At 31.5% G+C, this 68,272-nt stretch overlaps 13 protein-coding genes across 17 annotated transcripts; 5 read left to right on the forward strand and 8 right to left on the reverse strand.

Annotated features, from left to right (window-relative positions):
- Positions 1–1,572: 1,572 nt before the first annotated feature.
- Positions 1,573–3,433, forward strand: LOC114166079 (Ran BP2/NZF zinc finger-like superfamily protein). The gene is made up of 3 exons (XM_028050733.2): positions 1,573–1,780; positions 2,173–2,548; positions 3,048–3,433. The coding sequence occupies exons 2-3, from the start codon at positions 2,193–2,195 to the stop codon at positions 3,121–3,123; spliced, it is 432 nt and encodes a 143-aa protein (XP_027906534.1). The 5' UTR covers positions 1,573–1,780; positions 2,173–2,192; the 3' UTR covers positions 3,124–3,433.
- A 2,605-nt stretch (positions 3,434–6,038) lies between these two features.
- Positions 6,039–6,695, reverse strand: LOC114165954 (ubiquitin-ribosomal protein eS31 fusion protein-like). Its single transcript, XM_028050595.2, has one exon. It carries the CDS (start codon positions 6,640–6,642, stop codon positions 6,175–6,177), a length of 468 nt encoding a protein of 155 aa, XP_027906396.1. The 5' UTR covers positions 6,643–6,695; the 3' UTR covers positions 6,039–6,174.
- Positions 6,696–7,830: 1,135 nt separating this feature from the next.
- LOC114167337 (3-isopropylmalate dehydratase small subunit 1-like) lies at positions 7,831–10,053 on the reverse strand. 3 transcript variants are annotated; one of them, XM_028052396.2, is made up of 2 exons: positions 9,237–10,051; positions 7,831–8,173 (listed from the first exon to the last, which is right to left on the reverse strand). In XM_028052396.2, the coding sequence occupies exon 1, from the start codon at positions 9,997–9,999 to the stop codon at positions 9,238–9,240; it is 762 nt and encodes a 253-aa protein (XP_027908197.1). In that variant the 5' UTR covers positions 10,000–10,051; the 3' UTR covers positions 7,831–8,173; position 9,237. The 3 variants fall into 3 exon arrangements, with proteins under 3 accessions (XP_027908197.1, XP_027908198.1, XP_085523796.1); XM_028052397.2 differs by having other exon boundaries at positions 7,831–8,155; positions 9,237–10,050; XM_085667670.1 differs by having other exon boundaries at positions 8,099–8,685; positions 9,237–10,053.
- A 1,482-nt stretch (positions 10,054–11,535) lies between these two features.
- Positions 11,536–13,579, reverse strand: LOC114167479 (uncharacterized). Its single transcript, XM_028052570.2, has 3 exons — positions 13,393–13,579; positions 12,499–12,727; positions 11,536–12,181 (listed from the first exon to the last, which is right to left on the reverse strand). Exons 1-3 carry the CDS (start codon positions 13,482–13,484, stop codon positions 11,894–11,896), a joined length of 609 nt encoding a protein of 202 aa, XP_027908371.1. The 5' UTR covers positions 13,485–13,579; the 3' UTR covers positions 11,536–11,893.
- Positions 13,580–14,538: 959 nt separating this feature from the next.
- On the forward strand, positions 14,539–16,002 carry LOC114165666 (uncharacterized). Its single transcript, XM_028050235.2, has one exon. It carries the CDS (start codon positions 14,704–14,706, stop codon positions 15,883–15,885), a length of 1,182 nt encoding a protein of 393 aa, XP_027906036.2. The 5' UTR covers positions 14,539–14,703; the 3' UTR covers positions 15,886–16,002.
- A 3,886-nt stretch (positions 16,003–19,888) lies between these two features.
- Positions 19,889–20,655, forward strand: LOC114166249 (MAPK kinase substrate protein At1g80180). Its single transcript, XM_028050961.2, has one exon. It carries the CDS (start codon positions 20,088–20,090, stop codon positions 20,424–20,426), a length of 339 nt encoding a protein of 112 aa, XP_027906762.1. The 5' UTR covers positions 19,889–20,087; the 3' UTR covers positions 20,427–20,655.
- Positions 20,656–22,799: 2,144 nt separating this feature from the next.
- Positions 22,800–25,397, reverse strand: PDF1A (peptide deformylase 1A). Its single transcript, XM_028050406.2, has 4 exons — positions 24,921–25,397; positions 24,523–24,612; positions 24,352–24,419; positions 22,800–23,336 (listed from the first exon to the last, which is right to left on the reverse strand). The coding sequence occupies exons 1-4, from the start codon at positions 25,392–25,394 to the stop codon at positions 23,096–23,098; spliced, it is 873 nt and encodes a 290-aa protein (XP_027906207.1). The 5' UTR covers positions 25,395–25,397; the 3' UTR covers positions 22,800–23,095.
- A 4,007-nt stretch (positions 25,398–29,404) lies between these two features.
- LOC114165863 (glyoxylase I 4) lies at positions 29,405–30,964 on the reverse strand. The gene is made up of 3 exons (XM_028050476.2): positions 30,694–30,964; positions 30,401–30,506; positions 29,405–29,852 (listed from the first exon to the last, which is right to left on the reverse strand). Exons 1-3 carry the CDS (start codon positions 30,849–30,851, stop codon positions 29,595–29,597), a joined length of 522 nt encoding a protein of 173 aa, XP_027906277.1. The 5' UTR covers positions 30,852–30,964; the 3' UTR covers positions 29,405–29,594.
- Positions 30,965–39,714: 8,750 nt separating this feature from the next.
- Positions 39,715–41,823, forward strand: LOC114166112 (uncharacterized protein At2g34160-like). The gene is made up of 5 exons (XM_028050777.2): positions 39,715–39,978; positions 40,109–40,157; positions 41,063–41,125; positions 41,229–41,293; positions 41,429–41,823. Exons 1-5 carry the CDS (start codon positions 39,841–39,843, stop codon positions 41,528–41,530), a joined length of 417 nt encoding a protein of 138 aa, XP_027906578.1. The 5' UTR covers positions 39,715–39,840; the 3' UTR covers positions 41,531–41,823.
- A 3,246-nt stretch (positions 41,824–45,069) lies between these two features.
- Positions 45,070–47,515, forward strand: LOC114166672 (O-fucosyltransferase family protein). 2 transcript variants are annotated; one of them, XM_028051433.2, is made up of 6 exons: positions 45,070–45,292; positions 45,451–45,533; positions 45,912–45,982; positions 46,083–46,171; positions 46,284–46,505; positions 46,589–47,515. In XM_028051433.2, exons 1-6 carry the CDS (start codon positions 45,177–45,179, stop codon positions 47,319–47,321), a joined length of 1,314 nt encoding a protein of 437 aa, XP_027907234.1. In that variant the 5' UTR covers positions 45,070–45,176; the 3' UTR covers positions 47,322–47,515. The 2 variants fall into 2 exon arrangements, with proteins under 2 accessions (XP_027907234.1, XP_027907235.1); XM_028051434.2 differs by having other exon boundaries at positions 45,115–45,292; positions 45,870–45,982.
- A 410-nt stretch (positions 47,516–47,925) lies between these two features.
- LOC114166673 (DEAD-box ATP-dependent RNA helicase 15) lies at positions 47,926–52,611 on the reverse strand. Of its 2 annotated transcripts, XM_028051435.2 has the most exons (12): positions 52,413–52,611; positions 52,192–52,298; positions 51,571–51,671; positions 50,726–50,898; positions 50,367–50,598; positions 50,149–50,267; positions 49,809–49,865; positions 49,527–49,711; positions 49,174–49,318; positions 48,581–48,664; positions 48,385–48,448; positions 47,926–48,241 (listed from the first exon to the last, which is right to left on the reverse strand). In XM_028051435.2, exons 2-12 carry the CDS (start codon positions 52,296–52,298, stop codon positions 48,231–48,233), a joined length of 1,278 nt encoding a protein of 425 aa, XP_027907236.1. In that variant the 5' UTR covers positions 52,413–52,611; the 3' UTR covers positions 47,926–48,230. The 2 variants fall into 2 exon arrangements, with proteins under 2 accessions (XP_027907236.1, XP_027907237.1); XM_028051436.2 differs by lacking the exon at positions 52,413–52,611 and having other exon boundaries at positions 50,726–51,025; positions 52,192–52,304.
- Positions 52,612–54,745: 2,134 nt separating this feature from the next.
- On the reverse strand, positions 54,746–58,012 carry LOC114165872 (SNARE-like superfamily protein). Its single transcript, XM_028050484.2, has 5 exons — positions 57,764–58,012; positions 56,745–56,858; positions 56,248–56,327; positions 55,309–55,433; positions 54,746–55,017 (listed from the first exon to the last, which is right to left on the reverse strand). Exons 1-5 carry the CDS (start codon positions 57,814–57,816, stop codon positions 54,946–54,948), a joined length of 444 nt encoding a protein of 147 aa, XP_027906285.1. The 5' UTR covers positions 57,817–58,012; the 3' UTR covers positions 54,746–54,945.
- Positions 58,013–65,278: 7,266 nt separating this feature from the next.
- On the reverse strand, positions 65,279–66,771 carry SHN1 (Integrase-type DNA-binding superfamily protein). The gene is made up of 2 exons (XM_028051443.2): positions 66,542–66,771; positions 65,279–66,160 (listed from the first exon to the last, which is right to left on the reverse strand). The coding sequence occupies exons 1-2, from the start codon at positions 66,619–66,621 to the stop codon at positions 65,587–65,589; spliced, it is 654 nt and encodes a 217-aa protein (XP_027907244.1). The 5' UTR covers positions 66,622–66,771; the 3' UTR covers positions 65,279–65,586.
- Between the last annotated feature and the right edge of the window lie 1,501 nt (positions 66,772–68,272).

A 68,272-nucleotide genomic window follows, 5' to 3' on the forward strand; every position in this document is an offset into this window, starting at 1 on the left:
ATCTTGGCTCATTCATTCTCACCATTCAAGAGAGAGAGAGAGAGAGATTATAGGCACATACATATACATTGAGATAAAGCTGAGGTTTGTGTGAGAGAGAGAAAACTAAAAAAGAAACAAACAAAGAAAGAATAAAATAGTTCAGCAGCAGCCGCAGCAGTGCTTCAACCAAAGAATAGAAAAAGAATGCAAAAGATGGTCAAAATGAAACCTCGAAGACTTGTTATTCCATCATAAGCATTCACCTATCTTTATTGAAACTCTCCATTTCCCTTTTCTTTTCTCTTTTCCCATTTGTTTAATCTCCTTGTCTCTTTCCCTACCTTTCAAACTTATACTCACTAACCACCTTCTTCACTTCCACTAATATCTTCTAATATCTTGTAATATGTATAAATGATTATCCTTTTGTGTACATTTTAGACATGGCCTTATAACAGTACCAGAATGTTGTTTCAGTTTTCTTCTTGTTTTTCAAAATCTTGAGATACATTACATACTAATACTAATGATAATTGAATTGTATTGTATTGTATTATATTATATTGTATTGTATCACTAACCTTTTTTGTAACTTCTCATGGCCCTTTTAAGAGAGAATAAAAGAATATTCAAATGAATTGTAAAGCAGAAACTATTTTAGAAACATAAACATATTGACTGTCAAAAATTGTGTTGATTCCCAGAGAGTAATGGACATGAAAGAGACTTGGATCCCCTCGTGGATGTTATTGGGATAATTAGTGGGCCGGTTCATATGATTTAATGTACGAATATTCATTACATGGTGGCAAATGCTGACTTGGATTCCACATTGTCCAATCAGAGCCTGCCAACTTTCTTTTCTTTCTTTCTTTTTTTTGGCTCCTCCAAACTACTGTTTATTGTGTGCTTGGATTCTGTTTGTGGGGCTGTACAATTCTAATTTGATTCATGTAACCAAATACTGTGGTCAAAGGGACTTTCTAGGGTTCATGGTTTATTTGATTGATGAGATCTTTTGGACACTGTCTGTTGTGCTATTAGGTTACATCCTCTTTCTGTGGGTCTTCAGTTTGTTTGACTTAGCTATCTTGCTAGTAGCTGCTATAGTATACAACATGAGAAAGTGTTTGCTAATTTTGTGTTATGCTATCCTAATACATCAAATACCATATTCTAGTACCAAACTTCATAAATAGTACTACCAAATAGCCTTTTGTATTTCATGTTTTTTTCAGAATTTCTAAGTTTAGCTACACTAGCTCAAAGCAATTAGGATCCATGTTCATGAAACAGAAACCAACTAGTTCTGATGTACATGTTTTCATTATTACAACCAATGTAAAAAATGAGAGAATAAAAGCAGCTAGTTGAGTTCAAACTAGCACTGTCAAGTATGAACCCTCTATTCTGATTTTGGAGTTGAAGGAGAAATGATTATCCTACATGCACTTTGCATCCATTACCGTACTCATTAAAAACTAAACCAAAATGAAATTGTAGCCCACTTCCAAAGTAAATGTTCAAAATTCAAAGTGTGCTCTCTTTGGAATTGTAGCACGAATTTCCTTTATCTCTTTTCCCTCCTTTAGAATTCATTGATTCCATTTATCTAGGTTGTCACTCAAACAACACTAAAAAGTACTACAACACGGCACTCCATTTATTCTCTTTTTTCTGTGGTCTCTGCCAGTATATAAACCATCCCCCATATCACATTTTCTCATCAGCAAATCCTCTACAGCTTCTTCTTCTTCTTCTGCTTCTCTAACACTCCAACTCACTACATTATCTTCAGGTTGGTCTTTGTATTTTCCCTTCCACCACCCCCCTCATATTTTTCTCAATCTCACCTATTCTTCAAAACTCTCTATGTAGTTCTTCAGTTATTAAACTCTTAAACTCTCCAGAAGCTCACATTTATAGTAATGAGAGTGCTATTTTATGTCAGCCTCGTAACTTGTTTTCATATGTTTCAGAGAAGCTAATCCAAGACTGAGTTATTTTATTTTAGATTTGTCCCAATATTATAATAAGCATGATGCTAGGAAGCTAGCTAGTGCCTAGTACGATGCATAAACACATTACACATGTAATGTGGCAATAAATATGCTACCAGAAAAATGTATTCAACATTTCAGACTTGGTTCTTGGTGTAATAACTATGATTGTTTTTGGTGAATGCAACAGTGTTTTGCAGGGAAGTAAATATGAGCAGACCGGGAGACTGGAACTGCAGGTCATGCCAGCACCTGAACTTTCAGAGGAGAGATTCATGCCAGCGATGTGGGGACTCAAAATATGGAGATAGAATTGATTTTGGTGCGTTTGGAGGAAGAGGAGGGTCTTCATTTGGGTTAACTGGGTCAGATGTTCGCCCTGGTGACTGGTACTGTGCTGCTGCTAACTGTGGGGCTCACAACTTTGCTAGCCGCTCAAGCTGCTTCAAGTGTGGTGCTTTCAAGGATGACTTGGCTGGAGGCTACAACAGTGACATCTTGCGCTCAAGAGCTTTTGGTGGCAGTGGAAGACCTGGTTGGAAATCTGGTGATTGGATATGCAGCAGGTCACCATCTTTTTGATTTTGAATCCAGTTATCTGCTGAGTTTTTTTTTGTGTTACCCTCTGCTGAGTCTTAAAAACACACTATTACGATGTTTTAAAGATATTTTTAATATGTTTTGAAACTTCAAAATCAATAGTCATTAGTGTATTTTGAAAGTACAGTAGAGAAACAACACAACAAAACCAGGAGAGAATCCAAATTCTTTGATTTTTGGTTCTTGCCAGAGGGAACATCTTGTGCTTTTTCTTTGGCTGCTGTCTTTAAAGTGTGAAGAATATGACAAACACCACAAAAACAAAAGGCACTGTTGGTGTTCTAGGCATGCAATGCAACTCATATCTTTATTGGTTTCCCCTTTCTTTGACTGCTTTTACAAGTTGCATACTTTGAAAACTGGTTTCCCAAGTAGTCTTTCCAATGACTTGTGTTTGTTTGTTGTTATGGAAAATGGATTATTTATTAATTGCTTCTTCATTTTGATCTTTGTGTGACTGAGCAGATCAGGATGCAATGAGCACAACTTCGCCAGCAGAATGGAATGCTTTAAATGCAGTGCTCCAAGGGACACGTACTAGTAGTAGAAAAAATGAGTTTATCCAAGCAAGAATTACTGGAGATGATGCTGCAAGATTTCTTTATTAATTTCTTTGGGATGTTAAAGACAGTGTGAATTCTGAAAAAAGGTGGTTTAAAAATGCCATGTTACAGAGAAGCTAGCTAGCTGCTACATCCCTTAGGATCTTTCTCAGATTTACCTCAAGAACTACAGCAATGTTGTTTTGGTGCTTTAAACTATTTTCTTTTAGTTTTGGCGTTAGAGAGTTCCATTTATTGTATGGTGCGTGGTTTTCTTAAATGAATATGAATCTCTTTTCTTTTCCCGTAGTTGTACTTCCTCAAGTGCTGCTGATGCAACAACGATCCATCACATTCATTTCATTAACTTTCACCAAGTGGACCATCTTATTCTCAATAATCAGACACACCAATCAAAACTAAGTATGCATGTGGGGTCACATGAGCAAACTGAAACCAAAACAACTTTAAACCTTTGAGTTGACAAAAAGAATATTTGATTTGAAATAACTTTGAATCAGAATTTCAAACAGTTATGTTCAACTATGGAGTAAAAAAAGGAAGACTAAGATATCTTCTTTAGTTTATGTGATGGATATTCCTTTATTTGATTCACAAATTCAGGTCCATGCTGTTTCTTTTTCTTGAAGGGTATGTAATGCAATTAACAGAAATCACATTGGATTCCTTTCTCTGAATGTAAAGTATAGCTTTAAAAAGGATTAAAAAGATGAGCCAAAGAGTCCATAACTACGTTTGCTTTTATGTAGGACTCTTGTCTTCCTTTCAGGCAAGCTTTATGTTAGTGAAGTGTCTCTCATTCTTTTCAGGAAAGCTTTATGTTGAACAAATGTCTCTCGTTCTATTATTCTTCTTATATTACTGTTAATTCATTATTCTCAGTGTTACTGTTATGGTCATTTAAAAAAAAAAAAGCTGCATGGCTTAATGCTTATCAGTTGGAGGTCCCAATATGTCCTCCTAGTTGGGTGCAGTTCGGTAATGATGCTGACATTGAAAACATTATCCCCTTGAAAATCTCATCTCAATTCTCTTCTTTCCAATGAGGAACATTTCATTGACTGTAGAGAACCAGAATCCTTTCATTATTATCTATACAGTCATTTTATTTGTCTTGTTCCATGAGAAAAGAGTGACATTCTGAATGATAAATGAGGCAAATAGATCCAATTGGTGAATGCAGAAGTTTGCACTAATGAGACTTCAGAAGAAGCTATTGGTGAATGCAGACATCTCTGTATGATATATATTTGCTTTATTGTGTGGCGCAACGTCAAACCCCTGCATGTAAGTACAGATGATAGAAAATAAGAAAATTATACTATAACAACTAAATTTTGACAACTTTTGTTTACGACCTAAGTTTTTACAACCTAAATTGATATATTTTGAGTGATTTTTCATTTGTCAACCTCAGAAAAATAAGTCCATGTGAATGTTAGAAGAGTTAAGAAACAAACCCAAGTGAGGAATGAGTACAATAATAAATAGAAGAAAAATTGTCAAGAAATTGATATGAACCATTTTGTTGGCACTTATTAAATGAAGTTTGGAATAAATTGATAGAATAAGCACAGCTTTAGCGAGGAAATAAATTTCAGAAATTGAAAGGTCAAGATTTGTTCAATCGTAGTTCCCTTACTTTTCTCTGCTTTATTTTTCTATTCTTGGGTAAAATAAAATATTATCTGTCATGACATTTCAATTTTATACATAGAAGTATGTTGATAGTCCCTAGCAAAATTGTTGCAGTCCATAATTTTTCCCGACTAAACCAACCAAGAAAAATCTACAAACGTTGAAGGGAAGTTTTAAAAAATCAAGATTTAATTGCATTTTTTTTTTCCTTAATGTAGTGTGAACAATATTGATTCACATAATTTTAATTGTTCATTTTAATAACACATTAAAAATCAACAATTTTAATCTTACAGTTAGTCACAGTCCAACTTTTAATGGAAAAACATTAAGATGGGCTTTTAATGGTTCAGCCTCCATCTGAACTGAGCCCAATAAGATGGGCTTTCCTGTAAATGATCTATTTCATCAGAGACCCATGACCTTCCAAGCATGAAATCTCACTTCTTTTTTTCATTCCTCCATTCCATTTCCCCCTACCAAGTAAATCGTATGTGAAACAAACAAATGACAGCAAAGAAATATTAGAAACTTAGTCATTTATTCTACTCTTCCTCTTAGTAAACAGTTCTCTGGATTTCAATGCTTTATTTTTGTAAACAAGTTCTTAAAACGCTCTAACTTAACCTCCAAAAATGAGCATTGGCAACAGAAGATAATCTTGTTCAATGCTGATAACAAACCAAACCACAAATTCTAAAGATTGATCACAACAGCATATGCTCCAACGTATTGTTTTCACTTTTACAATATCAACCATAGTCAAATGAATTTGAAAATAGTTTTGTCAAGACAGTTAAGAGAACTATACCACCAAAGCTAGTCACTGTAGTTGAAGATTTCATTCCAATACCTCAAATGCAGAACTCAACTCCCACCTAACAATTAAATCCTAACATCCCCGCATTCCCACCATTGATCATGCTAGTCTGACAATGGCATTGAAGGAATTGGTAAGGGTGATTAGCATTAACGAAAAAGGAGGAATAAGGAAAAAGCGTTAAGGGAACTAGAAAAAATGATGATAAAGAAATAAATTGAAAAAGCAATGGAGCAAAAGAGGGTGGCGCATTTCCTAGAAGAAGACATAGCTCAAAATCTATGAAAGGATCCTGGATTCTGAAAGGTCCAAAAGAAGCACTTTCACGAGATCAATTTTACCCTAAAATCCCCTTTAATCTTCATAGAAGAATTAACCACCACAGCAATTCGAGCATAAACTACTTCAACGGGATTAACAAAATATGGATGCGAATAACAGATAATCGAAATCCATAAAGTATTGATAAAAGTTTAATTAAACCGAAACAGTCGCAACACTAAAAGAACAAAACATTAAACAAAACTTTAAGAACTAAAAATAACAGTAAGAAAAGCAAATGCATTACAACTTAGGCACCGGCCTTCTGGTAGACATAAGTGAGGCCGCACTTGCCGCAGTAGTGACGATCGAAATGGTTAGCCATGAAGGTTCCGGCGCCGCACTCAGCGTTAGGGCACTCCTTGCGGAGCCTCTGCACCTTGCCGGAGTCGTCAACCTTATAGAACTGCAAGACGGCGAGCTTCACCTTCTTGTGCTTGTGCTTGATCTTCTTAGGCTTGGTATAGGTCTTCTTCTTGCGCTTTTTGGCGCCGCCACGTAGACGGAGGACGAGGTGGAGAGTGGACTCCTTCTGGATGTTGTAGTCGGCGAGGGTGCGGCCGTCCTCGAGCTGCTTTCCGGCGAAGATGAGACGCTGCTGATCCGGCGGGATACCCTCCTTGTCCTGGATCTTGGCCTTCACATTATCGATTGTGTCCGAAGACTCAACCTCAAGGGTGATGGTTTTCCCCGTGAGGGTTTTCACGAATATCTGCATCGCGACGGCTAGGGTTTACTTGCAGGGTTTGTGCTTAGGAAAGGGAAAAGAAACTCATGGAGGATTTGTATGGTATTATGAGATTGGGCTTTTTTCTAACCTATTCTTCGGTCCAAACATGCTGAACCCACAGTAGGCATATGGGTAATTAATTCCCTCTGCATCCTTTTGTTTTTCTTCCTGTACCCCCATATAATCTGAAGTTATTCCTCACTAAAAATATATTTTCCAAATTCGGAAATATTATGTAAATTTTCAATCCAGAACATATTTAAAAAGATATATTATATTTAAATTATTCTTAATAATATTAAAATGTTATCTTTACTAATAAATATAATATAATAAATTTAGATAATAAATAAAAAGTATTATACAAATAATTTTTAAATATTTTATGAAATTATTCTGTTTATCATATGAAAAAAAAATTATATATCATTTATTGAGAATAATATTTTACATAATACATTATGGATATGGATCATACAATATAAAGTGTCTTTTTACCAAAGTTTAAACCTAATTTTAATGAAGTATATTTTAGAGATTAAAGATTTTATGGAGGTGCAGGAAGAAAAAAGGTGAGCGGCGATGTTAAGTTTTACATCTGCTTTTATTTACATTTCCACTCCCTTTTTGTAATTTTACTAATAAAGGCTTACATTTTAGAAAAATCACAACTTATTACATTAGGATATTCAGAACTTGTTATGTGTAGATTACAGGTGACATAATCCCACTTACTAATACGATAGAAAAAATTAACGGTGATTTAAGTAATTAAGTACATATATGTTTTGAAAAAATTCATTGTCTCTTCTGTTATATAAATATTAAACAATTCTCTGCATTTCAATGCTTTATTTTTGTTAAACAAGTTCAAAAAATACCAAGAGTATATATTGCTAAGAATTCGAGAAAGAAAAAACGGATTTAGAGAACAGGCACTAGGAGATCAGTTTCAGTACATGTTCCTAAAGTAAAAATTCAAGAAAAAAGAAATTATGCCCAAACATTTTTCTAGTTTTCTTTTTCGCTGTTATTTAGAAGCTAATGTAACAAGATTATTGTATTCTACTGTTTCGATATGGTATTTGAAACCCTAAACCCTAGATCTATAATACCAATCCACCCGTTTTATATTATTTAAAAACAAACTTCTCAAATCAACATGCGCAAAGCAAGGATTAAAAACTATAATATAATAAAGTTCCTGCTGATGCAACATTCATCCAATCTTTGACATCGAGGAAAACTTCATATTTCCCAAGTACAAAATAATTCTAAAGCCAAACTACAGTACTAATCTTCCTTCATCCAAATTAATTTCACCTTAGAAAGACAAAGCAGTAGTAGCCTATCTGAAGAACTGTCAAATGTCTAAACTGCATACTACGAGAAAAAATATGCATAGAGAAGGCAATAAGTTGCAAATACTCAAATAATCGGGTAGTTGCTGCTGCCAAAGGTGACACGGTTCCAACAAATCCATGAACGCTTCCAGCTTCCCCTAAAAGAAAACATAGAACTACTTCCAAAAATAAGAGCCAAGCTTAATAGAAACACAGAAAGAAACGTATGCATCAAGACGCTCTAACTTAACTTCCAAAAATGAGCATTGGCAACAGAAGATAATCTTGTTCAATGCTGATAACAAACTAAACCACAAGAACTAAAGATTGACGACAATAGCATATGCTCCGACGTATTGTTTTCATTTTTAGAATACAATGAAAACATAAACCATGGTCAAATGAATTTGAAAATGGTTTTGTTAAGACAGTTAAGAGAACTATACCACAAAAGCTAAGTAGTTGAATAGTCCAATGGCTTATAAACCGCAGACAATATATGCATACCTCAAATGTAGGACTCAACTCACACCTAACAATTGGATCCTAACATCCCCATTCCCACAATGATCCACACGGTCTCGATACTGACGTGGATTGGCTGTGCACCACCCTTTTGATTAGTTCCTAGAGAACACTGTGCCACTGATTTGAAGCTCAGAGGCATGAAGAAAGACTATAATACCAACTGAAAGAAGGTTGGGACCATCGTTGTCAAATTCGTGAGTTAACTCATACATTCTTACACTCTTAGTTTAAAAATAGGTGGAGAAAACAAATTAACTCGTAATCAAACTTCTATTCTGGATTTTACCTATAAAACGTGCATAATATCTTGAGTCAAAAAGTGTGTGTACTCCTGAATCATTTTTAAGAATGCGTATGAATGTGGCCATTTATAAAATTTGATCTTATGTAGTACTTTTGTACTATTAACCTAGACAAACCTTAATCCAAGTTAACCATTAACATTTTCCTTAACCTGACTCTCATCAAGAAAGCTCAATTCAACAGACCAGTCAATCAGACAAAAGAGCCACAAGGCTTGAGACTTCAAATAGTTCATTCTCCTTAATGGAGGATTCAGAACACTTGCACTTCAAGAAGTTCAAATGGACCCTTTTCTATCTATGAATCAGGTAATTTTCGTTCATCCGATCTTAGTTTAGGTAATTAATCTACACAATGCAACTCTGTCATAAATGTATGGTACCAAAGGAGAAGGTAAGAACGCAATACCTCAACGAGAGGGAATCATGCCGGACTTCCTCGCATAGGCAAAGATGCCACCAGCCTCAATAACCGGACCAGCGTCACCGATCGGCTTCAACCGATATTCCTTCCCGGTGGTGTGATTAATCAAGCGGCTCTCTCCGAGCTCGATCGTGACAACATCACCGGTGCGGCACTCCTCGCAGAGGCGGGTCTCCGACTCCAGCGGGTACACCTCGCCGGTGGCCACCGAATTCCGGAAAAAGATCCGCGCGTACGACTCCGCGACCACGGCGGCAGCGCCGGAGGCGCCCAACGCTACGGGCGCGTGCTCGCGGGAGGAGCCGCAGCCGAAGTTGGCGCCGCCGATGACAATGGCGTACTTGGTCTTGGTCTCGCCGGGTTCAATGAAACGCGTGGCGTAGGAGGCGGGGAGGCCGACCAGGGCGTAGGAGCCGAGCTTCTCGTACTCGTCGGGCTTGGAAGGAACGAGGGTGAGGTATTCCGCGGGGATGATCTGGTCCGTGTCGATGTTGTCGCCGACAACATAGCAGAGGCCGTGGAAAGTGGCGGAGGGAGAGGATGACGCGCTGGATTGGGCGCGTGGGGATTGGAGGGAAACGGTGAGACGATTACGAGGGTTTGATTTGGGAGTGGGAAATGAGAGGAAGGGCGGAGAAGAAGAAGAAAGAAGAGAGTGGCCGACAAAGCGTTTGCCGGAAGAAGACACGGCGAGGTTTCGAGGAATAACGGTTGCAGTTGCAGAGAATAACGACGCCATTGTTTTCATTTCAATACCTTTCTCACTCACTCACTCAATTTCCTCTGCAGAACGTTCATGGTAATTTATGTAGGGTATTCAAACGACGACGCTTAAAGGACCCGGCGGCGCCTGTGGTAGGTAAGTGCTTCAGCCTTTTTTTTTTTTTTTACTCTAAGGTTATTGTTGTTTTTACATTGAAAATCATCAGTTTTTCAGATTTTATATGTTTTATTTTATTGGTTTATCATTTAGAAATAATGTTTCAGAAATATATATTTATATATATATATAAATACACACAAAAAATTATTAACCTAAAAAAATGTTCACGTTACTTAATTAAAACGTATAACGTATAATATAATATTAGAAAGTAATTTTAAAATTTTTATGAGATTATTATTTTAGATAAACAAAAACGAGGTAACTTGTTATTAATTTGTTAAAGTAAACTTTGATAAATTCACGATAAATTCTTGAGCTGAATTTTATATTCAATTATAGGGTTTTTCTAATTTTTTAACATTTTATTAGACTCAAATTATCGGATGAATTTAACTTCTTTTAGAATTTTTTTTTACTTTAACATTACCACTAACACGTTAATTTGGCATGCGAACAATTTTTTTAAATAAAAATAATAATAATTTAAAAAAAATTAAAAAAATCAAAAAATTTATAAAATAACACGTAATAATTATTATTTACAATCGGTTAACTATTTTAACATATTTTAACGGTGTTAAAACAATAAATGAATTGGATAAAAATAATAAATATTAAGACCAAATTAAAAAAAATTAAAACATGACCAAATTGAAAAAATTAAACAAAAACTAAAATTAAATCATTATTTAAGCCATTTATATAAGATTTCTTCACATGTAATTTAATGTTATTTAGTAAAATTATACTACCACATAACGAAAATATTAAATTATTATCAAATTAAGAGTATTATATATATATATATATATATTCTTTATTTTATTTGTTATATTAGATAAACTCTTCTAAATTCCAATGGGGTTTTCTAAAACTCCACCATTTCATTCAAACTCTTGAGATACAGAATCTTAATCCCCGTAATACAAATTAAAATCTCAGTGTGAGGATTTTTAACTAAAAATAAAGTCAAGACAACTTTATTCAAGTTTGATAAACAAATTTAAGACCATTTTTCTTCTTGAAGTATTTAATGTAGAAACTTATTAAGAACTATATTCAATACTACGAAACAAGATAAAATAATGCGGTAACAATAAATCCATTTTACGCGATCAGACCTGATTTTTTTAGTAATGGAAGATGACTCAATCTTATCATTATTTGATAGAACTGTTATATGACATTATGAATTTAATTTCTAAAGCACTTTCGGACATAAAGTTTGAGTTTAGGAAACAAACGTTCTTTAGATTTAACAAATGCAATGAAAGAATCAACACTTCCCATCTTAAGCTGCATTGTGCATCTTCTAAAGAATGCTCTCAGTTCTCTATTCAGAACAGTACTCAATGCACTCGACAAAGAAAACTATGTCTGCAACTCACTCAGCTCATATACATCTCTTTCTGAAAACAAATAAATAATGGCATCCTTTTGTTTGAATTTGATCAATGCAATGAAAGATCTAAGAGTGCACAATAATCTGAATTTGCACATCTTAAAGAATTATCAAACCCCTATTCAGAACAGCAGCAATGAATGCATGCGCTTGACAGTTTCTGCAAGTCATTCTCATTCATGAACAATACAAAAAATTCATGCTGCATAATCACCACTAGCAACCCTGTGATTAAGAATTTTTCTATTCATGTGTCTGCAATTGCATTAGGCAATACAAGTGCTACCTACCTATCAGTTTCAGGCATCATAGCCAATTAGGCCATGGACGTATGCATGTCATTCATTACAAGTCTCATTTTCCCTTTGATTTGAAACGTTTAACCTTCTTAACATGCTTTCTAGTGAATGTACGAATTAACTTTCTGACATCCTTTCTGATAGAGAAGAATGCTGAGATTAGTACAATATACATGGCTGGATAGATGTAGATGCCTTTTGCTTGAGCGAAACCAGATCTTCCCATTATGGACTCTCTAATGACACCCCACATGATAAGAAGTACTCCAAAAAGGCCCATTCTTCCTGGTTTTATCAGCCCTGTGATTGCTCCTGCCACAGACAAGTAGCTTCCTGCAAGAACCTGCAACACAATCCCAACCCAATGAGGGTCAAAGCTTAACCTTCAACAAGTTCATTACCAAATGCTAGCAACATACTCCCTGACACACTTCTCTCAACACAATATCCATTAATGGCTGAAAATTGAAAGAAATTGCAAAATTGTGTAAGGCATATTCCTTGTTTGATGAACTTCACTCACAACTTTATGTAATTTTTAAGAAAAGTTTAACCAAGAACAGACAGTGTGTTAAAATTAGAAGTAGTGCGGGATTTGTTGCTAGCACTGATCTCAATACTAACAGAGGAATTATTTTCAGTTACTAATCAACACAACACCTCTAGGCGTTGGATATCTGATGCAGCAGACACTGTCCTTGTATTGAACTGGTGAATGTTTAGCAGATTTTCGTAGCTTGGGATGGTTTTGTGATTGCAAATTGCCTTTGCAACAGCTCCAGGGTAGAAAAGGATCTTCACTATAGAACGAGGGAAGACCTCACTTGCAATTAACTGAGAAGATGTCACTTCTATCGGTGTCTTACATATTCCAATTCTACATGGAACCCTGGAAATAAACAAGACCTCTGTGACCATCATCACCACCGCGATACAAATTTAAAAGCACCATTCCAGAACTTCATTCTAAGCTTTTGGCAATTGATAATTGCAGGAATTACAAAAACAAGAACAAAAAGCATCCCAATTACAAGACCCTGTTACTAGTGGCAGTGCAATCACAAACAAAAATTAATGTTAGAATTTTCTGCGAGCCACTTCAATTGTCAAATACTTAGGAGATTTGATAATGTACTTTGCTTGCTAGTTCTGCCGTTTTACACTTGATCAACACATTGAAAATTAACGCAATAAAAAAAAATGTAAGTAACAAAAAAGGGTTCCTATATGTTACACCAACCCTAATTTCTGGAATATTTAATTGAAGGTGCATTTGATTTCAATCGTTGTTGACTGATGATTTAAAAACGACACATTGGATCTACAATACATGATAAAACAAAAACAAAAAAGACAACTGTAAAATCTGTATTGAAAAATATAAAGAAAAAGATTCCCTGCACATTCTAGAATCATTTTATCCTATGTTCTCTTCTTTCGTTGAGCAATGGTTTGTTTATGCTATTCTGATAATGGCATTGAAGGAATTGGTAAGGGTGATTAGCATAGACGAAATAAGAGGAATAAGGTAAAAGGGTTAAGGGGAAATGATACCTGAAAATGGGAACTTGAAAAATGATGATAAAGAAATAAATTGAAAAAGCAATGGAGCTAATGAGGGTGGCGCATCTCCTAGAAGAAGCCATAGCTCCAAATCTTTGAAAGGACCCTCGATTCTGAAAGGTCCCACAAAAATGGAATTGATGTTCCAAAAGGAGGTAACACTTTCACGAGATCAATTTTACCCTAAAATCCCCTTTTATATTCATTTCTTGTTTATATATAGCATGAGAGAATAACTCGTGTGATAAAATTAAAATCGTTTTCGTTTAATTCATCCAAAAAGTAAAAATTTGGTTTTGGTATTTTCCTCAACCTCAAGTCATGTCTTGTAAATGTTTCCTCTGCAAGGGACCATGCCCATCTCAAACTATGAATACATTCTCGTAATGTTTTATCAATAATCTTATATAAAAATGATACTTTATATTATCAAGATTATTTATTTAAATCTTATTAAAATTGAGTGGAAGAAAATTCAAATGAAATATATATATATATATATATATATATATATATATATATAAACAATATAATGTCAATTCAGATATGTTAATGGACACTCACCATGGCACACGAACTTAAGACGCAAAATTAGGTTTCTGGACAGTAACGTAATCTATATCTTTCAATATCTTACTTCAGTTTTTGAGGATAAGGTTCTAAGCAAAGCCAATAATCAATAAATTAATGGATCAATTAATTAAGCAATATAGATGCAGCTTTTTAATACCTCAAATAATTCACGCCCATTTTCTTTATACTTGCAATCATTATCCTTTTGTTCACCAACTGTTTGTGAGAATGAAACAATTTTTTCCTGCAACACTTCTGAATCTTTTTCAATAAAGAAAAGTAGCGAGAAAGCTTTGTACAAAAGAGCAGAGGATTTGTAGTAACTCAAATTTGCTTTTCAAAAAGGAGGAAATACGAATTTGAAGTAGCACATATTCTCTCACCCTTTGGCTATCTCCAAGAACCATCCAATCCAATTTAGGTTTCTGATATTAAATCCAAAAGTGACAAAGTTCACACGCAACTTGGTGGAGGTGACAGAGCTCCGCATCACATGTGGGTCACACATCTCGATGCAATTATTGGCCTCTGATAATTGCTCAACCCAATAACTCTCCTTAAAAAAAACATCATTTTTAACTAGCACAATTTCATGTTGTCCACAGCAAATAACTTCATTACAAATACAAAGATAACAATGATTTTATCAACAGAAACAAATTTATCAGTGACTGTTGGTAACTGCACACTGCAATTCAGTAGTTGATAAATACTATATATGCTAAGTTGATGAGTATCTATCTATCACCCCTTAGATTGAAATCACCAATTCTGGGTATGTCAATTTGGAACAACCTACCCTTAGATCTCTTAGCCAAAGTTTTCTCCTTTCTCTCCCCAGATTCATTGGCCATAGCAAGATCAGTTTGCAAGAATTGGCACACTTGTTCCAAAGCATATCCTCTATCCCCGACAACAACATCATCAACAACAACAACAACCTCTTCATGGTTCTTGGCTCTTCCAATTCGCAACCATAGAGCATGTTGTTATGCTCACAATCCCACCATAGACAAATGGCACCAACTCTCTCTGCCACTACCATCCATTCGACCAATTGCCTCAATCGGAAGCCTCCTCCTCCTGAGGGTCACCAATTCCACAACCCTCCAATTGGGTCTCTTCAACCCCTTCACCGGAGAGTTCAAGCACCTTCCCCGGTTGCGCGCGGCAAGAACCAACCCTGCCGTTGGAGTCAAAGTCTCGGAGTCTTCGAATTCATCTCATGATGATGTTGTGTTCCCTTCGTTTAGAGTGTACGTGGCAGGTGGCATGTCGGAGGCGGCGGCGGAAGGTGGCGCCACGTATGAAACGAAGGTGGAGATGTACGACTCGAGGATAGAGACGTGGCGGGTTGTGGGGTCGACGCCGGTGGAATTCGCGGTGAGGCTGACGGTGTGGACGCCGAATGAGAATGTGTGCATTGGAGAGACTCTGTATTGGGTAACCTCGGCGAGAGCGTACAGCGTTGTGGGGTATGATGTTGGGAGAAATGGGTGGAGGGAACTGGGTGTGCCCATGGCTGAAAAGCTTGAGTTTGCATCGCTTGTGAAGAGAAATGGGGCATTGGGATTGGTGGGTGGAACTTGTGGAGGAAGTGGTTGCATTTGGGGGCTTGGTGAAGGTGACGACAAGTGGTGCTTGGTGGATGAGGTGCCCCTTCAATTGGGGTTGAGATTGTTGGGAGGGAAGAGGGTTTGGGAGAGTGTGAAGTGTGTGGGGAATGAGGATTGTATCTGTTTGTACAGAGATCTGGGTTCTGGAATGGTGGCTTGCAGAAGGGTTGGGTGCGAATGGGTTTGGGTTTGGATTTATGGCTGTGACAACCTCAAGGGAAAGCCTTTGCCCAATTCCGCCATTAGAGGGGCACTTCTTCATCCCACTCTTGCTTCTTCTTCTCTTATCTTTTGAACAACACTGGTTTTTCTGATACCAGTTGTGAGATTGTGAATGTGTTTGAGGATTAGTTTATGTTTGGAATGTGTATCTTCATCTCATTCAATAACTTTGATTCTTCTTTGTCTTTTCTATTGATTTTAACAAGAATGTTACTAACTTTAACTTGGAAAATTTGTATCATAAACATTATTATCACGAGAATGATGTAATTTCTCATCGAGTACAATTAAATCTATTTGTATATTTTAATCTTTAGATTACAAGAAAAATTAATATTATTAATAGCTATGATTTTTCCCATTTGGAAAGAAAGAATCGTTATAAGAGGTAAAATTTTCTTCTTTTATATCTAACATAACTCTTTATCCAAAATTCAAATTTAAATTTATTGAATAAATTGATATAATATCGCACTAATTAATTAAATAAAATAAACATTTATTTTAGAAAGAATGTGAAAAAAAAAAAGTAATTTTTGGTTTGGATATTGTATTTGAAGTTTTAACGTGTATTTGAACGTTGGTTTTCGTACCCATTATGTGAACTTTATTTGGCCACAACCCATGAAAAAAGGTCATCAATTATTTGATAAATCTTTAATACATTGATAACATTGATGAAATGATAATGATGGTTATGATTATGACCACTTTTTGTATTAATTTAATGAAATTTTGGTTTTGAATAATTAAAGTTAAAAAATCATTATTTGCTTTCTTTGCCTTCGTCATACGGTTGCTTACAAAATTTGAAGAACATAATTACGAGGGTCATTTTCTATATAATTGTGGACCAAGCCAAAATTATACAATTTATTTTATCTTAAAAATCTAATATGTTAGAAATACTTTTTTCTATAGTTTTTTTTTTTAAATTATATGATTAAAAGTTATAAAAAAAAAGAGTAATTTTGGTGAATTCTTACCATCGTTTAATGTTTTTATAGATATAATAACAGTTGTTATTGTTTTAATAACTTTGAGATCATATCGTTAAAATATAATATAGAACTCGTACCAAATTCAAAGAATTATGTTGAAATAACATTAGTAAAACTAAAGTTAATTAACCTATCTGATATATTTTGTTCGTTCTGGATTTGTGATCTTTATTATTACCTTTTTTTTCTAAAAAATGTTCTAGATGGTTAAAGAAAAATTGTGTGTTTTAAAAAAATTTTATTTTGATTACTAAATTATATAAGACTATTAAATATATTGAAACAAAAACTTATAAAAAATTGCAAGTTTGAATTATTAATAGAGAAAAAAAAAAGTTACAAAAAGCATTGTTAGCATCTTTGTTAAAATATGCACTTTGTTTTCCGGTAAGAAAAAAAAAAAAAAAAAAAAAAATATATATATATATATATATATATATATATATATATATATATATATATATATATATATATATATATATATACTTGTGACCCTTAAAATTAGGAACAATAATAAAAAAGTCATAGTACATATTGAAAATAATTTTTTAAATGTGTAAAACATATGGATAGAAAATGATAACAATAATCATAAAAGAAAACACGAATAATTTAAGTACGAGAAAACTCTCTCAATGGGTATAAACAACTAATTAAGCTCTACTAATATTAAATACGACTACAAAATAATCAAATAAAAAATACAAACAAATGCATGCCATAAATGAATACATCAAAACAATTATGTTTTCAAATTTAAAAAACATGTAGATAAAAGCCTAAAATAGATTCAAACATTTCGATGAATATGATAACAAATTTTGTCTCTCTTTAATTTCTTTTTCTAGTGGTCGTGGAAATAACACTATTTCTTGACCTAAAACACCATTCACCATTAGATTAAGAAGTTAGACAAAATAAATTTGACTTGATTAGAGGTCTCACATTCATAATTGGAAATTACAACCTATGTTAATGAAACTAGTGACATTATATTAAAAAATAAATACATGGGAAATGTTGGTGTAACCCCTTTGTGTTAATTTTGTTAATTAATGATGTCTAGATTTAGCAAAAAGTACTTAAGTTATTTCCTAAAATGAAATGCATGTACGTGGTGATGGGTTTTCCTTCCATTTACGTATCGTCTTTATCTTCAAAACTGGGATGCAACATTAAGTTACGTAACTACGTGGCTTTACTAATTATAATCCACACACACCACATGCGAATCTGCTAAACACATTGCTTTTCATTCAATCTTCTTGCAACTATGACCAAATAAATTAACACTTTCAATGCTTAAACAGATTATTAAAATGAAATTTGGAGTTGGAGGGATTGTGTGAAATCTATGAACACAACATGCAAGCAAGCTGGTCCACCAAAATTATAAAATATGTGATCCATTGATTAAGTCAAATTAAATTAGATCAAATGTTATACATAGTTTTTTTTAGGTTAAATTATTTTGATATCTGTTTTTGTCAAAAAGTATCAAATTGATCATCCAATTTTATTTTTTTAAGTTTTAATTTGGTTCTGACTTTTAAAAATTTGATGCAATTTAGTTATTTTCGTTAAAGTTTTTAAAATGGATCAATGATTTTTCATCAGAATTGAAGTTGTTAATAAAGATGATTTATTTTATTGTTGTAATTAATATAATCATAGTGCTAATTTTGATTAAAAAATCATTTATTTGTTTTAAGAAATAACCAAATGATATCAATTTTTTAAAAATCAAAACTTAAAAAAACTGGATAACTAATTTGATATTTTTGAAAAAAACTGAGATCAAAAGAATAATTAAACTCTTTTTTTAAGTGTTTCTATTTTCAATAATTTTTGTTAGGTGTATGTTTGAAGCTGTACAACCAAACTTCATAAAAATTGCCAGTTTAATTTGTATTTATTATAAATAGATTCATTTAACTATCATCATTCAACTACTCATTATACACGTCAATTAGATCATTAGGTACAAACTGATGGATTTTCATATTTGAGATTATATGTTTATTTAATATTATATGATTACGATTTGGCATCTTGCTCCTTTCGATTTTATATTATAAATATATCCGAATTTTTATAAATAGTTTAAAATATTGATAATCAACTATTAGATAGGATTGGGTTGAGTAGCTAAAATAAAATGTTGGAACATTCAAAAGATTCGAAAAGGTGAAATAAATTATATTTATAATTGGAGATGCATGTTTATAAAATATTTTTAATCGACATTAAACATGTAATTATAAGTATTATGAAATAATATATAAAAAGTGAATATTTAGTAACTCAAATGTTAAGATAACAGCTTAACCAAATTTATGACTTTAGCTAGCTACATTCGATTTTATCTTCAAACTAAGAATTTAAATTCATTTTGTCTCTGTAATTGATTTAAAAAATCATATATGAACCATATATATACTCATATCTGCTTAATGTTAGCATTTTTCATCAAAATCAGTATAAGTTAAATGTCCAGAAAAATAAAATTATTTTTAATCTCTACTCACATTTATAGATAAACAAACATTATTACATTAAATAGTAATTATATTTATAATATATAATTGAAAAAGTAATTTTTTTATTATAAATAAATATTTAAATTTAAAAATAATATATAATTATACAGTATTTACTCTTTCATCATTTTAGTAACTATTTTTTAAAATTTAAAGAATTACTCATAATATTATTTACACAATATTACTTATAATATTTTTTATTTCAATATCTAAATTTATTTTATCTATAATTATATTTATATCTCTATATTTACAATATATACACCTTTCGTTTTTTTTTTTAATTTTACTCTTTTATTTACAATTTTTAAAATTTAAATAATTTATAAATATTTAAAAAATATTCACGCTTATGTTTACTCTAACTGTCTACAATAATTATTTATTTGCATATATATAATAGTGTATGAAAAAAAGTTTAATTTTTAAAATTTATTTAGAAATTTTACGTGTTAGAATAATAATTAATAGATATAAAATCCCAAGAGAAGGTTGACTCCGTCACCTCTGTGTGACCCTTTTCTTCACCATCATCACCATCGTCATCGCTCTCTACATAATAATAACGTTCACAGTAAAACTCACGCACCTATATATATATACATATATATATATATACCCACACATCAACAATCTCTTCAATTAACCTAAACCTAGAAACATCCACACATTTATACAGAGAGAGAAAAACAGAGGAACAGAGAGAAAGAACACACAGAAGCTTCATCTTCATGGCTGGTCTGCAAAGATCTGCGGTGTCTTTCAGGAGACAAGGTTCATCGGGGCTTGTTTGGGACGACAAATTAGTGTCTGCTGAATTGAACAACGACCAAAACCAAGACCAAAAGGCTGCTGCCGACAACCTTAACGCAAAAACAGCAACACCACCACCCACCGCCGCCATCCAGAGAACCCGCTCCAACGGCGGCTACCGCATGGGAAAAGTCTCGCCGGCGATCGACCCTCCCTCTCCAAAGCTCTCTGCTTGCGGCTTCTGCACCGCTTTCTCTAAAACAGGGGAAAAGGGTCGCCGCCGCGCAAAGCCCACCGCCAAGCACCGTTCCAGGTAGGTCTTTTTCTTTCCGGTGGCCGGAGATTGCTCCCCGAGAATAGTAGCAGTGGTCTCTGTTTTTTTTTTTTCTCTTTCGAGTTTTTTTTGCTTGTTTCATTTTTCAATTCTCTATGGTTTGTGATTGTAATTATGTGTATACTTGGTGGATCGATCGACCTGGAATTTTGATCTTGTACAAAGTGAATCTTCATTAATATCTTCCACATGATTATGCTTTTTCAAACTTAGCTTCAGTACATTGCAATATCTCAATATCTCAGAACACTATAATTATGCTTCAGAACCATCTCTGTCCTCTGTGTTGTTTTTTGCTTTGTTCATTGTGAATCTGTGATCAGTTGCAAACAGAAGGAAAGACAAGACAAGGTTAAAATTTTCATGTGATCGTTTTCTTGTTCCTTCTATCTTCTTCTGCATATGACAGTAGATTGATGAACAATAATGGCATAACCTAGAAATTAGTGTTGCTGTGACAGGGATTAAGCAACCCTTTTTGGCTATACCTATGAAAAAGTAATCAGAGGTAGCATCTATTTCTTCTCTTGATTTTGGGAATTCAATCAATGTGGCAAAATCCTTTTTTTTCTTAATCTGGGAAAATCTTTATGCATGCTACCTTTTTATTTTATTAATAATAATTTATTTTGTGAATGTGCTATAATTAATAATTCCACTCATCAATTATTGCTGTCTTTAAACTTTAATCTTCGGTGTGAAACATCATGGCATCCAATGATCCAATCCAAATACCTTTTTTTATTTTATTTTTTTTCACAAAACTGGGAAATTTAGATTTTTTTTTTCTTTTTTATATTTCAGTGGCGTGGTTGTTTAGTCAAATAATTTTGAACTATTTCTGTGGTCAAGACTCGGAACATAAAGTTGACTGGTTATACGACATAGAGCAAGAGAATTTATTTATTAAAAAAATATAAAAAGTTGGTAACAAGAAAAATCAAACGCTGATTTGTTTCGGAGCATTGAATTCATCAACATGGGTGGTGCTGGATCTCTTAATCATATACAGCCAATAATTTATTACAAAGTTGAAAAAACGAAATTGTCCAAATAGAAATCAACATGGTTTATTATCATATAATAATAAATATAGTGTTCATACAACGAGAGAGAAAAAGGAAAAAGACAATCACTTAATCATGACGTGATTCTGTGATCACTAATTACTTGTTCTTCTAGAATCATCGGACAGAAAAAAACATTAGCACTAACTTGTTTCACATTAATTAAAGATAACAATAACTTGTAGTATCTATACGGATATAAATTTTACAAGTTAATTAGTTTTATAAAATCTAGTTAAATTCAAAATTTACTTTTTAACTGTTATAGTCATACTATATTGAGATAATTTCAAACTGTTAATTTCAGATTATTATTATTATTATTTAATTTCACATTTGATAAGTATATTGTGGGATTAATGAAATATGCTTATTAAGAATTTGGATTTGTTTGATTGTGGTGGCGTTGGACATTGAATGATGGATGTGTTTCAAACATTTGTTGTTAGGTCACAAAACAGACAACAACGCCGCCAAATTTGACCGTCAAACGTTACTTTCATTTATGTTCCAATGTTGTAAAGCCAACATTTTGTTTCCTCTAGGTATCTGTTTTTACGAAGAAGAAAGTACAATAATTTCACATTGTATTTTACATATTTATTCTATTATAATTATAATTATAATCATAATTATTAATTTTTTAATCAACATTTATAATTATAATTTATTTTCTAACAAGTGTTCTTTTATTACTTAAAAGAGCTGCACAATCTAATAACTTTAGATTGCCTTTTTTTTTTTTCTTAATATTGTAGTTCTGTTCTTAATACCATATGAATAATATCAGACAAATTCTGATAGAAATAGAGGGGATGAATCGGTTCAGTGCATTTAATCACAAAATTTGAAATTGACAACTTCAATGTAAATGAATAAAATGCACTGAATGTAGTAAGATAACATAAGTTCAGACAAAAAAAAATGTCCATGATTAAAATTATTTACTTTTTTTTAACAATATATTAATCGATATTTTTGTTCTCCTGTGATAATTTAATTACTATTACTATTTAGTAACATTCATAAAAAGAATGGTCACTAAGTTTAAAAATAAACGAGTTTTAAGGACTTGTATGTATAAAAATGTCAGTTTTTATATATTAAAAATGATTTTTTTGTTGAAAAAAAAGTAAAAGTTATCTTCTTTTTTCCGTTCAAGTTCTTCCTATTTATGGATCCTTGTCAACACACCTTTAAACAACTATCAAAACCTACCCTGTTGAAACTGAAGTGGAACATGTGAAAACATAGGTTTCAATCTCAATGAAGTAACTGCTCAAAAATGGTGACAAATGAAAACCCAAATTTTCTTTTCATAAGTACAATGGAGTGAAAAATCTAGGTATCATCCCATCATCAATAACCAAACTTCATAATCTACAACTAAGAATTTCTTTCCAAAGTACATGATACAAGATTGAAACTTGAACATTAATTGGTAGTGTCTAGTGCAATGGCTACTCTTGGCAAAAATGGTGGCAATGAATCTGGTTTCCATTCACGGTTTACAGAAGTCACTAACATGAATCAGAAATCTGTATTCAGTTCCTTATCAGAGACAATTGCAGGCTGAAAAGTAGGGTTAGCGAGGACCAAGTTTGGGACATCCCTGAGCAAGAGGCAGGTCAAGGTTGTCCACAGTTCTGAAAGTTCTAGGTACCATCTTATCAACATACAGAGTTCCATCCAAATGATCACATTCATGTTGTAAAATCCTGGCCTGCCACCCAGAAGCGTTTATTTTGATTGGTGCACCATAGCGATCCAAACCTGTAACCTCAACCTCAAGGGATCGCTCCACCAGTGCTCTAAACCCATCAACACTGCATAATGTTATGGAAAAATGTTACTTGACACCAAAAACAATCATCTGATAAGCCACTGTAGGGATAAAATGATCATTAAAAAAATAAACTTTTGTATTTATAAAGAAAAAGAGAGTGGAATATAGTAAAGGGTAATGTCAAATGAAAGTTAAAACTCTCTGGGTTTCAAAATACCATTGTCCATATGATATACCAGTTTAGGATGTCTGTATATAGTACTGTAGATAAAAGGACAGAACATATATGATTGCTCATACAAGACCATATCCATTTTTTCTATGTTGCTTTTAGGTTTTCAAATGCTGACTTTACACTATATTGGAAGAGCTATTACCAGCATAAATAATCCGGTAAGTCATTTGAGTACTAACAGGTTGGAAGAAATCTCACTCAAACATGGCATAAAATTAACTGATTAAGACCATATCCCTTTGGGAATTGCATCGATGTTCTTGAATTACAATCATGGTACCTCACAACAATTAACAAATTATAATTTTGGAATGCTTCAAGTTTGGATGTCCACAAACCTCAAGAATATTAGACATCAAACTACTAAAACAAAACAAATACAGCTTCAAGTCAGAATACATAAGGGGAGTATGCCAGACTTGAGCAATACATCAAAAACATTCATATCAGTATTTAAAATTTTGAAATCATCAATGTATATGCCAACAATCATCTTTAAGTTAGTTCTACCAAAACCAATATTGCTATGCATTAGCAATACTCTTTTAGCCATTAAGCAAAATCATTAGACAATGTCAAATTGTTTGCCTGCCTCAGTTCCTGCATCTTATAACTAGGTCTTCTTGTAGTATTGAGAGAAATGGTGCATGATTTTGGTCTCAGATAAAAAAAATAGCCATTTCCCATGAAAGGACCAATAGCCTACAGTGTCAAATGTTTAGACATGCACAAATTTCCAAGAGTAACAAGAAGTGTATGATAGGTTCTACTGTCGTCTCAGATATGAAATTTTCAGTCTAGCAAAGACAGAAGCACACACCTCAAGCACCCTTCAAAAAATAGAGCAGTCTTCTTGCTCTTCTTCTCTAGTTTGGGATTCAGGATGACCTGCCTCAAGAGAACTAATGAATGATGTATTAAAGTAACAGACTTAAGGGTAAAACTGTAGATTTAAATTGAATACTCTCCTTTTCTCTGCATATCCACATACCAAAAGATCAAAGGGTCTTCTATCTTGGACTCTAGCCTCTTCCTTCGAGACATAACTAACATACTCTTTGGTATCCTCCAAAACAATTATCTGCATATATGAAAAGGCAATAAAATATATTTTCACACAACTCCACATAGTTCTGTGATAGATATTCTAGCACAATAAACCTCATTGCTTTGATCTATCAGCATATTGTTAAAAAAATAAAACAGCAACCAACATCAGTGAAAATACTGTCTCGGAAAAGTTTAGATTTTTTTTCAAGGTAAGCCTTCAAGACACTTTCTAAGACATCAAACTACTAGAACATTGCAAGTTAGAGTACAATTGTAAAAATGAAAAAGACACAAAATCGGGAACATATAAAACACAAAATTAAGAAAAATGGAACAGACCCTGAAAGGAATTCCAATCTGGGGAGCAGCAAGACCAACTCCAGGAGCCTTCCTCATGACCCGAATCATGTCATCAATGGTTTTCTGAACTTTCTCCGACTTTATCTCACTGGGATCAACTTCCCGAGCGGGCTCGTGCAGAACAGGGTCACCGGCTTTGACGGTGTCAGGTAAATTTGTCTTCTTCGTATCTGCTCCAAGACCCAGAAACCACCCTGCTCTGGCGGTGCAAATTTGGGAGGTGGATGCTGATTTCCAAAGCAATGGTGGCCTTGCAATGGGAATTGTGGTTAATTGGGTAGCAATTGAACGCCAAAAGATGGAGTTTTGAGGAACAGGCATGGGAAGCACGCGGTGCAAGTGCAAGGCCTCCATGCCCTTTTTTTCTCGCTCTGTGCAGATTGCTGTGCAAATTTCACCACCAACCACCACCCCAGAGAGAGTGTTTATGGCTTGTGCTGTTTTTGGACTCATTAGACAACATATGAATGTTTTTTTAGGATAACATATGAATGGGCTCACTGGACCAGACCAAAACGAATTGTTGGGCTTTCTTGTTATGCCTCAAAACTTATTAAATCAGTTTTTAGGGGTGAAATTTGATGAATTTAGTTATTGTTTTGTTACTTTCATTAGTTTCATATGATTTAATGTTGTTTTTGTCGAAGTTATATTTGTTTCATATGTTGTAATGTTTATGTTGAAGTTATGTTTGTTTTAGTTATTATCTAGTACTAGCAGTTGTTGTCACACTAAAATTTTCTACCGTTTCCTTCATAAATTTGAGAGGGTTCTGTGACGCTGTTGGAAGAAATGCCCCTATCCTTCTGCAGATAAATATTGGATATGGATTAAAGTGGAACCTATTCAGCACAGGATAGAGTGCAAGTCATTTTCATATTTATGCCATCAAATTTCGTAGTTATAAGGAATAAAAAGAAAAAAACAGTTAAATCATGTTTTTCAGATTTCAAACACGTTACTGTGATTACATGCATATGTCTGCATAAAAGCTGCTTTGTGTTACATGAGATTTTGCTTTAAAGATTCTTCTATTGGTTAGCTAAATAGCCACCACCAAATGCAAAGAAACCGCATAAAGAAGGAACTTTTCAATGGGATGTTAGCTACAAAATAATTAAGATAGATTACACCTTTAAATTTTTGACATTTCTACAACTGAATGTAGAGAAATCTGGAACCTGCTGAAAACTCCATGATCATAAAAAAATTTTCAATACCTCCATAATGAAGTCCACGTATGTATAAGAATCACCATGTAAACGAATCATGCTATATTTTTGTATATTTCTTGGAGGAACTTCTTTAATTGCATGCTCTGTATCTATCTTCCTCTCTGCTCATCTTAAGTTAGGCAGGTAGGTGCAGATTCCATGTTGCTGCAAATCATAGTTTATTACTTTTCAGGAAACATTAGCAGAAATTGTCACAAACACTTGGTGCGCAGGATGTGTGTTTTAAATGTATAAACATTAATTAAATGGTGTTATGTAGAGAATTATCTGATGGCATCTGAACCTGTCATTGATGCAAAGAATAAACACATTAGTTTTTTAATTTTTAATATATTAACAGTTTTCAACAGAAACATTGTTTTCTATTTCTCAAACCAACAAATAAAAGTAGAAGCATATGTTAAATTTTTAGCATTTGTCAAAGTTTCTTAATCTGTCAATGGTCTTAAACGCACACAAGATTCTCTACAAAAATAAACTAAAGTTGCGGCAATATTATTTGACTCAACAAAGCAAGAACCTTTGAAGGGTCAATGAAATCATGTCTTAAACAACACTAACAAAAATTGAATTTTTTTTGTTACAACCAGAGAATACATGTACAAGGTCAAATTTGTGGTCATTCATTCACCATTAAAAACAGTATAGAATCACATGATATTGGATTTTCATGAAAAGAAGACATACTTAAAGAAGAAAGTTCTATAAGTCCTAAACCTAAATTTTACCTGCTTGAAACTTCTGAGCATCTTTTAGTTATTTGTTTGTGACCTATCTTTGACTTTGAAAGGTGAAGAAGGTTAGAAGAAAGAGAAAAGAAAAGTATACATATTCTCTTTTGCTTGGTATGTGTATATATATATAATGAAGCATTGATGAGGTTATATACAAAGCATCAACTACATTCAATAGATATTGCAGAACAACAACACTTCACAGAAGCAACAATGGGAAGGAAGAACATGAAGCATGAAGATTTTCCAAAGGAAGAGAAGAAAGAGAGACATGCAAAGAATGCAGAGAAGAATGCAACTGATCAAGATATCAATGTTTGTGCTGAAGCCTTCATCAAGAACTTCAGGCACCATTTGCTACTTCAGAGACTCCAATCCATGGATAATCTCAACCAAACGATTTCCAGGGAACACTAGCTGCATCATATATCAGACACAGACACACAAGTATTTGTCATAAATAAGATAGTGTTATATATGTGATGCATAATAGGTTAATTAATCCATAGTGTTATGTCTGTATTGTTTCTGTAAATTGTGTTCATTGTTTTTCTGCTGAAAGCATGCATTTATACACATTCTTCTGACAGGGTATGAGGAATAAAATAAGGTTGTGGATAATTATAGTCCTTCACCCTTATATCAGTTCTTTTTATCTCTTATTTATCTATCTTATCGTTTATCTAGCATGTGCAATGTTTGAGATAGATGTTTAATTTTTATACATGTAAAGTTTGAAAGAAATAGCTATTTTAATCATAAGGGTCTTTTTAAAATGTAAATTAAAAAAATTGATGATTCAGAATTTGTAGAATGGGAATAAAACGTGATGGACAATGCAATGAAGGAACCTAGAATTGTACGAATGAAAATAATGACAGAACAAGATTTTAAGCAGTGGTCCCAATGTCTTCACCAATGGGAAATGAGAGTGAAGGAATCAGAATGGTCCACCAAATCCTTTTATGCGGAAACGCGACAAAAGATGCTGATTATCAGGGTTACCTAACCTGCAACATTTTCTTATATTTGTTCTTTAAAAAGTGTTTCAGTTTGCAGCTCTCACGTTTCTAATCACTTCATTAGTTTATCTTTTTAGGTAAAAGTTTTAATCAATAAATAAGAATGGACCTAATGAATCAATAACTTAAATAAATAAATAAAAACTAAATACATAGAGTTTACATATTTAATATATAAATTAAATGAAATTAAAGAAATAGATAGAGAGGAGTTAAGATAGAACATTTATCTAAGTCCTACATTAGCAAATTAGAAAATTATAATAGTTTTTGGTCGAAATTATATCAATCTCTTATTTGTATTAGATTAAAATTTTATTGGTACTGTATTTTCTTAATAAATTTTCTTATTAATAAATTCATGAGTATTATGAGACTTATGATATTGTATTTGTAAGATGAATTCTTTCCTCAATAATTTCAATAATAATATCAAAACTAATGATTATTTTTTGTGAGAGACTAATATAAGTAAAGTTTGATTTTTCTACTCATAAACTCATTCTTTAAACATTCTAGGTTGGACAAAATTAATCAATTAGGACCGGTAAAAAATCCAATCCATTTAATATTCATTTTATTAAAAATTTAATCTATTTAAAATCTATTTTATTAAATCTGGATTTTCTGATCTACATTTTATATATTGTATGAATTGGATATTCATTCTCTAAATCTAGATTCTCTAAATCTAGATTTTCAGAATGGATAATTCAAAATATCCAATCCAAGATTTCAATTTATATTTTTAATTAAGTTAGATTAAAGGTCAAGACGGAGACTAGTTCAAATATAATTGTATTTGACTCTGTTGACGTGACTCTATACGAAATTTGGATTTCGATCCAAAATAGATGTGGATCCAATTATTTGGATCGAAAATGTCATCAAATTATTTGGATCGAAAATAAATGTGAATCGGATCATTAAAAATCCAATCCATTGTCAACTCTGATGAATAATATCAAAGCTAAAGAGTATTTGTCGTGACAAATTAATACGGGTACAATTTGGTTTTTCTACTCAAAAAACTCATAAATTTATTATTTTAAACTGCCTGTCTTAAAATTATAGATCGGTGAGTTGAAAATAGATAAACCCATGAGAAGAAGATTTTACATATTCAAAGAAAACTTATTTAAACAAATATTTTTACTTTTAAAAGTTAAAATTTAAGTTCTCATTTCTTACTGTTTACTGATAACAAGTGTATTGTTCAAAGAATGTTAATCACCTTAAAAGTTAAAAAGGTGAATAAGATAAGATATGACTGCATTATTTAATTACTTAATGTCCATTTTGGAAGAATTATCCGTAATTAAATGACATGTAATCATCCCATTTGCTATGATGTGAACGTGGATCACTCGATCACAAAGTTTATCGCAAAGCAAGTACTTTACAAAAACTACATTATTTTAAAGCAAAACTCCACTTTAGAACACTGGCATCGTTGGAAAAGCACTACTCTGTTTGCCAAATTGCTTGTTATTTTATTTCATGATCATATCACAATGGAAGAAAGAAACCGAACAAAAGAGACACCACGATGATAAATTAAAAACTCAGCTACATAAAAAAGTTTAACTTAACTGCTCCTTGATCCCTATGGATATTCTCTTCAAGATTCACCACTCAAGAACTTCAGGATCATCATCCTCATCACAGTTGCTGAAGCATGTTTTGTATCTGCTGCTGATTCTGCATTTTCTCAAGATTCACAAGGGAACATGGTCTTGCCATTTCACCAACCAAGGGAATCACAGGGAGGCTATCACAGTTGCATATCTCGATCATGAATCCATCAGGGTCGTGGAAAAAGAGTTGATCCACTTGAATACCACCTTCCTCCACTGTTGCTCTCACACAAGCAATTTCCATCTCCTTCAGCTTCTTCTCCACTGCTCCCATGCTCTCACACTGATCAACCACAAATCACACATATCATAAATTTCACATCAAAACAAATTTTCCTACCAATCAGCTACACCACACACTAAAACTCGCGTACAAGTATGTATAATAAGTTTCTTTGTGTTTGTGTTTGTGTGTGTTTGTTTGCGTTTGTCCTTACTCTTCCCAAAGTGAGCAAGAGAAAACTCAGAAGTGTAGGCAAAAACAATATTGCACGCAAAAACTTGTCTCACATGGATATATCAAAAGTTAATGATAGCTGCATAACACTAAAGTTTGAGTGCGTTTTGTGAAAAAGTGGTCAGATATCAGAAGTGTATAGGCAAATACAAAGTAGAAAGAGATAAATGGAAAATACTGAAAAGATCATGATTTCGTCTATCTTTTGTTTGATCTTTGTGTTTATATATGTTTCTTTTGTTCTCTTTCTTAAAGAAATCATTGATTAATCCATATTCAATGTACTTCTTGAATTCTGATCTTCCTAGAATCATGTCCAACGTGATGTGAAGTTGATTTTCAATTTTTCACCATGGATGTGCAATGATTCTGACCTGAAAAGATATATGATTATCCTTTGGGTTAATTTCCTTCTTCTTTGGCAACTTTTCTGGGTTCTCTGCTTCCAGCAAATGAATTCCAATACCGTAGCCGAATAGCCTGCGAATTAAACACACACAGAAAAAGAAAACCCTATCTGGGATAAGAAAACAACATATATTTGGGGAAAAATATGTCTGTATGTTCACTTAATTAACTGTCTCTTTAACTTAAAAATTGGATCTTGATCTTAATGGTTTCTGATTACGATGATTATGATGATGATGATGCGTGTGAAAGTAATTACCATGCCCCATCAAAATCAAAAGAACCAGGCCTCCTAATGGGGAAAAACCCGAGAACATTCTGGTAGAAATCCATTGATTCTTCCACTGATCTGCATATGAGGGAGATATGATTCACAGACTGAAGGCGCAGAGGGTTTTCAACACCGTTGTCCTTCATTGTCAACCCAGAAACTGTTTTCAACAAAAAAAGAAAAAGAAAAAGAAAAACCAGAAAGAATGGAAAATTGAAAGAAATCGAAAGAAATGAAAAAACTTTGAAGGGAGAAAGACTGTCACGGAAGTGGCATAACTGCTACTGCTCTATATAGAATCACAGACACTCTTGTTGAGCGCCACGTGTCAGTTTCCTTGTACGTGTCAGATACGTATTTTGTCGATTGCATCAACCACTCGATGCTGACTAGGATGTTGGCAGTGCGTGCGGGGTCATGACACGTGAGCTTGCACGCACGAATCACAACACTTATGGTAGGCAATTTTTTATTTTAAGTATTTTTACTCTAAAATAAATATTTACTAAGTGTGTTAACTTTATTTTTATATATAAGTGTGTTAACTTTATTTTTATTCTATTTTTTAAAATTAAAAAGTAATTTGTATCATTTTTATTGTTAGGTAATTTTTATTATAAATATTTAAATTTAAAAAAAGTAGTTATTGAGAAAATTAAATAATTAAATTTATATTAATAATTATTTAAAATATAAAATTAAAATATAATTATTTTAATTTAAAACAAATATTATTTAAAATATAACCTAATAAAGACGCTATAGACATTATCCATTTGTCATTCTTAATAAGAACTTACATAAATTTCACTAATTTTGTTATGCATTAAAGACTTTCAAAAAATTCATCTAATAAGTGTATTATTAATTAGCAACAATTAATGTTTAAAAAGAGTTTTTAATTACAATACATAAAAAATAAATAAATAAGTGAATTAAAATTTAATATAAAAATATATAAGTTTTATTATATAATGACATTTTAAATATTTTTCTTCCTTTTCTATTATGTCTATTCATGCCCTTATCATCTATAATATTAATTTCTATTCAAGCAAAATGTGTTTTTTTAAGAGTATATCACTCAAACTAGAAGATGTTGTAAAAGTTTGATTGACGATTTTTTTGTGAAAAGTCGTCAAAAATTTAATAAATACGTAAAGAAGTATCTGTTATATGTGATTTACTAATTGACATTAACGATATATAACAAATACTATACCTAATAAATATGACATATGATTTATTTCGATTATATTCACTTATTTTTCGTTTATTTTCATTTATAATTTTTAGAATATCATGATCGAGACAAGAGCAATGTGCTTCATTTTCATACATTAATTTGAAGCATAATGTCGTATTCTTAGAATGTAATTATCATGCTACAATTCATTGTTTGACAATGTTTTTAAGAAGAAATAAGAAAGAAAATAAATAAAACATAATTTAAAATTTAAATAATTTGGTATCCTCTGATATCGTTTTGAATTGACATAAAAGTTAAATTTGATGACATTAATTAGACTTTAAAATGTGTCATCCACTAGTTTGAAAAACAGTACCTTTCCGAAAAAGAAAACATTAATTTAGTTTATGCCAGGGCAAAAGGCCAACATCATAATTCATTAAATATCTAAATAACAACCGTTTCATCTCTTCTTTTTAATGTGTGAACATTTAAAAAAAAAAGGTATGTTGGATAAAAGATATTATTTCAGGTAAAAAAAATTAGCAAAGTTCAAAATATAAATGGAGAATGCTATAATTAAAAGAAAAAAAAAGTTAAATATGTTTTTGGTTTCTTAACCACAAGTCAAATTTGAAATTAGTTTGCCAGGAAAATTTTGGCTCAATATAGTTCTTCAACTTTAGAAAAATGTGAATTTAATTTTTTTAATAAAATTTTGTTAAGTTTATTTTGACATTTCAAACGCGTTTAATGGTAGAATTTGAGTTTGTTTACATCGTTTTTGACACACTTCCGCTTTTAGTTGAAAAAAACATTTGAAACATTAAACAAACTTACAAAATCTGATTTAAAGGACTAAATTCACACATTTAAAAAAAATGTACACTTCAATGTTAGTTGAAAAAAATGTTTGAAACATCAAATAAACTTAACAAATTTGATTTAAATGACTAAATCTACACATTTAAAAATATGTAGGACTAAATTTATTTAAAGTTTTTAAAATGGACTAATTCCAATTTTCACGAGAAGTTCAGGACCAAAAGCATATTTAAAAAAAAAAAAACTTTAATAAATTATGTAATGAAAATCAAATAAAAATTATATTAGCATTGCTTTGAATGGTTTTAACAGTTTATTAACTACAATATGACATTTATTTAGATAGTTATCATTTTGTTAGGTTGTCTTTTATTATTTTGTTATTTAATTATGTACGAATGACTTTTATTATAATTTTATTTTAATAAATAATTTTAGGAAGAGGATTTTTTGAACGAGCAGTGAACAACTAAACATCCTCTCGTTATGATGTAGTTATTTAAGTTATAAAATCATTATTTTCTTCTTCAAAAATAATAAATAATTCAGTTTATTAATTTTACTTTATATTTAATGTTTATTCAACCATGATTAACTGAACCACAATTTCATAATTTTATCTCGAATTGGAAAATCTTGTTTTTATCACGATGTAAATAGAAAATATCGATATCATTCCTTAACAATGAGGATATATTGTGTCAATTAATTAATTTTTAACTTTCCTAATATTAATGTTTTAATTGTTAAACAAAGTTCACAATAGAAATGAGATTTTCTTTAAATATTTTAGAATAATTGAGTAATCAAAATCATTGAATAAGTATTGAATTAAAATGCTCAGTGAAGTCAATTTTCAACATCTTTTTGTCTAATTCAATTATTTCTTATTTTTGTCATTAATTTTGTTTATTTTGATACAAATATTTATAATTTATGTCTTTAATTTTATTTTAAAATCTTAATTTTTTTTTACTTTCTTAAAATGTACCAATTTAGAGAAATTTATAAGAGAATACTTCTGAACTTATACAGGAGAAAATAATATCAAAAGTAGTATTGTAAATAAAAAATATTATCAAAATATAGTTATTTTTCAACTGCAATTTGAAATTTTTTGCTAAACAATATATTTCTTATTCTAAATATAACATGTATTTTCAAAATTTCTTTCTTTCTTCCAATAAAGCACGTGATGTTAATCATACGAAGCTTATTTACATTTTTTTTTTAAATTATGCATTTTAAGTTCAATGTTCAATGTCCAATTTTGCATTTCATATTTTCATATATAATTCAGATATTTTAAGGCATTTTGAATAAATCTGAATGGTGGAACACATACAAAATCAAGAGATCAAAGATCAAAATCACAAATACAAATTAAATAATTTAAAAAATATAATTTATTTATCATATTAACATATTAAAGTTAGATATTTGTCAAATCATTGATCATATTTCATCTGAACCAAACTGAATAAATTGGAACCACAAATACCTTTTTTTTTTTTCTTTTATTCAATCGAAAACAATTGCAGCATCGTTAAACATTCCTTATCTAGTAACCCAGTTTTTCTGAATTCCCTCCACCACTCGTTTTAGGTTTTAGGTTAAACGGTAAGCATTTCATCAAACATGTTATCTGTCAATACATTTCCTACTTATTTCACCAACCATTTATCTATCAGTAATAACCACTTTATGTTCCCTTTCACAATCAACGCTCAAAAATTAGGTTTTTCTCCAAACCCTAACATATAAATTTAGCATGAATTTTGTATGTTTCATTAACATTTAATTATAATTATTCTAATTCAATTTTTTTAGATAACATTATTGAGATCTATTATTACATTCAATGAAATATAAATGTACTACAAAATCGAACAATTGTCAAAATTTGTTCCGCACTAACTTTCTAAGTTGATGTCTTGTCAGATAATTGATTTATCTAGAACAATATATAAAAGGATTTTTCTTTTACTTTTCAAAATATCGATTTTACTTTTTAAATATAATAATTTATTAAATTTTTTAAAATTGACCGTTACTTTTACAAATTTTTTATAAAATTATATGTCTTTGTTTCTTCTCTTTTTCATTATTTATCAATAGTTATTTTTTTATCTGTTCTGATATATTTCACTTTATTTTTATTTTTATTATCTATTCTCTACAATAATAAGAGAAAAGACGATTTTAACAAATTTACTTTTTTATTCATATTTATTTTACTGAGAAGTGTAATATTAATTAGTCTTTTAATACATACTTAATTTGTTTTTTACTTATATTTATTTTGTGGTATATTTTATTTTTTTATCTATTTGTTTCCTTTTAGATTGATTTGTTCTAAAGTTAGAAATATATTTTATATTAATTTTTTAATTTTTAATTATATCCTTTTGTAATTTCTTATTACTTTATCATTTAATAAAGTATTAAAAATAATTTACTTTTATAGTATTAATTTATTTTTTTGTACTATTTTTAAATTTTAATATTATCCTTTTATGATTTTTAATTAGTTAATCATTTAATAAAATTAAGTTTATAAAATTATATTTTACTTTTTCGTTTTAAAATAATATTATTAAAAATAATAGTATATATTTATTAATGATACAAATTATTTATAATATCATACAAATAAATTGTCATGTAATAATTTTATCTTAGAGAGAACGATAGATAATTATATTTATATTAAATTATTATATTAATATTTTTGTTGTTGAATATTTTTCATGTGTACATAAAAATTAGTAAAGGTTTTAAATAATAATATTTGTAACTGTAACGTCCCATTTAATTTATAAACACAATCAAAGGAAACGTCACACATAAGATAGTAAAATCACGCAGTACTGGGGTTCCCATCATCACCCCTACAAAAAACAGGCACACCATGATGCCAACAAAAGCAGGATAACAGTTTAACTAAGAGTTTACAATCCAAAGACAACGAATACAGGGGCCATAGCCCTAAAGAAGACATCACGAAGAGAAGTGTAAGATCCAGCCCAGACGGCTAAGCGGTGGAATCACCATTCCCCTGTTGACCACGAGAACTTCGCCCATCTGCTCCCATCAATTAAATTGATGATCATCGCAAGAAGAACAACCACATACAATACAACCATACAAACAAACGGGTAAGCTAGAGCCAACACATATTCCTCACACAGTCAAGTACACTATCATCATCCCATATCCATATAACAACCAAGCATGTCATGACTCTTCATTCAATACACTACGACTCGACTCGACTCATCCGGATACGTATAACTTAGTCGGATTCAACGGATGCTTGCACTTGTGGTGGATACCCCTGCTCGACTCTGAGTTGCTCATCTCCGAGCTATGTGTTACAAGTGTTACGATGAATCAAATCTCCTCACCACAAGGTTAGCCCTTGATGAATTTCAGGCCTTCTGCTACTCTCACCACAGGGATCAGTCCGCTCTAAGTGAGACTAATTGGCCCCTTAGAGTGTCAGGATGCAGTCCTTACCTTGAATCCTTACCTAGTTATACAGATGGGGCACCACCATGGACACCCACTAACAGGGGCCATGGAATTACGTCCCGACCACTGAAGCGCGACCTCGGAGGTCTCACCTAGAGGCCCCAAGGAATTTACACGCTGACACGGACCAACATTCATAACTCAGCAATAAGAGAACATCAAATCATATTTACATTTCCATACCAACCCCTGAGCTTAATTCCTCATACGCATCGTGTTTCAAATCCATACCTCTGATCATCACCACCCCATGAATCTAGGGCCTCATCTCATATCAATAACGTGTTCCTTTTGGTTCAATCCACTCATTCATTTTACATGCCATGATCACACCCAACCCGTCATACGCAATTCATAATTCATGCCAAGCATACATAATACTCCATTATATACATGTTTCTCATCATACAATTCATACCTAAACCAATATCAATCATCCAAGAATAAACAAGCACCCAAACAGCACACAGCCTCGCCCAATCCCTCGCTCAGGCTGAGGAGTTTCGCTCGGGCGAGACGTGCTCGCTCAGGCGAGCCCCCCCTTCACCTAGGCGAGGGTTCGATGAAGCACCCAGGGAACATCACGGGATCTCGCTTAGGCGAGACCCCTCTCGCCTGGGCGAGGTGTTCACTCGCTCAAACGTTCGAACGGGTCGCCTGGGTGACCTTTCACGCAATGGGGTTTGGGCGAGTCTTCGTCAGGCTCGCTTAGGCGAACCTAACTCGCCTGGGCGAGATTAACATCTCTCGCCCCTGATTCACCTGCAACAAAGGCGTTTCCCGACCCAACCAAAACAGACCATTCGAGAATAAACAAATATTCAATCACAGCACTGCCTCGCCCAGCACCTTGCTAAGGTTGAGGGATCTCGCTCAGGCGAGACAGTCTCGCCCAGACGAGTCCCCTTCCGCCTAGGCGAGGGCTCAACAGGAACAAAAAGGCAACGCGGGATCTCGCTTAAGCGAGATCCCTCTCGCCTGGACGAGTTGTGTGCTCGCTCAAAACACACCCTGGTCGCCTGAGCGACCACTCGTGCAGGAAGCTCTGGGCGAGCCTTTGCACATCTCGCCTGGGCGAGACAAGCTCGCCTGGGCGAGTCTAACAGTGTCCACCACTGTTCGCACCTACAAAGCGCATGTTTTATAGACCAACCAATCATACAGAGTACTTTCACGCATCAAAACGAAGAATTTAACCATACAATTAGTAACCAACCCACAAACAAGTCAAAACAACACAGAACTGGAAACCCTAACTTCCCGTACCTGGAGGAAGGGTTAACGGAAGTCTTGGCAGCACGATAGCTAGTACTGTTGTCCCGAGAACAGCTAAAGAGCTGGAAAACAGTGGAGGAACAGAACCAAGGGAAATTTGTTACAAAGACCTGACTGGACTTAATGCCAAGGAAAAATACATACAAGCTAGGAGGGCACTTACGCGGAGTAGGAACTGGTCTGAGCTAGCTCGAAAGGGACCTTAGGCAAACCCTAACAGAGCGTTCTGTGAGGGGTAAGGAGAGTGACGACTGCTGGATTTTTCTGCAAGAGTGCAAAGTGAGGGTTAGGGCATCCTGAAAGGGGTTTTATCAATTGGGCCAACTCTAGGCCCAAACACAAGAGGGCAGAAAATTAGTAAGCCAAAATTAATGGGCCTTACAGTAACAAAATAAATTAGAGTATTATACTTAATAGTTCATTTTAAATGTTTAAATTATATATTTGTAATCAAAAATTTAATATTATGAATTTTGTTTTATGTTTTTTGCATGCACTTTTTACTATTTTCAACTTAAAATGTAGAGCTTAAGACTTTAATAATACCGAAATGAAAAGTGAAATTTAACAAACTATTTTTTTTTATCGTAGATGAGTCTATAAATATATCTTAGACGTACATTAATTAGAAAAGTCTAACAACACACTAGACGAATACAAAAAAAAATGAGTCTAGCAGTATATGTATTAGACGAGTTTGTCCATAACAAAAATTATTAGACAAGTATAACAATACACAATCAACAAGTTTGTTCATACATTGATTAGATGAGTATAATAAAAAACATTATATAAGTCATTTCATACATTAATTATATAAGTCTAGGAATACATTTGTTAGATGAGTATAATTAACAAATATTAAACCAGATTATCAATGCAGTTATTATACAAGTTTAACAATATAAATTGATGAATCTATCCATAATACATTGATTAAACGATTTAGTAGCAAATACTAGACGAGTCTATCCATACATTAATATGACAAGTGTGGCAATATACATTGCACAAGCTTGTGCATACACAAATTATACAAATCTATTAATGCACAATAGACAAGTTAGTCAATTCACTAATTAGACAATTTTTGCAATACACATTAAGTGAGTATGCACGTACATTGATTAGATGACTTTGTCCATTCACTAATTAAATGAGTCTATCAATAAGAATTACATAAGTTTGTTCATTTACTTATTAGACAAGTTTTGCAATACATATTACACAAGTCTAAATATACATGAATTAAACATTGAACAAGTGTACACTTTATACAGGTTTGTCGTGTCCTTATGCCTATTAGACAAGCCTAGCAACACATATTAGATAACTTTTTTCATGTATTGATCGGACGAGTCTACCAATACACATCAAATGTCTCTATTCATTCCCTGATTGGACGAGTTTTAAAATATACATTAGATAATTTTGTCCATATATTAATTAGACGATCTAACAATACACATTTGACGAGTATGTTCACACATTGATTGAACGAGTCTAACAATACATTAAATGAGTTTGAGTTTGTCAATGCACTGATTAGATGAATTTAGACTCTAACAATACATGTTAGACCAATATATTTATATATGTAAGAGTTTAAAACTACTCTAATATTGAAAAAAAGAAGAAGCTTATTTTGTAGAACTTTAATAGTGGAGAATTACGCGGGTCTTGGCATGAATGTTTGACCCATTCTACACCCTTATTCCAGTTCTGAATTTGTTCACCCACTTGCAAAACTTTGCATGTGGACCCACTGTAAGGCCCATAATAGTTTGAAATTAAAACTGATTTGACTTCATTTATATAAATTCGTATCACTTTTATAATTTTTTTAATTTGTGCATAAGTTAACTTTAATTTATATAACAGTCATTTAATTTATCTGTATGTTTTTCTCGTATAACTTTTTTTAAAAAGTCTGGTATTTTTTTTTTTTTAAAAAACACAGGTTGTTATTATTTTGGACGAAGAAATATAAGTTATGTAGGGTTATTTGGATTATATGTTGTATTTTTTATTAAGTTATTACAACAATTATAAATTTGAAACGTAAACACGTTTTCTGTCTCTAAAATATTATATTTGAACAATTTTAATATTTGAAATTTAAATTGAAGGAAAACAATTTTGTTTTGAACAAGGCCCAGTAATAGTAATGGGCCACTTCATCTAATATTTGGAGGCCTTTGTCCCTCCAACACATGAGATCAGAAGAAGACAGTAGATTCAGATTTGGGGAACATTTGGTTGATTAGGGTTTCTTGTTGTTGATCCTTTTGTTTTGTGTAGCAGTTGCTTCAATGTCACAACAACAGCAAACAATGGAAGCAATCACTGAGGGAGTGAACAACATCAATATCACTGAAACGTATAAGAAGAATCGTATCCAGGTCTCAAATACCAAAAAGCCTCTATTCTTTTACGTCAATCTCGCCAAGGTACTCATTTCCCTTTCGATATTCGTCATTTCTTCAGCCATGGGTTTTGTTTAATTTCTGTGCACATGTTGGATTCTGATTTTATTTGATTTTGTTTTGTTTAATTTTTTTTATCTGATTTTTTGTTCAGAGATACATGCAACAGCATAACGAGGTCGAGCTCTCAGCTCTGGGAATGGGTATAATGTCTTGAACTTTTTTTATTTTTTCACATTTTTTCATGTTGGGTTTGCTTTCCGTGAGCATTGCCACCTAAGTAGTAATTTGTTTTAGGCAGATTCACAAATGATTTAATGCTTTGGCAGGTTGATGTGTTATTTATTTTTCTTCTGCTATTTATTTTTTGTCATCTCTTTAGCGTGTTACATCTTTCTCAAACAGAAGAAAAGAACTTTACTCTCCTGAGATTATCTTATTTGTGAAGAGAAGTAATATATTCATAGAAGTTATTCTGTTGGAATTGAACCAAATGTCTTCACCCAAATATTAAAAAAAAATCTTAGAAGTTTTGTTAATGCACCCAAGTAATATTTGAAATGATTTTATAGAATTAGAAAAATATTCCCTTTGTCCATCCGGATTGGTAATTGTTCTTCTTTTCCTTCCCCTTTACCAGTGCTCTCCTCTGCATTGCTTATCCCTCACCACTGTCTATTTACGAGTTATGACTTACATTTAAGTGTAGTGTGGTCTATAACTGTTCACACATTTTTCAAAATTTACTTGTAATGCTGGATGCACGGTTATGCTCCCAAATAAGAGCTGAAGGTTGCATGATCTTGCTGATGTAAGCATAAACAAACATTGGAGTTATGATAAACAGTGTGTTATTTGTTTAACCGAGATGTATGTATATGTATAAACATCTGACTAACCTGAAGTTCTACTCTATGGGCCATTCAAATTTGAACTTCATCTTATAGTTTTAATTTTGGATTCAAGTATAATACACTTATTCGATGACATTGCAGAATGATATTCACAATTAAGATTACCAAGAAGACTGGATCCACTACGTGATTTATGTATAGTCATTCCTTTTAACCTATCTCTCATATCTTTCTTTATTTACTTTTTTGTCCAGCTATTGCTACAGTGGTTACTGTTGCTGAAATCTTGAAAAACAATGGGCTTGCTGTTGAAAAGAGTGAGATATCATATCCTCTTTCTTGGAAATGTCTCCCTTTCACCCATCGGCTCTCTCTAATTATTGAAAAATAAAACTTGATTCTGATGGAATATTTTGGCAGAAATCATGACATCAACCGTTGACATAAAAGATGATTCCAGAGGAAGACCCGTCCAGAAGGCCAAGGTAAGGAAAAAAACACTTTATTTTTTCTTACATTAGGATGTTTCTTACATTAGGAAGTGTTTCTATGAATTCTTTCCAACCTATTGAGTCTGTTTGATGGCTTGTAAAATACTTCTGGTGATAAATCGTGTCTAGATTGAAATATTGCTGGGGAAGACTGCAAACTTCGATGAGTTGATGGCTGCAGCGGCTGCTGAAGATGGTGAAAATGGAGATGCTGAAGAACACACTACTTAGAGGAAATGTACCTGTCTCGAGTGAAGAAGACAATCCTTAATGAACGAACTGCCATGGTGTGGTTTGTGTAGGTAGCGGAGAAGCATAGCATTCAATTTTATATAGATTGATTTGCAGTGTTGAACTATGCTATTCCTTCATTTCTTATCCCTATAAATATTTTTTTTTTTTTGTGTTTTTGCTGTTGCTGGGTTTAGTTTGTCATTTCTCGGTCGATAGGAAGTATTGGCACACTTAACTAGTTCAGTTTGAACAATAACATATAATCCAAGAGTTTTGATCCTTGCTCATCACTAACATTTCCTAATCTTGTTAGGTTCAATATGAACCTATGCAGCAACATTCTTAATTTTGTGCAGTAACATTACTCTGATAAAGTGGTTGCCGAAGTTAAAACATTTTGGTATATATATATATATATATATATATATATATATATATATATATGTTTTTCATTGTGAAGAAGTGAGAGGATTTATGAGTAATAAAAAATAAAAATGATATTAAAATGTTTTATAAAAAAATTTAGTATATTGAATTTTTAAATTTTTATATCTACATTATTCTATACTATTCATAAGGAGGATTCCCTTTTTTCTACACATTTTACTTTTAATTTTACCATTTAAGTACATTTTTAAATAAAAATAATTATTTTACCAATTTTACTTTTTATTATCATAAGAAAAAGTGAATGCACATAATACATTTGTTTCTACTAGTACTTTTTAATTAAATTTATATTATTTGTTTTCACAATTAAATTTATATTATCTCGTCATCTTATTTGTCTACGTGAAATTTTATTGTTAACATTAATAAAAGTGTTATTGAAAAATTATATCATATTATTTTAAGATAAGGCATTGATATTATATTTTTCATAACGTATAATATAGTATTTTGATTTACAATTATTTAATTAACTGATTTAGTTGTTTATGATATTAACTACTTTATATAATTAAGTAGAATTGATCCACAATCATGGAGAAAATTTTAACCAATTTTTGTTTAGAATATTATTAAAACTTATTCATATTAACATTAAGCAGGTAATTAACCAAGAATTGAGATCAATTGCTAGTAAAAAAATTATTTTCACTTAATTTAACATGTTGATATAATTAATTAAATTCAATGTTTATTATGAAATTACACACTTCCTGTATACACATGTTTAATAGAAATAGTGTTTATATATCTGTAAAAAAATCTTCCAATGAATAAATATTTGTTATCATTAATGACTCCATAGGTGGAATATCTCCCAGAATCACTAATTCAACTATACTTTCAGTTGAATCCTGCAACTCAAATTGTTCATTGTTCTTCCTATCATCAAAGGTTGATTCTTTGCCAAAATATTCTGAAAACACTTCTTCACCAAAAACATACGAATAGTTTTGAATGTCTCCTGGAATGTCTCCTGGAATGATAAAATCTGCAAGACATTGAGTTGAATCATCGCACTCATTCATATTGTTGCAATGTTCATAGGATTCGTCTCTTTTCCTTTTATTGGACATTTTTGAAGAATTGTAATCTTCAAAGGGAAGAACAAAACATCTTCTATGAATTCTTTGAATGTTGCTCCTACGTTTCTTCGCTATTTTGAATCCTAAATGAGAAACTCTGTGAAGGTTTCTTGATTTCATGATAACTATTACTCGATTTTTATACTCCTTTTTTTTCTTTGTATGAATGATTAAATTTGATTAAGAAAACTCATGTTTATATATATATATATATATATATATATATATATATATATATATATATATATATATATATATATATATATATATATATTATGAAGATTTCTATATTTAAAATATTATAACTTATTTAAATTTTAGGAAATCTAATAAAATCATTTGTGATAAATTTTGATATATTGCGAATTAGATTAGATAATTTTTATAAGAAAATAATCTAAATAAATTATTTAACTTTTAGATATGTTATTTTATGAGTTTAAAATTTAAATCTTTTTATATAGAATCTAATATAAAGCAATTTTATTTTAACATAAATTTGTTTTGTTTGTTTTTTTTTTAAAAGTAATGATAAATAATAGATTAGGTAGCAAATGTGATAAAAATAATTAAAAAGAACAAATAAGTAGATATGTTAGTTACAAAATATTATGATGTATCTTTAATATAGGCCATTATAATAGATTGGTACAATATATTTACTTTTTCAATAAAATAATAACTAAAATTATTTTCAATCAAATATAATTCTATAAACAACGAGTATGAATGTCATAGTTTGAATGGGACTGCTTTTCAAAATCTAATTTGAAATTTCATCCGATGTAATAAAATATTTTGATTTTGGATTGAATTAAATCAAATATGCAATACATCAAATATCATAAGATATTTTTATTCTTTTCGAGTTTTGCACAATAATTATTATTGATATTATCATTTGGAAACATAAAAAGATCAAGTTTTTTTTTTTCACACATTAAAACTAGTTTATGCGACATTTACGTATAATTTATTTAATTTCTGCATAAACTAATTTTTTTCTATAATACTAAGCAACAATGAATGTTAAATGAATGAAGAATAATACTTTTAATGAATGAAGAAATTAGTGAGATATTATTTGCATCCAATTTAGTAAATGAAACTAGTTACAATCTTCAATAAATTGTGGAGAGAAAAAGTAGACATATAAAAACAGTCTACATGATGCAAATAATATTCTTATGAGAAAGTAAATTGTTTCTGCAAATAACATTATAGAATTATAAGTGTTCTAGTTATTTATATGAGTAAAATATAGAAAATATAAAATTCTTCTTATTTTATTTTTTCAAAATTTTCTTGTAAAATATTTATAAAATATTTGAATTATCTTTTCAATATAAATTCATAATCCGAGTAAAATATGTTATAACGAGCTGAATTTTGTTTGTTAAGTTTAAATCTGCACTTCTTTTTAAAATAATTCAATATATTTTGAAAATCGTTACACCAAAAGCAAACCTTAAACAAGTGTGAACTTTGAACTCATAATACTTGAAAAACAACTTTAAATTTTTTGTAGTTACATTATTAGTTAGCTTTTGAAATTATTTTAAATATGTTTTTCGTTCCGTAACTTTTATCAAATTTTAGAATTAATTTATTTAAAAAATTTGGATCAATTTTATTTTTCATCTTTAGTAATACGTAGATCTAATCATTTTAATTAAATTTTGTTAGATTTATTTAATGTTTCGTATGTATTTCGAAATTATATTTAAGTGATTTATATTGTTTGATACATTTTTATTTTAATATTAGGTCAAATACTATTATGAAACATGCTTCAAATGTCAAATAAAATTAACAAAATTTAATTAAAATAACTAAATTCAAATATTTCGAAAAATAAAAACGCATCTATATACGGTGTAAAGAATTTTCAAGACATCTCTACATGTTTTATATTACAAGTTATCATATTATATAATTTTACTCTGTGATTAATTTATATTTAACCTTTTTCTATTTTCTTATTTTAAATGTTAAAATAAGTAGCAGAATACCGAACCGATGTGTGAAATGCACAGAGCAAAGCGATTTTTCCATGGTTGTGCAATTGCAGGATCTATACACTGTCATCACCAGTTCTGTGAAATCAAATGTTCGTTTTCTCTGTAAAACCTTTCTTCAGTGTCCTTCTCGTTTCGCTCTCACTCCTCTTCCTTCTCGTACTGCTATCGCCTCCTTCCCTTTTATCCCAAATTCCCATTTCTGGGTATGTCGTTTCTAATTTCAGCACCCATCTTTTTTTATGCCTTGAATCGCTATAAAGCTTTGAAATTCGCAACTGGGCACCTTCAATTTGTGGACTTGGTATCTTGGGTAGTGACATTTTTGGTTTCCGTTGCTGATCCGTGAATTGATGTTGTGCAGTGGGGAGGTGGTGGGTATATGGAATGTTCGGAGACTCGTGGAATGGAGACCTTGCAATTGGTGGCTACAAGGACAACAAACAGGTGCTTTCTGCTTGAATCAATTGGTGTTTGTTTTTACTACATTTCAGCTTTGGAAGGTTGAAAATTTGTTATATTGAATGAGCTTTTGTGATTACTGGATTCATTTTTGTATTGGGTATAGGGATAGCTAGAACTGTCAAAATAATTGAAATTCCGGAAGTTGCAGTGAGTAGATCTACTTCTGTGTTTGTTAATTGGAAGTTAGGGCATAGGATTGGGTTTTCAATGTTATTTGGAGTTAGATTTGCAACGGCTAGGGTTCATTGTTGAGGGTGGGTGAGGGTTGCAGATTGGCTTTTTATTTTCTGAATCAACCTTAATTGGCTTTCATTGCAGACAATTGCTTTCGTTTTTTTGTTTATTCTTGAAATGGTGCAGCTCTACCACTAGAAACCAACGGATATATCAGAGTGGATTGCTATGGAGGCCTCAATCAGATGCGAAGAGATGTGAGTACTTGAAGAAAAAATCTTTAGAATTTCTACTCCAGATCCTTGGAATATCTTCAATATGCTTTTTCTGCTTTCTTAAATTGAGATGAAATTGCAGTTCTGTGACGGTGTGGGCATTGCTCGTTTGTTAAATGCAACCCTCGTCTTGCCAAAGTTTGAAGTGGCCTCATATTGGAATGAAACAAGGCAATTTACCTTTCCATTTCTCTGGAATACCTCACAAATCTTTACTCAAAATTGTGTTCATTGGTTGACTAATAAATTTTGTTATCTTTCTGAATACTTGGTTCCATTACAGTGGTTTTGCTGATGTATATGATGTAGACTACTTCATACAGCATATGAATGGCTTTGTCAAAGTTGTGAAAGAGTTACCACCAGAGGTTGCATCTAAAGAACCTGTTCCAGTGGACTGTAGCAAACGGAAAGGGCAATTTGATTACGTTGAAAGTGTTCTTCCATCTTTGTTACAACACAAGTACATCTCAATCACACCAGCAATGTCCCAAAGAAGAGACAGGTATGATCAAATGTTAGTTGTTAGTATTTTGTTACCACTGTAAGTGAGTTTGATTGTTCTTTGTTTTTCTTCTTTCCTTGCAGATACCCTTTGTATGCAAAAGCTGCTCTGTGTCAAGCTTGTTACAAAGCATTGCGTCTTTCGAGGTCCTTGGAAATGAAGGCCTCTGAGCTTCTGGAAGCAATACCTAAACCCTTTTTGTCTCTTCATCTTCGTTTTGAGCCTGATATGGTTGCATACAGTCAGTGTGAGTACAAGGGTCTTTCTCCTGCTTCCATGAAAGCCATAGAGGAAGCACAAATCGACAGAAAACCATGGACTGGAGACTTAGCTCGCATTTGGAGACTACGTGGAAAATGTCCACTTACACCAAACGAGACTGCTGTAGTACTTGAATCTCTTTCCATCCCACCAACTACAAATATATACCTTGCTGCTGGAGATGGTTTGATGGAGATGGAAGGATTGACAGAGACCTATGCCAACATATTTACTAAGTCAAGTCTTCTTAGTAGGGAAGACTTCACAAACATGCATGGCAATACAAAAGCTGCTTTGGATTATTATGTATCCATTAACAGTGATTCTTATGTAGCTACGTATTTTGGGAACATGGACAAGATGGTTGCAGCAATGAGAGCTTTCAAAGGTTTGTACAAGACTCTATTTTTGAGTAGAAGAGGTTTTGCAGAATTAACCTCAAAGGGTCTTAGGGGAAAGGAGTTGATGGCAGCGCTGTGGAAGGTTCACAGAGATGATTTTGCTATCGGAAGAGGCTCTGCTCTGCCAGAGTGTTTTTGCGAATTCAAGTTGTGATTTTGGATCTCTGTTTTGGCATTATTGATGTTAATTTTTCACGGAGGCACACGTTAGAAGAAGGGTCTGGTCATCTTCATGGAATCCAATTGGATGAATCCAAAAATATATTGTTTTAGAATTTTTATTTGTTATGTTGTGTAATTTTTTATTATTATCACTTGAGAGAATATAATTAGTCTTTCTCAGTTTTATTATGGCTTTTATTTTGGTAAATTTTTTTAAGTTTATTAATTGAAGGGATGAAACATAAGTGAGTCGAGTCAATTTGGCTTTTGTTCTTCCTTCTAAACTCCTGTTATGTTTTTTAAACTATTCAGTAAAGATTTTTAGTGCCTTGTTTCTGTTACGTCGAAAGTTGAAAAAAAAATATCAATAATCTTTACTCGTCCCTTCGTTTATATGTTTTCCGATCGTATATTTTTCTATCACAAGGAAAAAAATAATCAGCTCCCATTTTTTTTTTTAATTTAATCAATTTATGATGACAAAACTCCTTTACGATTAAGCAATTCATATGAAGTACATTAAAATAATAATTTCTTTGCTACTAAATCTTGCATCCAGATATCAACCCCAACAGACCAGTTATGTGACGCATTGATACATGAACTAACTTGTAATGTTAAACTAATGGATGAGTTGACGGTACTGCCACAAAATGTTTCAACAAATCGATGATTAACAACACATTATAGGCTACGATGACTACCATGAATTTCTACAAATACAAATGCTGGGTCTCAAAATGAAGTAATTCAAATCGACCAATCTTCCAATTTAAAACAATATAACATTTTTCGTTAAATATTGTGTCAAAGCACTCAAATTCATGAGATGCCACCTAATCCATCCCTCAATATGGGCAAAGATCTTTCGAATCCCACCTCCCTATTGTCCAAAACGTCATCAATTTGGCACTGCAGAAAACAAAAATAAGTCAGTTTTTTTACTAACGTAAAAACTTGAGACAGTATTTCATCTCATTTGAATTATTCAACAGTGTATTTATTATCTACATGCAATCATCATACATCTACATTGAATAGGAAAACAATCTTACTGTATGTCGAAGTGTCAATTTGTTCAGGAAGCTCCTTAATATCAACTTCAAACCTAGATTGCACCTGAAATCAGCATTCAGAATTTTGTTAATAGAAAGCACCGTATGGAGAAAAGATTCCTTGATTCCTTACATTTCTTAATGTCAGAGTACAAAAGAAATGTTAATACAGCTCCATGAAAGAGGGGGGCTTGACCTGATTAAGAACTTCAGAGTCGGCAGTGGAGGAGACAAAAGTAATAGCAAGCCCCTTCGTGCCAAATCTACCTGCTCTTCCTACCTATAAATTCACAAGTTAAATAGAAACGTAGCTTAGGATGAAGTGAAAGAGGTGGAGAGAGGAAAAGATGAAGAGGGCTGGAAGAAGAGAGAGGAAAATAGTGAATACAAGAGGTGCTTTAAAGTGAAAACATGGAATGTGAGTGTAGGACACAGCATAATTATACTGTGTCTTATAGTGTTTTAAAGGTTAACACCCTACACAATGCCACATAATCAATTATAAGGTCCAATTTCTTTAAATCTTTTTATATGCAATATAATATAATAATAATAATAAACAACTGTCGAAGACTTATATCAACTAGTAACACAATAACAAAAAAATTAAAATAATATTATCATAACAATATTTTATTATCATTTATCTCCATTCCACCTCAACCAAACAAATCTCGTTTGTACTCTTTTTCTCACCTATTTCCCTTCGTTTGTTTTACTCTCTCTATGTCTTTCCGCTTCTACTAAAGGGAGCATAAAAGAAATAAATATAATGGATCCAGCAATTACCCTGTGCAAGTAAGTATCGGCAGAATCAGGCATGTCATAATTAATAACTATATTAACACGTTCTATGTCAATTCCCCTCCCTACTAAGTCAGTTGCCACGAGAATCCTTTGCTTCCCTTCCTTGAAGCCTTTGTATCGTTTCAATCTGAAATGGGTAAATGTGTTAAAACCAAAAATAAGGCTGCAATTATAGATAAAAGTTCACATCTATGCAAATGAAGGGAGTTGAAACGCCCAATCAATCAGTCTACCATACTTTGAATTGAAGCTTCTGAGACACAGAACTTACTTAAAAATCTAAAAACTCAGAAGTCTAAGCACATGCCACCAATTTCAGAAGAACTTGTAAATACCTCTCTTCCTGTGACATTGCAGAATGTATGCAGATGGATGGGAAGTTACACTCCACAAGCAACTTGTTCAACTCTGCTGCTCTGCTAACACTCTTGACAAAAATAACTACTTGGTTGAAATCCAGAGCATCAAGAAGATCATTCAACTTCCGGTTCTTCTCTGACTCTTGCAATTTGATGTAGTGCTGAAAAAGGTTACAAGTGAGTAGAATTAAGCTAGAAAACAGAATTTCACTAAAAAAACAATTACCAACAGGAGAGAGAAACGTTAATAAAACATACCTGGACAAGACCATGAAGCGTCAACTTGGCCTCATCATCCACATAGATTTCCATAGGCTGAAAACAAAATATGTTGATATTAATTAATCATCATAGAAAACAAATAAATGGAGTTCAGTTATTTTCATTTACTTATAATTGCAATTACATTTAAACAAGGATAAACATTGAAAATAAAAAATAAAAAATATACTAACAAAAATGCTTCGTAATAAAATAATAAGCTTCATGAAATTTCTAAGAAAAGAACATCAGTGGTACACAAATAAATGAGAGAAGGAACTACTAAACCATCCTACCATATAAGGTACATTAAATCACCAAATAAAAAGAACATTACATCTTGCATAAATTTCTTGCAAACGGGTCGAATCTCTTTACTAAGTGTGGCTGAAAACATCATCACTTGTTTATCATGAGGAGTCAATTTGAAAATCTCCTGGACGTCTCTTCTCATATCTGTGAAGGTAAAACAGAAGAAATAAGAAAAACATGATAAGATATCATAGATTGTAAAAGCATAACAAAAAACACAAATTTACAGGGGAAGAAACAGACCAAGTGATTCAAGCATCTTGTCACACTCATCAAGTATGAAATGCCTCACGTTCTTTAAACCAAGGTCCTTATCTCTAGCCAAAGCAAGAATCCTCCCTGGTGTTCCAACAACAATATGAGGACATTCATTCTTGAGCAATTCTTTGTGAACCTTGATATTGACGCCACCATAGAAAACAGCAGCCTTTATATCAGGAAGATATGTACTGAATCTCTCAAATTCATGGCAAATCTGGACAGATGAATCTTTATTAAGTATAGGTAATACAAGAAATACCTTTATGTACGTAAACAGAAGAGTAGAAAACAAATTGTTCTAGCAGCTCATATACTTTACATCCACATGAACGCAGACATACCTGATAAGCCAGTTCTCTTGTGTGGCAAAGAACAAGAGCTGCAACTTGACCAGGAACAGGATCAACTTGCTGAAGTGTAGAAAGAACAAAAACAGCAGTCTTTCCCATCCCAGATTTTGCTTGACAAATAACATCCATTCCTAAGATTGCTTGAGGGATGCATTCATGTTGCACTAATGAAGAAGCAAACAAAATTGTAGTGGACGAATCCTCAGTAAGTATATATGATCTGCCAGATCCTTTTAATGTAAAGGTTTACCAACCAATTTTCGTGACCAATAATATGCTAGTAGTGATTACCTGGTAAATCAAAAGAAAATAGATTAGAGAATAAGAAAAATAACAATAATACAAAAAAACCATTAAAGATACAATCCAGCAAGAAAGATTTTAGCCGAGAAAAAAATAAAATAATAACCAGTGAGTCCAGATTATCTTTAACGCCAACAATGGTTTTTTGGTAGCTTCCTGAATAATAAAAGGTTTCAAAAGGGAATATATATATATATATATATATATATATATTCCCTCTCAAACATACAATACAATGACCAATAACCCACTCTTAGTAAAAAGTATATCTTTTAAGAAAATATTGAAATCTTAGCCAACTGAATTCAACAGTGTAAATTTTACTGAAAATGAAACAGAAAATACATAACATTATGATCAATAGCATTGGCAAATGGAGATGAAATCACTTAAGAGCACAGATAAGCAGGACAAACATCATTACTAGAAAGAAAACTACAAATTAATCCTAGCCATCATGAAAATTTAGTAGAAATTGTACGACTATCCTCATATATCAACTTCAAGCAAAAACATTTAATGCTAAATCTTGCCTTCTGAAGGATGCTCAAATCCTGAATCTACAATGGCTCGCAGAAGCTCTGGCTTCAACAGGAAGTCTCGAAAACCCGAACTATGGATGCCAACATAACCCCTGCATTACAAAAACAATATATACACAAAATCAGGAGGTGCAACATAGAAGTTTGGCTTGAAAACCTAAGCAAATAATTTTTTTGAAAACAATGCATCAATATGTCACAAAAACACTACAAAAGCCTCAACATAGAATTGTGAGTGTAAATTGATGCTTATTATTGTCTACCCTAATTTCACTTTTTTAATATCTATACAATCTACGCTACAACACAGGGTTAGGCAACTATCTCTACTTATACATTATATTACTGTACAAACAATGTCTTGTTCGCTAGACAAGACCAGCAAACAAATTACTTTAAAAATAAAATAAATAAATAAATAAATAAATTTACATTCACGCTCCCTAAGGTAGTACGAATTGATACCAGTAGAAGCAAATAAGAACAAACATAGCTACTTCCATTACTTTCAATCGCGTAAAAGCAAAACAAACTAATCAAAGAAAATGACAAATTCACAGTTTCATAATAATAAAAAAAAAAAAGGATAAGAGAAAGAGGAGGGAGACTAACTTCTTGCCGGATTCTGCAGGCTTGGCAGAATCGGGAGCTTTCTCATCTTCTTCTTCGTAATCGAGGAGCTCTTCCTCGTAAGTCTCGGCGTCCTTCAATTCTCCCATCTGATTCCGTTGGTTAGGGTTACATTTTCAGATTCAGTTTGAGAGATTGAGATAGAGAAAATCCAATTCAATTGGTTGCAGAGAGAGACAGAGAGAGAGTTGATAGAAGCTGACCTTCGAAGACGCAACGGAAAGAATTGTTGAGAATGAGATTGAAGATGAAAATAAACCCTAGATCTGGTTTTGGGTTTTAGGAAGAGTAACAGCAGCGAGTGGAGCAGGGACGAGAAGATATAGCGCGTGCAACCATGGAATAGTCCGAAAAGCCCTTCCCATTTTCAAGTTTTCAACTGTCCCACCACCAACCTTGACGATACTACTATAGGAAAGAAGGATTAATTATGGAAAACAAAACCATTCTTTTTCCAAAATTGATAAATATTAATTTTATACTAAAACAAAACAGTGTAAAATATTATTTGTGAACCGTTTATAAAGTCAGTGTTTGAATTCGTGAGACCCCACTAATGTAATATTTAATCTCTTATTTATGATCAAATTGAAAAAGTGGTTTTATAAAATTTAACAATAGGATATTTACATATTTAGATACCAAAATAAAACGTTTAAGAATCAAGTTTGCCCTTTTGTTTATTATTTTTTGTGAGAAAAATATTGCTCTTATTTTTTTAAGTTCATGCTAAATAGAGACTCTTCTATCACATATTTTTAATAGATAATAACAGTCCCACTGGCACCAATTACGACAGCACAAGTGTTAATAATAAGAATATTGGTAAGAATTTGCCTTATTCGGTACACGTATTGAATGTAAATTTCGAAATTTGCTGCATTAATGATTGTCTATAAAGTAATTTGGTGATATTGTTGGAGGAGCCTATGTTTCGAGAAGAACAAAACCAAATATGAAAGGTTCAATTATGAGTGTTAATGTGAGTCTATCTAAACCATTTAGATCCGGTCTGCACTTGGTTTACAAAATACGAACTGGACTGGTTCGTCCCACATTTTCAACACGGGTCAAAAAGTCTGATCTGTCTTGCAAAAATGCGAAGTTGGCAGACCAACCCGTTTTTTTTTTAAATAATTAATATAAAACTTTGAATGTTCAACAAATTGAGAAACTTTAATTAGTTCACAAAATTAAACAAAAACTTTAAAAAGTTAGATGATAAATTGATAATTCAATATTTCTATCATATTCACATTCTTACTTTGACATACACAATGTATTATTTAAAGTTAAACATATTCAAAAATACATAATACTTATCTTTTTCAATCATACAAAATTCTGAAACATTCATACAAAAGTATAGAAGAAAAATAATCAATATACACAAATATATGTTTTTTATATGGATTGCATACTTTTACAACTTAGACTTCTGCAGACCAATAAGCTCAATATCCTAACCTGCCCTACATTTTTTTGACGAGACCCACATTACCACCTCTATGTTCAACCACGGTTTTAGAAGTCAAAAATATAATAAATGAGGTTTTAAGATAATAAAAGCATCAAGTTATCTGATAATAACCATGATAATACTTTAGAAGAAAATATTTCTAAAGACAATTATTTAGATATTTTTATTAATTTGATTTACTTTGTTTTGGTTAACTCTTTCGTTTTTAATGTATTATATTATTTTGGTTACTTTATTTTTAATACTAACATTTCTGTATATTTTTAATTTTGTTTAAGCATTTATTTGTTAGTTATGATATATATTACAATACGCAAAAGCTAAAAGTTACACATCCCCTTTTATTGGTTATTGGCTAATTATATTGATTATTGGCTGTGAATATAGATTGAGCAAAAACTTTTAATAAATAACTTCAAAAAAAATGGTATGCAGTAATTAGATATTTTTGTTCTTTTTAAATTACTTGAATAATTTTTTGAAATAAGATATTTAAAGATATTTGAAGAAAAACCTCCACAAAAGTAAACCACGAATATTATTATTAGATAGAATTATGAATCTATTTCTTTTAGTAGTGATAGTTCATCAAATATGTCTAATGAAATATATGAACATCTGAAACAACTATTATAAAAGCCTACAACTACTAAAGAAAAGTAAAGAGATAGAGTTTGTAGAATTATTCATGGTAGGCCTAGTATGAAATGTTAAAATGCCATTACTTCATGCACCCAATGTTTCTTTCTGCATCTTCATAAATGTGATGAAATAACTATTTTATCCTTAATAAAAGAAATTTGGATTAGCTCTACCTTCAACTTCACTGTTCATAAACACACTGATATGTTAGAAGATACCAAAATTAGTTCACACACCAAACAAGTTACAATAATGAGTTAAAAAATGTTTTGTTCCTAGTGTTTATGAAACGGTATAATGAAATGCAACTATTTTAGCCAGCATGAAAATCCCTCATTCCATAAAATGCAATAATGTGCCACACAGCAAACAATATGCAAGGATAAAAAGAGGGGGAAAATAGGCAAATTATAGTAGGCAGAATTTGGGAATTCTATAAAATACCAGTGCTAAAAATTGAGAAGATTTTAACACAAGAATTTTAATATAGTCGTTGCAAAGCGAAGATATCCAGCACAGTCTCTGGTTGCTTGCCCGTATGCATTTACAAGATGCTACACTGAACACAGGACTCATACCAGTCATTATAGTATGACAACCTCTGGATTTCTTATTCAAAACTCTGTTGGAGGCTTTAACCTTATCAGTCTTTTGATTCTATCCTTTTCTGTATTTTCCAAATATCCCTTCAAGACATAACACAGAAAATTTGTCAATAAAAGCATCAAGAAGAAAATTGCTCTGTGAAACAATGGAACAAAGCTTTCTCAGGGTATCCATCACATGCATTGCAGAAGATAATGGGCCTAATAATAAGTAAATAAGCAATGCCTATGATGACATATATCACATGGAATTCTTTCCTATATGAGTTCCAAAGACAAGCAGATAGAGTAAACTGACAAAAAATCAGAAGCTCTGATTTTGGTTATTCTGTACAACTGAAAGTCTGAGAAATGTTCTGCATGCCTCCTTACCTTCCATACAATTTCATCCAAACAAAGGCAAATTCGTCCATACTTGTCAAGGAAGAGACGCTCACTTGGGGGCTTCCCACATACATCCTTCACAGCTGAGGTTATGACGAAGATCACTTCTGACACTGGATAGAAAAAAAGGTAAATAGAAGCAGATATGTAAATTGAAAAGTATTCCAGGGCTCTTGAAATTTATATTTCCAGCGCCAGTGAAATAATGCATAACGCTAAAAAGGCAGATGTCATCATGTCATTAACCATCTTCTTGGTAAGCCAATCAAAATCATTCACGAAATGTAGAATCCAAAATATGTCCCTTATAGACAGTTAAAGTGATCGCTAGTCTTACCAGCAAATATGCTAGAAAAGGAATGTTTATCTGCAATAGTTATTATTTGCATTATCAAAATAAGAAAGTGTAGGCGAAGTTTTTCATCACTACTTTTTGTCCCAAAAACCTACGATTTCTTCGTAGCTTGATGTCTATTAGACAAATTAAGATACATTACAGAGTTTTATAGAAAAATATATAATTGAAATCCAGCTTTCAAAAATCTGATTCTCTGTCTCCACAACTCTTATTCTTCTTACTCTTCTTTCTATTACTGAACTCTTAACTCTATCACTTTTGATTGCAAATAGTTTATTATATCTTATCATCCTATGCACGTTTGTCTAGGTGCATCCTGCTTACTAGCAGCAACCTAAATAAAGAAGCTCAGTCTCTTGTAGTATAACCGGTTAAGTATATTTGCGTCAAGACTCAAGAAAAATGGATATAGTAGCTCTGTTCATATTTTTCAAATATACCCTTCTCAGTCAGCACTGCAATCTAAAACAAGTGAGCCTATCCTCTGCCTGAGAGCTGCAGAATGACTAATTTCCATGATTTTATATTACAACCAACAAATATAAAATATAGAGTCCACGAATACATACAGGCAAGCTCGTCATATGCGTCCTTTCCCACAACATAGATGCTGACATCCCCAAGCACCGTGTATACTATATAAACTGATCTGAAGCAATGAAGATGTACAATTACTATAGCATCAAAAAAGAATAAGAAGCAATTTTCCTCAAAAAAGAATATGAATGCTAAAGAGTTGGTAATGAAAAGATAATCTTATTTTAAGTCAAACTTCAGATCGTGACAAATGATGATTCAAGTTTTCAAAAGCTGCTAAACATCATTGACCAATGCGTGTTTTAGTCATGTAGAACACTCGTACAGTTCTACAAATACATCTCTGATATTTCTGCTATCAACTACACCATCTGAAGATACTGTTTTGCCAAATACCAGGTCCATTCTTTCCAGCAACTAAAATTATTTAATCTGTAATCTTTCTGCTCTTGACGAGGCAATTCATATAAGCACACACAGATACATGAAATTCAAAGTAAAATATAAGAGAAAAGTTCGCTATACTGACTTGTGGCAAGCAACTAGGAGCTCTTCGTTTTTGACACCCTTAAGATTATCAGCTCCTAGTTTGACTAAGAAAGAACGCCAGTGTAGGCGCTCCTCAGCAGGTACCCCATGAAAACTGCAATATTGAAAATCATTATGTATTTTATGTAGGCATGACCAGACAATATGTATCAAAACGGGGTTATGTTATTACAGTTAAAATGTAGCCCAAATACCCAATAATATAAAAAGCATGCTGGAAAATTTTTAGAGACACTAGGAAAATTCACCACCAATGAGTTGGAGTAAACCCATATAAAAGATCATCCTCTACCTCCAACGCAAAACCTTTATGACTTTGTGTTTTGGGATCTTTTCTTATGTTTCCGTACTTTTTCATTTCAACTCAAATACGACTTTCAATGCGTGTATTCCAAACCGTATGCCTTGTCCCCCATTTATGTTAAGACACCTTCCCTCACCCTTTTACCACAATGATTCATACCCAATTTAGAAAATCTTCTAGAAAGATATATGGGGAAGATTAACCACCAACGAGTCATTGTAAATCTATACAAAAAATCCTGAAAACATCTCCAACCCTAAAACCTTAAAGCCATTGTATAAGTCGGTATTTTTTTTTCTTATGTATTACTCTGCCTTCTCATTTCTGATCAATACATAATTTTCAACTTGTACTTGTATTTCTAACAAAGAAGCACTCCAACACAAGATCACATAATTAGTTAAGTGGAATCGTGGAAGCACTTACGAAAAATCGGACTATTGTTTAACGGAGACAAATGCCCCTTTTTCAACATGTTTGAGAAAATAACTATATATCAACTACTACTCTATCCCGTCAAAATCCATGCCAAACCCATTTGAGATCCAATCTAAATAGCAGGATTCGATCCACAAAATCTAAAATTTAGATGCATAATGAGAACATTGAAACGAATTGGAGAAGTTGAGGTATAACTGAGAAGCACAGCAACAATAAAAATTGGGAATGGGAAGAAAAGATGGATCTGAACGTACCGTTCGATGAGGATATTGCCCTCAGCGTTGGCAAAGAGCACCGCAAGGATCATATTCTCTCAACTCTTTCTTTCTTCTTCTGGTTTCAGCTCCTATCCCCAATTCCCACCACCGTCTTCAAGCATCAAGGGTTCCAGTGATTAATGACTTAAATACCCTCGTTTGTTACACTTTATGCTTGCTTGTTACCTGAGAATAACTGGTGTGTGGTATGGATATTTCGGGAAAATAAATTGTGTAGAAACGAAATCGACTAAAGTATGCTCAAATCCAACGAAATTAAAACACTAAATATTTTCTTGAAAAACTTTTAAATAGAAATGGCAACTAGAGTAAGCTCAAAAAATGTGTTTTATACCTATTTGGTAATTTCTGGGGTATAACAAAATTATTTACAAATTCTTTTAGACTATCTATCTATATATTAAAAATTATTTCGAAATATAGTTTAGATAAGATTACATAATAAAATAAAATTGAGCTTTCTAAAATTAAAATTAAATAAACTGTATCATAAATTATGAGTTGAAAAACTACTTTTAGAAGAAAAAAATTAATTTCACATATGTAAACAAAATATATAAAATAAATTATAAATAATTATTAATTTTTTTCACCAACAATTAGTAATTTTAATTTTTTGTTTAAATCAGTTATAATTTAAATAAAAAAGTACATAAAATTCATCAACAACCATCCACGAATAGTATTGGACATGTCTTTGTCTTACCAATAAACTAATAATTTAAATATATCCCCATTGCACATGTGACATGAGTAATTAATATAATTAAAATTTCATTAAAAAAAATAGAATTAAATAATTTTTTAGTCTTTAAATTAATGTGAAATTGAAGTTTATTAATGTCTTATACTTTCGTACATTATTTTTTTCTTAACATTTTAACAAGAATTAAAATACTCATTTTAATTCAAGATGTTAACTTTATTTTAAGTGTTTAATAATATTACATAATAACATTTAAATTGTTTATACAAAATATTATGTTTCAACTTAAATGTTAATCTAAAATATCATCTGACACATAAAATAATAAAAATTTAGGTTAAAAAATTATATGCATTCATTTTTTAAGATTTCTGACTAAAATTTATCAAAATTTAGAACAATTGTGAATTTCAATTTAACGTTCGAATGGAAGGACTAAAAATATATTTAACAAAAAAATTATAATAAAACTCTAAATACAACTCAAATTTCAAAAAAGTATAAAATTAAATTTTATAATGAAATGCCTATAATTTTATTAAACAAACAAAATTAAGTTAAGAAATTAATTAAATAACCATGACCATTAATTTACAACATGAATTATATTACAAGGCTTATGAATTCACAAAAATGATTATTATTTGACATTAATTTACAAAATGAAAAAAAAAATGTGGATCTATAACATTTGATATGTTGGACCACCCAAAGAGCCCTATACTTTCTTCAATTGTGTACTTTATTGCCAAAAGCCATTAAGATTCAAATAAATGACTAAGGTGTAAGAATCTATTGAACATGGTAACAGCTCACACAATGAGACAAATCAATTAGAAGTTGCATTGCATGATCTATATATCTACCCTACCATATAGCCCTTACTTGAGGTCAAGTTAACCTTCAATCTTTTTGTTAGAGACCCAAATGCCTTTACATAAAGAACCTACACATCAACACCACATGCCCTTGTTAGCCATAACTCATTAATTTTTCATTCAATGATGGAATATGATATTTCAATGTCACAAACCTTTTTAGAAAATGCATCAATTGCTTTTCCCTTCTTCTCTCCCAACCCTCCACATTTTCCCATCATTTCACAAGTAAAAGCACTTTAACTAGCTACTCAAATGTGCATCCCATGTTGCCATGTGTCAACACACAAACAATTATTAAAGGAGTCCAGATTCTCTACTGAATTTTTTAATGATGTTTTCTATTCAACATTAAAAATACAGTTGGTACTTTACACATCTTTTAATATATGTTAGCCTTAGATATGTTTTTTATCTTTCCATTTTTAGTGGAAATTGGAATTAGTGCTTCTTGAAAATTTTGAACCAATTTAGTCTCTTGTCTTTATAAATGTATGAATTTAATTCCTTAAATCAATTTTTTTTAAGTTTATTTGACGTTTCAAACACATTTCTCATTTAACATTGAACTGGATATGTATCAAACGATATAAACAAACTAAAATACTATAATGAAATATGTTTGAAAAATTAAATAAACTCAATAAAATTTGGATAAAATAAAATGACTATATTCATGCATCTATAGAGTTGACTGACTAGATTGATTTAAGATTTTCAAGAGAGACTATTTTCAATTTTAACGGAAAAATAAAAGAACAAAAACATATTTAACCCTATATTTTAAAATTTTAAAATGGGTTAAATATGTTTTTGGTCCCTCGCGTTTCAGTGAAATTTAGAATTAGTCTATTTTCAAAAATTTTGACCAATTTAGTTTTTCATCTTTAAAAATGTATGAATTTAATCATTTTAACCAAATTTTGTTAAGTTTTTTCTGATGTTTCAAACGTATTTCATGATAGTTTTTGAATTATTTACACTATTTGACATATTTTTATTTCAATGTTAACTCAAATATTATCACCATCGATGTATTCACAGTAGAAGAATACTACAGAAAAACTCAACAGATAATCCAAATTCTTCTCCAAAGCCATCACTTTTCTTAATTAAACTTTACTTAACAAGAGATTATGATCATGGTGGCTTTTGTTGCCGATTGAACAACTTCTTCATGCTTCAAAAAACACTACTCCGACATTAACTTGTTCATGTTTTTCTTCCCCGACAAAGGGTTTAAAATGCTTAAATAAGTTGTTAATTGTGTTTATTTTTCTCACTAATTGTTAATTAATTATAATTGTCGGCAGGGTTGTTTAATTATAATTGTTTAATTGATGAATGTTTGAGCTGTCAGTATCAGTTTAAATTCCTTCAATTATGATGTAGAAGGAAGACAATGTCATAGTTACGAAATTAGAATATGTAGTTTGCTATTTGTACTTTAATTAACAGTGTTTCTATTATTATGACAAAGCATACGCATAAATACGTTCCCGTGCTTCAACCCCTCGTTTGATGTGATGGATATATTTATTTATATATTATATCTATGGGCTGTGGGCATCATATACACCAAAAAATATACTAGAATAAATTACTAACTGAAAAATAATGGTTAACGTTTTTAAGTATCTATTTATAGAATTGAGAAAAGATATCTGTCATATAAAATAAAATAAAAGCATTGATTATGTTTTTAGTACCTCAATTTTAATTTAAAATTGAAATTCATTCATGTCTGAAATTTTATATATTTTGGTCCTTAAACTTTAAAAATTAATAAATATAGTTATTTTAATTTAATTACGTTAATTGTTTTTTTACGTGTCAAATACGTTTCATGTTAGTATCGAAGTTGTTTATATCATCGTTTGACACATTCCCGGTTTAATATTTGTTGAAAAATGCGTTTGACTCGTTAAAAAAAGTTAACATAATTTGATTAAGAGGACTATATTCATTTATTTTTAAAGGTTAGAGACCAAAATGTATCAAAGTTTCAGACAGAGACAAATTTTAATTTTTAGGTAAAATTCAATGAATAAAAACATACTTAACCCAAAGTAAAATATTTAACAAGAATATATGATAACCAATATTTCAATTATGTGATGTATCGTGAGTGTATTTGATACTTAACATATTTGATAAAAGTTTATATGATATTTATCAATAATATTTATTATTTGATTTTATTGTGAATTTACACAACAATAATTATATATTTATTATTATTTTAAAAGGATCTGTATATTTTTCTATATATATATATATATATATATATATATATTATTCTATTATTTTTAAAATAAATATAGTATTTTATTTGTATAACATAGAAGAAACATTTATTTATTTTTATTTAGTCTTTATTAGGAATTGTTTAATTCATTTTTTTTTTGTTATTTTGATATGCATCTCTTGAAAATCCAGTTGTGATTTGAAAAAAGTTTATATTTAGATGAAAATGTTGGATTTCATAAAGGAAATTATAAATTTAATATTTTAAGATTTTGAGTCCTATATATAATATCAATCCCTTAAATAAGCACTTAAACTTATGTTTTGTTGATATCATGTGTCCTTCACATGTTTCTTTCAAAAAAAATCATCAATATTTAAATAAATGAGCACGAAAAACATATATGACATTAAATAAAGTTGTATTTATATTTTTAAATTGTTGTTATAGAAGAATATTCTTAGTTTTATTTTTTAAATACCAGATCGAATGATATTTTAATCTATCGATAATACATATTATTGTTAAACTAAAAAATTTCACAAGCGTCAAATTCTTCTAAGTAATGTCGTAGTTATTATATCAATAATTTTACTTCTAATATATTTAGATTTTGAATGAAAAGTTGAATACCAAGATGAATATTACTTTCATTGTCTAAAAATAGTAAATATTTATCTTAAGCAAATTGTATTTAACCAAAAACATATTATGAGATTATTGTTTTATGTAATTAGCATTAAATCTTCGCTTACCCCTATTTTTAATTTGGATAGTCTATTTATAGATTTTTAGGTCGTTGATTTTTTTTTCTAAGTAATAATTATTTATTTTAAGGTTTAAAAAATTGTAAAATTTGACTCCAATTTTCTTAGGGGTGGCAAAACGGGCCAGTTTGACCCGTTTTGGCCTGGACCGACCCGCCTGTGGCCCGCAAAAAATGAATCGGTTCGGGTTAGCCCGCCATCAATAAACGGATTGGATATTACAACCCATCCCGTTTTAGGACAAGCTGGCCCGCCTTTTTTTAACTTTTTTTTATTTATAAATCTATTATATATATATATATATATAAATTTATTTATATAATATAAAAAAATATTATTTTTTAATTATTTTAAATTTTAAACATAAAAATAAAAACGGTTTGGTGAGCCAAGATGAATTGGTTCATTTTAGCTTGTTAAACTGACAGATTAGATAAATCAGGTTATAATGAATTGGCGGATTGAAAATTTCAGCCCAACCCGTCTTTTTTGACGAACTGGCTGGCCTAACCCACTTTAACATATCTGCCCATAACCCGATTCGAATTGCGTAACTTAAAATGTTATTATGTCCCATGAGATTGGTATAAAGGGTACTCAAATATGTTAATAAAATAATGAAACTTTTGTGAGAATTTTCTCTTACAAAAATTCAGTGCACACTTCAATAGTGACAACGAATTGCAATTGTAACCTATAAGGCTACACACATGCATAGGTTGTCAAATCAAAAACTCATTTAACACATTTAATCAAACAGTCTCAAGAAAACTTCTAAAACTCAATGTATTTATTCATTATCATAATTTGAGTATTCCCCTAGAATAGGCATGTGACTACCAAAAGTCTTATGTGAACAATACCATAAAAGTATCACAGAATTCAATTCATTACATTTCGGTGTTCCTTATCAAGTTAACAAAAAAAATTGAGGATCTAAGATTAGATTTTTATATATAAATTATTTTCTTTAATTAAAAAAATCATTTTCTTTTTTTATTATGTTTACTCCAAATAATCACACATGATAATTAAATCCAAAAACATACGATCATCATTCCCTGTCATATCATAAAATAATCATAAAAAATTATCATTAAATGTTAAAGATTATCTGACATGAAACAAATTAAAATGTCAAAAGATAAATTGTAGACTGATCTTTTCCTAAATCCAAAACAACTTACTAACATAGGTCAAACTACATGTATCATGTAATATCACTTGTTTATTGAAAAATTGTGCAATGGAAACCAAGCAAAATATCATCTAAAAGTCAATAATTGTTTTTAGGTCGGTAAGGCCAAATTTTAGCAACAACTACTTAAATTAAATTTGCGACATTATTATATACATATAAAACCTAATACGAAAGTGTAACATAAAGTTTATCATCAAAATAATGTATATAAAGATCAAAAGTTAACGTAGATGCATTTTTTTTTCATTTTCATTGCAAACTTTCCTTTTGAAAAAGGTTCAATTCTTTTACTTTTTATTATAATTTTTCTAATATAAATTTATCATCTCTTACCTATCTAGAAAAAGATAAATTTATCAACGTCCAGTGTACACAATAAACAAATTTATCATATGCAAGAGAAAGACAAATTGCTTTAAAAAATGGTAAAAAATGAACTTGTTTAAAAAAGGAAATTGATCGGTCCAAGATGTCCTTGATTCTTCAATATCACCATGATTCAATTTAATTTTAAAAAAGATGAAAGATTGAGATTGAAAATTGAGATAAAAAAGAAGAAATGAGGAAGATACACAAGTACATGAGAGAGTAAGGGAAGATCCGATGATTTACTATTCACACGAATGGAACATTGGGTGCAGGGCTTGTTTGGTTTTGTTGAACTAAATTGGAATCGTTGATTTGTGATTGAGTTTCAAGTTTTGGCACTCGTTGAACTGAGGAGATCTACGACAAAACCAAGTCATTTTCTTGAATTTACTTATTTGTTAACGTATCCTTGACTAACTTTTATTTACTTTTGATTGTGCATGGAAAGAGCTTGACGGAGATTCCCTTAAAAAATTCTTGACTCAACAGTGGAGATTTTTACGTGGTTGGCTGGTGGGCGACGCATTGAAAATTGTCTTAACTTAACACTGGGTGGGTGAGTGGCTTATTCTTTATCATCAAAAGTAAAATTGTAATCATATAATTTTAGTACATTTTTAAATATTGTTTGTTTTGTTAATACAATATATTTTTGTTAAGCGAAGAGAAATGTTACAAAAGATTATTTAGAAGTCAAAGAAAAAAAATTCAATTAAGTCTCAAATTAATATTTTAATTGTTTTTTTTTAACTTTTTAGGTGTTTAAATATTTTTTTTTTAATTTAAACTTTTTTATGTTTAATTATATTTTAAATCTTTAACAACATCAAAATATAGATATTTTATTATTTTTTAACTTTTATTGGTAAGCATTAAATAAAGTATTAAGTACAATTGTACGATACTTATGATATTTTTGTCTTTTAAGTAAAATAAAATAAAATGAATAGTTATTATGTCAGATTTCATTTAATATCACAATCAATTATGAATTTTTGTAAAATTCAATGCGTATTAATTATCTTTAAAGAGATTAGTTAGCAAGACCCTTTTAAAATTATAATAAATTTAAATGTCAATTAAGATTGTGTATTAGTCACAAATTTATCAGAGTAAACATGGATTAAGTGTATGTTTTAAAGTTACAAGCTAAATTCATCATTGTATTAACCAAGTAAGTTCAACTTTTTTCCTTGTAGTATAAAAACTAAATTTATGATTATAAACACTGTTGCTGGCAACCACTCTCATGAAACACAAAGGATCAGATAACATGTTTTCCCATTCGTGAATGTATGTTCAGAATGAAACAATTTGTCATCTCTTAAAAAGCTAAAAGTTATTCATCATTTCATTCATACATTCATGCATTCATAACAAGAGATATCATAAAAAATATTTAAAGCAAGGAATAGTTTTTACAGAGGAAATAAAAAGAAGTTTGAACAGAACTAGGTAGTAGGTAGTTACACACACATTGGAGACATTCACAGCCACAAACATTAAACTTAACATCCTCATTCACCAAATCAATGCAGTACCACTCTCACTATCCTTTTCTATGTGGTGGGACAAAGAAACTAAGTGAAAATGAACCATAGCAGTGTTGGAATGAGGATGTTCATACACCTCAATTCCTATTCAGAAGCTCCTCTATCATCTGGAGAGCCATTCTCTGCTCCTCATCTATGCCATTACCTTCCTCAGGCTTTATCTTTTCTGGGGCATGATGATCAACTACAGGAACTTCAGAATTAGAAGAAGGACCTTGATCTTGATCATGATCATAATCACGATCATAGTCATGGTTAGAATGACCATGATCATGGTCATGGGGATGATCATGATCATGATCAACGTCGCTATTCCTTTTTTCCAGCTCAACCATCATGATCCAGCTAGAGTCAGAACGAGGGCCTGCTCTCTTCTGCCACACCCCAATGTGGGAATTTTCAGTGTCAAGTCTTAAGCAAGTGAGGGAAGGAGAGGGTGATTTGCAGCACTTCCTGAGCTTTGCACTCAGAACTGCAGACAATGTAGTGGTGGAGGAGGAAGAAGATGAAGCAGTGTGATTCACCACTTGGTTTTCACCAACTGGGAAGTTTGTTTTAGCGTTTCTTCCACTCATCAAAATGGCTGCTTCATCGTATGCTCTTGCTGCTTCCTCAGCTGTCTCGAATGTCCCAAGCCACACCCTCCTTTTCCTATTCAAACACCACAAATTGCAAAGTAATGAGACTCTCACATTCAATGCACATTATTATGTATTATATATGCACGGATACTCATGCCACCGATTTCAATTAATTCAGATACTATAATGGTTTTAAAATGGTTTATGGAAATCTGTGCAACCGTGTAGTGGCTACAATTGAGGCAATTTCTTGCAATGTCATGGATTCTGACAGAAACCATGACTGTAACATTGGCTGCAATTTGAAACCTCTCTCAACTAATGATCAATAAGGGAACAAGGATGATGATTAAAAAACAAAGAAGAGAAAAAACTATGATACTTTTCTAATTTTTGTTTTGAAGTGGAAGAAATAAATAATTGAAAATATGGATGAGTTTGATGAGAGTACAATAATGGGTGACGAATCTCAGAAACCCACGAGCCCCAATGGCGTTGCCTCACACCTCTGAATTTCCTTGATTGCACCATGTTGGCCAAAAACTATGCAGTGTTACCAAAGGGAGAGAGAGAAAGATAAAGAACGATATGGAATTTGTGACAAAGAATGTGAAAGACATGGCGAGTTATAAAGCACAGGGTGATGATGCAGTAATTCAAGGCTACATCCACAAAAGGACACGTGATTTTGGTTCGGTAGGATTTCCCAAACCAAAGATCAAATTATAAATTTTTTAGTACATTTTTAAAGACATCCGAGCAGCAAGTGATTTGATAGACCTAATAAACAACAAATCTCGTTAGAATAAACTCAAATTCATAGGTCTGATACCATGCTAAGAACAAAGACTTTAAGTTTAACTCAACTTCAAAATGAAATTTACATCCACTTATATATTATAAACTCGTCTTATTTATAGTCAATGTGAGATTTCCAACCTTATAAAGGCATGGAGTGTCCTTCACTGTGATGATACAACTTAGAGAAGGGATTACAATTATAGGATATAAAAAGGTTAACAACACAAACTGCTATCTTATTTGGTTAGCTCAAAAGTAATAGCCAATTCAGTTTTCTTTACAGATATAATACTGAACTTTCAGATGCTTCACTCCACTCGTATTACTCAAGTGGACCGTACACGTAAAAGGCATATGTTGGTGACTGTGACTGTTAGTGACCACTGAAATATAATAACTCGAATACCATTAATTTTCAAACTATGATATGCTTAGCTCATTGATTGTGATGTCACTACCCAACCATAACTGAAGTTTAAGCTTCAGAGCATATTATTGTACAGGAAAATGAGTATATAATGTATATAAAGCAGACATGAATACATAAGCTAATAGTGTAAAGTTTTTACACTGGTCCAGTGTCATAATTTGTCACTTAGGTTGTTAACTTTTACTCTATAAGTTAAACGTCAAAACGTGCATGATTTTTTATTGGTTGACATTATAATTTGCTTTGCTATATATGGTTCTTGTCCTTCTACAGTGATTTCAGTTCGGCAGCAGCATGATTTGGAAGTGAATGTCAGTTGCATGAAGTTGGCAACCGTTGGTCCTTGCTCTGAAAATTCCTTTATTCTGTATACCACCACACTGCCAAAGTCACCCTGAATAAATCTCATGAAAAGTACAAAATCATTCAGTAATTTTGAATACAAAAAAGGAGATAAGTAACACAAAAGGTTGGTTTATCGGTACAAAGAGGACCATTTCATCTCTTCAGGTTAAAGAATGATGGGTCTTTTTTCATACCGAAATCTAACTCAGATAAGACACTGACACCACTTTCAATCCGAAATCTCAAAACTTTGAGTTTGAGTATTTCTTTTCTTATGTAATGTTTAACTATGTCATTTTTACACGGTATAAGATTTAGATTCACACTTAGATTATCATACACTGTATCAAGATGTGTACAATATATAGGTATAAAAGTTTGAGTGTTAAACTAAGTTTATTTGGATCTAGTTAAATTTAGGTGCTTGTAGTAGATGTACTTGCCCAATAAGTGTATGGATTTTAAGGATGCTATCATTGCTGTGCATATAGCACACTCCATCATTTTTTTCAGATTTGTTATTGCTTTTTCCATCTTCTCCCCAATATTAGATACCGCACATTGATTGATCTAATTTCACCTTTTCAGCTATCAGAACAAAAGTTT

The sequence above is a fragment of the Vigna unguiculata genome, chromosome 10 (assembly GCF_037176805.1).
Source record: "Vigna unguiculata cultivar grain cowpea cultivar isolate G323 ecotype 2 chromosome 10, ASM3717680v1, whole genome shotgun sequence".
In the NCBI taxonomy this organism is placed as follows: domain Eukaryota; kingdom Viridiplantae; phylum Streptophyta; class Magnoliopsida; order Fabales; family Fabaceae; genus Vigna; species Vigna unguiculata.

What these genes read in the sequence shown, in the direction of transcription:
- LOC114166079 (XM_028050733.2), top strand. Translation starts at nt 2,193, where the DNA reads ATGAGCAGACCGGGAGACTGGAACTGCAGGTCATGCCAGCACCTGAAC. An exon ending in GGTGATTGGATATGCAGCAG is followed by an intron (nt 2,549 to 3,047) that starts GTCACCATCTTT and finishes GTGACTGAGCAG; the next exon opens with ATCAGGATGCAATGAGCACA.
- LOC114165954 (XM_028050595.2), bottom strand. Translation starts at nt 6,642, where the DNA reads ATGCAGATATTCGTGAAAACCCTCACGGGGAAAACCATCACCCTTGAG.
- LOC114167337 (XM_028052396.2), bottom strand. Translation starts at nt 9,999, where the DNA reads ATGAAAACAATGGCGTCGTTATTCTCTGCAACTGCAACCGTTATTCCT.
- LOC114167479 (XM_028052570.2), bottom strand. Translation starts at nt 13,484, where the DNA reads ATGGCTTCTTCTAGGAGATGCGCCACCCTCATTAGCTCCATTGCTTTT. An exon ending in TTTCAAGTTCCCATTTTCAG is followed by an intron (nt 12,728 to 13,392) that starts GTATCATTTCCC and finishes GTTTATTTCCAG; the next exon opens with GGTTCCATGTAGAATTGGAA. An exon ending in CAGATATCCAACGCCTAGAG is followed by an intron (nt 12,182 to 12,498) that starts GTGTTGTGTTGA and finishes ATTGTGTTGCAG; the next exon opens with GTTCTTGCAGGAAGCTACTT.
- LOC114165666 (XM_028050235.2), top strand. Translation starts at nt 14,704, where the DNA reads ATGAGTATCTATCTATCACCCCTTAGATTGAAATCACCAATTCTGGGT.
- LOC114166249 (XM_028050961.2), top strand. Translation starts at nt 20,088, where the DNA reads ATGGCTGGTCTGCAAAGATCTGCGGTGTCTTTCAGGAGACAAGGTTCA.
- PDF1A (XM_028050406.2), bottom strand. Translation starts at nt 25,394, where the DNA reads ATGAGTCCAAAAACAGCACAAGCCATAAACACTCTCTCTGGGGTGGTG. An exon ending in AGATTGGAATTCCTTTCAGG is followed by an intron (nt 24,613 to 24,920) that starts GTCTGTTCCATT and finishes TCATATATGCAG; the next exon opens with ATAATTGTTTTGGAGGATAC. An exon ending in TTTTTTGAAGGGTGCTTGAG is followed by an intron (nt 23,337 to 24,351) that starts GTGTGTGCTTCT and finishes AACATTATGCAG; the next exon opens with TGTTGATGGGTTTAGAGCAC.
- LOC114165863 (XM_028050476.2), bottom strand. Translation starts at nt 30,851, where the DNA reads ATGAAGGACAACGGTGTTGAAAACCCTCTGCGCCTTCAGTCTGTGAAT. An exon ending in TTTGATTTTGATGGGGCATG is followed by an intron (nt 30,507 to 30,693) that starts GTAATTACTTTC and finishes TTTAATTCGCAG; the next exon opens with GCTATTCGGCTACGGTATTG. An exon ending in ATAATCATATATCTTTTCAG is followed by an intron (nt 29,853 to 30,400) that starts GTCAGAATCATT and finishes GTGGTTGATCAG; the next exon opens with TGTGAGAGCATGGGAGCAGT.
- LOC114166112 (XM_028050777.2), top strand. Translation starts at nt 39,841, where the DNA reads ATGTCACAACAACAGCAAACAATGGAAGCAATCACTGAGGGAGTGAAC. An exon ending in GCTCTCAGCTCTGGGAATGG is followed by an intron (nt 40,158 to 41,062) that starts GTATAATGTCTT and finishes TTTTTTGTCCAG; the next exon opens with CTATTGCTACAGTGGTTACT. An exon ending in GACCCGTCCAGAAGGCCAAG is followed by an intron (nt 41,294 to 41,428) that starts GTAAGGAAAAAA and finishes AATCGTGTCTAG; the next exon opens with ATTGAAATATTGCTGGGGAA.
- LOC114166672 (XM_028051433.2), top strand. Translation starts at nt 45,177, where the DNA reads ATGTTCGTTTTCTCTGTAAAACCTTTCTTCAGTGTCCTTCTCGTTTCG. An exon ending in TCCCAAATTCCCATTTCTGG is followed by an intron (nt 45,293 to 45,450) that starts GTATGTCGTTTC and finishes GATGTTGTGCAG; the next exon opens with TGGGGAGGTGGTGGGTATAT. An exon ending in GCTACAAGGACAACAAACAG is followed by an intron (nt 45,534 to 45,911) that starts GTGCTTTCTGCT and finishes GAAATGGTGCAG; the next exon opens with CTCTACCACTAGAAACCAAC.
- LOC114166673 (XM_028051435.2), bottom strand. Translation starts at nt 52,298, where the DNA reads ATGGGAGAATTGAAGGACGCCGAGACTTACGAGGAAGAGCTCCTCGAT. An exon ending in CCTGCAGAATCCGGCAAGAA is followed by an intron (nt 51,672 to 52,191) that starts GTTAGTCTCCCT and finishes TTTGTAATGCAG; the next exon opens with GGGTTATGTTGGCATCCATA. An exon ending in CGCTTCATGGTCTTGTCCAG is followed by an intron (nt 49,712 to 49,808) that starts GTATGTTTTATT and finishes AACCTTTTTCAG; the next exon opens with CACTACATCAAATTGCAAGA.
- LOC114165872 (XM_028050484.2), bottom strand. Translation starts at nt 57,816, where the DNA reads ATGATCCTTGCGGTGCTCTTTGCCAACGCTGAGGGCAATATCCTCATC. An exon ending in GGCAATATCCTCATCGAACG is followed by an intron (nt 56,859 to 57,763) that starts GTACGTTCAGAT and finishes TCAATATTGCAG; the next exon opens with TTTTCATGGGGTACCTGCTG. An exon ending in TGGATGAAATTGTATGGAAG is followed by an intron (nt 55,018 to 55,308) that starts GTAAGGAGGCAT and finishes TATGTCTTGAAG; the next exon opens with GGATATTTGGAAAATACAGA.
- SHN1 (XM_028051443.2), bottom strand. Translation starts at nt 66,621, where the DNA reads ATGGTGCAATCAAGGAAATTCAGAGGTGTGAGGCAACGCCATTGGGGC. An exon ending in GAGATTCGTCACCCATTATT is followed by an intron (nt 66,161 to 66,541) that starts GTACTCTCATCA and finishes GTGTTTGAATAG; the next exon opens with GAAAAGGAGGGTGTGGCTTG.